This window comes from Malaclemys terrapin, chromosome 10, assembly GCF_027887155.1.
Source record: "Malaclemys terrapin pileata isolate rMalTer1 chromosome 10, rMalTer1.hap1, whole genome shotgun sequence".
NCBI lineage: Eukaryota > Metazoa > Chordata > Testudines > Emydidae > Malaclemys > Malaclemys terrapin.
Window position 1 is genome coordinate 65,098,243 of NC_071514.1, and position 72,089 is coordinate 65,170,331.

Consider the following 72,089-nt stretch of genomic DNA (forward strand, 5'->3'; position numbering starts at 1 on the left):
CCAGCCACACTAGAATCCAGAGCCAGGTGGGGGAGCTTGGACCCCTGCACCTGCATGGGGGGCTCCCCCCCACCCCCAAGAGCAGCACCCGGCCTGTGTCCCCGCCCCCCCCAGGTCCTGCCCAGAGCAGGTGGTGGCTCCCCGCATGGCTCCTACCCCAACCTGGCTTCTGGTCAGGCCTGGGGACAGGGCCTCTGGGGCTGATGAGCTGCAGCCAGGCCATGGTAAGAACCTCCAAGGCAGCTGTGGAGAGCTGCGACCCTCCATCTGCCCTGGGCAGGGGGTTCAGGGGGCAGGGGACACAGGCTGGGGGCTGCTCTCTGGCCCCCTGACCCCAGGCAGGTGGAGGGCCGACAGCTCCCTGGGCTCCCCAGGCCGCTCTTACGCTGACTGGGCTCCAACTTCCAGCCTGGCCACGTGGAAGAGGAGGGGCAGAGGGCTAGGCCCGTGGCAAAAAGTGGATGGGCCATGGCCCCTTGGCCCCTCCCCGGTCAATTTACTGTTGTGGGTTTTGGAAATTTCTTTAGGGCAACCAATCACAAACAAACAAACAAACAAACTCACCTCTCTAGATTAATGCCAAAATGTTCCCACTTGGGACCTAAAGGTAGGCACCCACATTTGAGGAATACATGTATTTATCCCAAGAATCACCTCTCCAGCCCACATTTTCATACCCCTGCCAGATCCCCAGATGCAATATTTCATAACATTACAACAGTCACGCTGTACAAAAACCAAACACGATTTTATTGTAAAAGATATTCAGCAATAAAAACAGACAGTAACTTCAATGTAACCCAGAACACGAATGCATTTTACACACACACACACACACACACACACACACACTTCCTGCATTTCCTTGATACACTTATTCGGACACTGAAAATTGTTTTGGTCCAGTCTCTACATACACAAGAAACAGAATCTGAGGAACAATGCTCAGAACAAAGCCATAGAGGGGGTAGTAGATGGCTTTTGCAGGTGGTTTAGCAAGCCTAAATCAAGCTCAGAGAATCCTCCCACGCAATGAGCCTTATTCCGGTTCTGACAGGACAAAAAGAGATGTGGCAAACCGCTCTCTAAACAAAACCCAAATTCTGTGCCTTGTGAGAATGAGTAAATATTGTGGTGCCAGTACTTTAGGTTTTCCATGACGTCACTATGTAGGGATAGGGGAACTTAGGTGAATACTTCTTTGACAATGTATCTGTTGTTCGTTTGTTGAATAAACAGGGTTACCTATGTGGAAAAGGAGTGATGTGACCAAAGACAGGTACAATTTAAATCTGCCTCTTATCAGGCAAATGAATGAAGAGTTAAATAAGAAGTGTCACATGCTTTTTTGGCTCCATCTGTCTCAAAAACAAAACAAACACTGAGCCAAGAATTATATTTTGAGATGTGGATAAAATAAAGGCATGATGTGTCATTGTGACACATATAAGGTTATAAATTAGGATCAACAAATGTTTGTGTAAAGTATCTATCAATAGCCTGATTGCAAATTCTGAAATGCAGAATTTGCAGATATTTTAACAATTGAATTGCAGCTTTAGATCCATATCCTGCAAAATGCTGCGGGGCAAGCTGACCCACACTCCAGTGAACTGCAATGAGCTCAAGTTCCTCATGGGACAAGCTTCTAGGTCTCTAGTATTAGCATGTTACAGTCAATACAATGTGTGTGCAGAGAGTGAATATAAATTGGTATAATATTGCAAGTCAAACAGCACAGAATAGGTGAATATATCCAGTACCAGTGGGAAACAGTAGGAAAAACTACTTTAAATGTGAAAATAGTCAAAACAATGACACTGATTAGATTTGGGAAAAGCAGCATATTTGAAACTACAGAAAATTAAACTTACCCAACCACATATTTTAAAAAGAATATTTTGTTATTAGGGTAGTGTTGCTTCTGCTGATGTAGCAAGCTTTGAAAATAAGTCTTATGGAAAAAATAAAACAGTCAAACTGCAAAACAGAAAGCAGACTCTTCTATTTAGGTTACAATACAAAAACTTTAAATACTTGCATAAAACTGCTTTTCTGCTTTCCACAGAAGTCACCCCTACTGATGCTTCCTGGCACTATTGGGTATTGCTACTGTCATCAAGCTTTGGTTTTCTTGAGTTAAGGTAACCTCTGTCTACAGATTGTATATTACATGTGTGCTAACACCAAAAGGCAGAGAGTGTAAAGTACATAAGATAGTTTCAGCTCTAACTCCATTATTCTGTTGCCAGTTAGCTGCTACTATGGTAAATTCTTGTGGTGCAGCTAAATATCAGACCTGAAACTTTTTCTAAATATAGAAGTTCTTAAAACCACTTGCAAATTGAACCACAAAAAGCATAATCCGTTTAGAAAAATAAAGAAATAAAAGTCAGCTATGTATCTGTAGTACAATAGCAACTGCACTTCAATGTTAAAAGTTGTAATGTTTTTGGGAAAAAGTTACCTCTATTCTAAATATTTAGAGAGACTTTTTTTTTTTTTAAAGAATTATAGTTGCAATATTTATTGTTTACATGGGTTAATACAACTTTACAATCATAGCTCATATTTAAACTCAACTTCTAATGTTGCTTTTTTACACAGACCTCATTCAACCAAATCACAGCAAACACATTTGAACCTTCAGTGGTGGAATCATGCTCTACTTGACACAAGGAGCAGTGTTAGGCTGTAGTTTCTATCAGACAGTTCTACCCCAATCATGAGAAGTACTTCAACCTTCAGATACTCAAACCTCAATTCCTGTGATCAGTCTCTGGAAATTCTACCCATATTTCATTTTGGAAACTTCTCTTTCATTTGAAATATCACTATACAAGTCATCCAACTAGCACTCACTCAGTGAAACTCTTAACAAAAGAAGTTACCTTCTTAATGAAAAGATGTGATCAGATTACACCAATAGCAAGTAAAAAGTTATTTTGTTTTGATTTTTTTTAAAACATTTATGCAGATGGAATCCAAGCTTTATAAAATTAAAGGCCTGAGGGTGGTTTTTTTTTGTTTTGTTTTGTTTTTGTTTTTTTAAGGATTTACCATTTGGCTCATGTAATTATATTATAGGAAAGACAACACTGATAGAGCCATAGCTCTATCAGCATTTCCATTAGAAAGCTATTTTCACAGATTTATAACTCAGCAGTAAAAAAAAGAAAAATACACATACATATATTTATAAAAAAAATCCTGCACAAAAAACCACTCTGTGCAGTGTTAAAGGTCTGACTGAACTCACAAACAGCAAGGAAACTGGGAGACCATGTTGAGAAGCCATCTGACATGGTAGCCTGAGTGGGCTGGATTTGGTAAAGCAGCCTAAGGGAAAAGCCAAACTTCAGGCTATTTTTGGTTCTGTTTCTTTTAAAGGCAATATTTAAAAACAAATTTAAAGTGAATTTTAGTGCATGTAAAAGGTATCAGACTGACTACACTGGAGACCAGAAGTCCTTTTTAGCCACAGAATAGGACCATCACAGGCAGTCCCCTGCCAACCTGCTTCAATACTTTTCCAGAGGCATCACTTCTAGGCGTAAGAAGGTAAGTTTGCCTGCGTGCAAGTTCAGACCTTGGTCTCTGTGACACAGGTGCCAATCCACACGGGGAACTTTCTAATATTAACCGGACCCACACCATCAGCTATTTTGCATAAACCATAGAGGGACAACATTTGGTCACTACCAGCTTGACTAAGTGGCCTGTGAAGTGACAGACTATAGATCCCCTTACCAATCCTGAGTCCCCCTAAGCAGATTCTTACTATTAAAACAACAGTGAGATAAATCTTGATCCATTCTCAATGACAATGCACAGAGATCTTAATGAAGTTCAGAAAAAGCTTGAAAAGGTGCTGAACGATCTTGGACATCCATCTTCACTCAATATTTGATATCGCCTACAAACGCTTGTAGGTACCAAGGAGGGCTTGGCAGCTTGGACAATAGTGATCCACATCCTGGAGGGCATCAATACAGAAGGGAATGAAACAGCAACCAGCTACGCACCTGCAAAGATAAAACAGCATCCTTCGTTCTGCCTTCAATTCATGGCAAGTAACATTCTTCCATGTACAGTAGCTGCCAAACTGAAAATGGGATAGTGCAGCGCTAGGTAGAGCAATGCAGAGTTTGGCACTGTACTTCATTCTGTTTTTTAAGCAGGGCTTGTGAACCCTGCAGGGGTTGCATAGGTGAGAGTCACTGAGACCCTGAGGTGTCCCATTCACAGGAAGAGTAGCTAACCAAACCCAGCAGGTATGGAAAGACCATAAATCTACTGAAGTTGCTGACAGTTATGCCCAGGATTTTCTCTTCCCTCGTGTTAAAGGTCAAAGGGATTCTGAATGATTGCTCAGAGTGGGAGGGGGTTTTTTACATACATTCAGTGGAAACTTATCTCTGCATTATTAGCTTGTTTAAAAGGTTTTATGTTCAGATTTTAATAAAAACAAGACTGGGAGTTTCCTTCTCAGGCTGAGGGAGAGTAATGAAAGAGCCCCAGCAGGAGTAGGCTCCACCCCTTTCTGAGATCAGCTCCCCAGCCATTTTTTGAGCGATGGAAATGACATGTGTGGAGAGAATCACAAATTAGAGCATTACATGTTATATCAACATACCCCAGCAGGCAGAGGCTGCCACATGACAGCCAGGTCAGTGCTCCTGAAGTGTGCGAGAGACGTGTCACTATCATCTTGTTACAGGAGGGGCAGCACATCTGAACTGGGCGATCATAAAATGTTACTGGCTGCTGCACGTACACAGTCTGAACTGTAACTGAGCAAACAAAGAGAAAGGCTCTGTTTACCACAGTGTTAAAAAAAGAGAAAATTTCATGTCTAAACCAAAACACTGTGCATTAAAATACACTCAGTGCTGAGGGCACTATGAATTACAAGATACAAGGAAACCACACTGCTGCAATCAACGGAACAGTATCTTGTGATTTAGAAATAAACCTGGCTTCTAAGCAGTAGAAAGTCAGATGAGACAGTTATAAGTGATATCTTGAAAACATGCGAGATCCACTATGTACATTACATGGAACTAGAAGTGAGACAAAAGTCTTGTGGCTAAGGAGGAATATCTCTGCATCATGATTGCTACATGCCTGTATGGCATCTTGATTAGGGCCCCAAGGGGAAACTACAGATATAAAACACTGAACAGTATTTCAGACTTACTTGGATTAGGAGCTGGAACAGGTTGTGAAGGATACGGAGGAGGATTCATACTCTTCATGTTCGGGCCATACCCAGATTCCGGGGCAGGGTAAGGAGGGTAAGTGTTTATTCCTGTTGTCTCTTCATATGTAGGGGGTGCTGATGGGATTGGGTAGCCACTGGGAGCTGGCAGATGGGATGCTGGAGCAGACATTGTGTCTAAAACAAAACTGGAAAACAGACAATGTACAAGCTGTTCAGGGAATAAAAGTTTCAGTACAGGGTACATTCAGATAACAAGTAAGAAGGTGGCTGGCTGGCAGACAAACATTTTATTCAGAGTAATAAATCTGAGCAGGGTTTGTTTGTCTGTCTTATTTTTAAAGATTTAAAAATTATTCTTTAGAGATTTTTTTATACAGTGCCTCTCCTCATCCTAAAAAAACTATTTCCAGAATAATTTTACAGTTTTTCCCAGCCTTCCTTCTTTTTTAATTGAAGATGCTGTAAGAGGCAGATCCAGCATTTTTACTAACATAGCAGGCTAGCAACCTGTCCCCTCCACCTCCTGTAATTTCTCTTATTTGGAGCTCAAATCCTCCTGGTGCTACATGCCATCAACCAATCACCCAGGACATGCTTAGCACACTGGATTCAACTCAACCCCAGTGCTGCGTCATTAAAATCACATTTAAAATATGATCCTTGACCTTTCAAGGGTTTTCAATTTTACCACACTTGCTGTTTGCCAAAACAAAGCGTTTTTACACTCAACCCAAGAGATGGAGATAAGTTTTGTACTGAAAACAATGATTAAATGGTCATAAAAATAAACTTATGACATCAACGTGGAATTATTTCCCTGTACACACACACACCCTTCTTTTCATGCTGGCCCTGCGGGAGGGGCACTCTATGGAGTGTAGAATGGGGGGCTCTGTAAGGGATGATACTATGGTGGCGGGAGAGAGGACTTATGGGATGTGGCGCTCTACAGGGGCGGTACCGGGGTCTCCTAGGAGTCTTGCTGGCAGTGACACCAAGGCGGCTGTACCAGGCACTGCCACGGGCAGAGGCACCCCTAGCTGGGACAGGCGCAGCCCTGGGCGGTTTCGAGGCTCTTGAGGATGGGGCCATAGGAGATTGGGCGCGTTGCTACATGTGGGGAGGGGGAGGGCGGTTCCTGATCCCAGAGACAGTGCAGTGAAGTCGTGCCTGTGCAGTGGGGCTCTGCAGGCTGGAAGATGGTGCTCATGAAGGGAATTGAGAGTCGGGGGGTGGGGAGCGCTAGGCAGGCGGAGCAGGGCAAGCCCCTGACATCACTGCCTGGCAGGAAATCGAGGGCTGGATAAAAACATCTGACGGGCCATAAGCGGCCCGTAGTTTGCACACCCCGATATAGACCTTATAGCAGCACAGCCGCAACTGTAAGGCTTCTTGTGTGGCTGCTTCATGCAGTCCTGCCAGCATAATTAAGCCACCTTCAGCAAGCAGCGGTAGCTATGTCGGTGGGAGATGCTCTCCCACCAACATAGTGCTGTCCACACTGGCCCTTTTGCCGGTGAAACATGTATCGGTGTGGGGGGGGGAGGGGAGGGAGGTAGTTTCCTCCACATCCCTAACCGATAAACAGTTTAGCCAATGAAAAGGCTTTGTCTACACTAGCACAAGTTTTAAGAGTCCCTCTTCTCCTCCCAAAGATTTCTGAAGACTCGTCTATTAGATCAAACATCCCAGCTATGACAGCCTTCTAGTCTATACTTGTTCCAAGTCACTGTGTCTACACTGAAGCACTGCAGCTGTGGCACTGTAGTAATTTAAGTTTAGCCATAGGCAAGTTGCATAACACTTAAATTTGATTTCAAGAAGTGGAAAGAATGATCACCCTCTCTGGTAATGTGCCATGAGAGACAGGGCTTTGTAGCATCTGTGTGTGGCCAACGATTTTTCCATTGCCTGCCCAATATTTGTGTGGACAAAATATTTTTCATTCGGCTCTATCAAGCTATAATTTAAGAATTTTACACTTGTGTTTGGGGGGGGGCGTAAAAAGTTTTATATGGACCACTTCAAAAGTCGACAATTTCTAGGCCTTCTGAATAAATTAAGGCCCCAATCCACAACAAGCTCCCTGTGCCCACACGGAGCTCACTGCTAGATTAGGGCCTAAAACTATTTGAAAGCCCAATGGCCTCATACAACTGACTGCTTCTAAGAGACTTTCCTACCTCTGAAATTGGTGAGTCAGATAATCAGATGTTAACCAGGGGGAGAGGGAGGGGGGGAAAATCGATAAAGTAGCTGACATTAATACAAACCATGATTAGATGCTAATTAGAACTCTGAGCTCATGGCAACAATTTCAACAGCACTTTTTCAATATTCCATTTTAGCTCAAACTAGATTGGGCTGTCACATGGATTACTGATACAGTCTACCAGTGCTCAGCACTACTTAGACATTGCATGCAAGTTCAAGGACATCAGTGACATGTAAAGATCTTTTTTTATTTTCCCTTTTTTCTTAAAGGCCAGCAAGGCCTCAAGCAACTGCACATACTTTAAATGCTTCAAAATCCAGAAGTGGGAGCAGTAGCTTGATTGTGAGAAATGAGGATGAAGGTAAGTGGGAGTGTGTAGGAAGGATAGGGGAAAGGTATTAACTAACTGCTGTTCAAAAAAATCAAGCCAACTCAAACCATGTTAAAAATCAGATCCTATATAACCCTGCTGAATTAGAACAACATTTTAAGAGCTACACCTCTACCTCGACATAACGCTGTCCTTGGGAGCCAAAAAATCTTACCGTGTTATATCGAACTTGCTTTGATCCACCGGAGTGCACAGCCCCGCCCCCCCGGAGCACTGCTTTACCGCGTTATATCCGAATTTGTGTTATATTGGGTCGCGTTATATCAGGGTAGAGGTGTATTTATATTTTGGGGAGAAGCTCATTATCTAAAAAGAGCATACAAAGAGTCTCTCTGGAGAGAAGAAAAATCAACACCAGTTTTGGATTGAACAAACCCTTAACTCACTTTGTGGGTTAAGTTAAACAGGAACAAGACCCCCTTATTCCAGAATAAGTGTTCTTATATGGAGTTTCTCAGGAACCGCTCTTCCTTCATTTGTAAATGTGCGTCACTGCCATTTAAGTGTTATGTTCTTATTCTGTTTATTGTTGCCCATTACTGGGGCTTCAGATACATAAACAGAAGCTGCTCTTCCTGCTTGAGTCTTTCAGGGGTCTTGTCTATATTCAAAGCTGGATTAAAGTTTAAAAATGCTTTGGTTTAAAAGAACAATGTAGTAAAAAACTGGTAAAAAACTGGTGAAAAACCCTGACTGCGCACTCAATTAGATTCAAACCTTGTAGCAACTGGGCTTCATTTTTTAAAAAAGTGTCCACAGACTGTTGCGAACAATGTTGCAGTGGTTTTAACAACAGATTTAATTAAACAATGACAAAAAGCCACACATCTTTAGTTAAACCAATGCATTTTTTAATGCTTGCCTACTGTAACAAAAATAAATTTCAAGGTAGTAAATATTGATATGAATAAAGTTTGAAGGACAGACTATAAAAAGAACAAAAATCTCATAGCCTCAAGATAGGCATACATTTCTTGGGGTTTATTCATTAAGCTTGACTTAGATGAAAGCTGGACATTAGGATTTTTCTCTATTGTTGCTGTTCACCAGTTCACATGGCCTCATATCAGTAAAAGCATGCCCAGTTTTACATGGATGTGGTATAACATGTCATAACATGTCTTTAGTAGGTCAGGTAGGTGCAAATGAGAAATCTAGAAGCCCATACATTCCTCAGATGAAGTAATATAGGGATTTTTTTTTTTAATTAAGTGGATCAGGTTTGTAAGAGATTTGATATCACCAACCTCAAGATAAAAATATATGGTGAACAAGCAAATTAAAATATCCTGATTGTGGATACTCTATACAGCTTCCCTTTCTTGTATCATAGCATCTAGAGGCTCCAAGCCATGGACCTTGATTCAACAAATTCTGGTTCCAGGTGCTTAGTTAGTGACTGCCACCAGCTCTGTGGTTTGACTTTCTTTAAAAGATCAGCAGCAATCATGTACTGCTTAATACTTTATTTAAATTGTAATAGATTATAGCACACCATATAGGGTGAGAGAAATATTTACATTGGCAAAGTTTATGAGGGGGAGAGCAAAAAAGAAAGGGAAGAAGAATTAGAGATACAGGTGTATATCTGAAAGAAATGGCACAAGAACTAACAGAAATCAAAGAGAGGATAGATAGATACTCAGCAGGAAGACAATGAGAGTAAGTTGCGGGGAAGGAGGAGGAAGAGGAGGGAGGGAGGGAGCAGCCATTACCACAAAGCACAGAAGTTCAAGTACCTATGCTCCATAGTACACAATAATAGTGAACTCAATGACAAACTTATGAACAGAAGAAGAAAGGCATGGACTAAACGGAGAGAAGTGGTAGAAGAATGCCTATTAAACTGAAAAGATTTACAAGACAGTAATTAGGCCTGCTCTTTGGTATGACTCTGAATACTGGGCACTGAGAAAGAGACAGGATCAGATCTGGAGTACAGATCTGTAAATGTTAAGACAGATGCCTAAGGTTACAAGGAGGGACCATGTTCAGAACAAACATTAGGGGAAGTGTGAAGGTGGTACCAATTATAGAAAAGCTGAGGGAATCCAGGGTTAGATGGTTTGGGCATGTGAAAAGACAAAGAATAAATAGAAAACAGGCTGTTACACTGAGAAGAGAAGGGTTAGAAGACCTAAAACTAGATGGATGGATGTCATTCGAAAGGATTTGATCTGCTGCAGAGATTCTGAGGAACAGACTAGAATGGAGAAGAACTCAAAAGAGAGATGACCCTATGTGGATTGGATTAATGTTAGAAGAACAAATTACACTAAGATTATGCATTAACATAGGTTTATATTTTTAAAATCTATTTGAAATCATGACAATCTATTTAGTTTAAATAAGGATATTTTATATAAAAAGATTAATTTTTATGCCCCGATAGATGTCCCAATGTTTTACTTAGGTTTCCACTCATTCATCCAAAACATTTTACATTATATACCATAGCTTATCTTGGAACTCAACATGCTTTTACTGCTATTTACATATAACACATCACAGACATTCACCCACTTGTGGAGTGAATGGCAACAGTAAAAACATTGCCCAAGTTTGGAAAGGAGAAGATATTTTGTCCAGAAACACCACAGCAAGCTCCGATTTAGAAGTCCCAGGAGATCTTAAGCATCATTCAGAGCAGGCAGGACTTGAGTTTCTAGCAACATTTTAATGGACTGAGAGTTGGGATATATGAAGTGAGGCATTCATTTAATTCAAAGAGAAATTATCTTACCTGAAAGAAATAAGCAGGCTCAGTGATGAATGGGTGGCAAAGGTAGAAATAGAACTGGGAGTCCTGTCTCCGAGTCCTCAAAAAAAGCTCTTTCCATATAATGATTCAGATAGCCAAGGTGGTGGTGAAAGGCAATAGACTATATAAATGGCAAAGGATAAAGGAGACAGTAGAAAGGTATCAGTTTAGCACAGTGACCCACAGTGCTATTTTTAAGTTGTGTATGCAAATTAAGCTATATTAAATGATCCAAAACTAGAATATACAAAAATATTCTAACAGTAGAATACAGACTAAATGTAAGACTGGATCTACTTTCACACTGATGCACAGACAGTTCCCTTCCACTTTAATACATTTTATACACATATGCCCTTAAATCAGTGGCACAAAATAATGGACAAACTGTAGCTCCTTTGTGCAGGCTATCACTTCTCCTCAGCTTCCAATCTATGGAACCATGGGTAGGAGGCAAGGGCCAAAGGTTCTGGCCTCTGTCCCTCCATAATCGTCTGCAGTCTCCCCGCCCCCGGCCATAGTGCCACTGACTCACTACACCCAAGTATGCTGTGGTACTTGGTGGAGATTAATTACTGAGTGCTCTGCGGAGAGTTAGTAGGGCAGCATAAAATCCACCTACCCCAACTTTTCTTGTTAATTGTATTTAAGGAATCATAACTACTCCCTGCTGCCCTGACTCTCCAGCCCTGCCCATTTTCCCCCAGGCCCAGATCCCTCTATGCCTTTGGGAGAGTGAAAAGATTGTTTATGGGGAGGAGGCAGCATCCCTTTAAGTCTTTCCACCCAGACAGGCTCCCACTACAGATGTGTTTCTCTGCACACCACAAAAGTCACTGAACTGAGGGGGGTAGGCAAGGCTGTTAAACCACAACACTGATGAGTAGCTCCACTCAAACTAAAACTAACACTTATTCCGATTAGCTACTACATTAAATATAAACAGCTGAATGCCAACCGACAAATCCTACTCTAGGGAGTGACACACAAAGATACTCCTCTCCCATGACGAGTATGAAAAGGAGGTTGTGAAACTTTCATAACCATACTCAAGCCTGGTGACGATACATCTGTGGGTGGGAACAGTTTGAAACAATTCAAAACCAGACAAATCCTGAGTAGTTATGATTCTCCTTCCCGCTAAATAAGATGGTACTTTCAGATGAGTTTAGATTGGAGGTTTGAGTTCATGCAAGCCCAGAATCTCCAAGCAAGTTCCCAGGATATAAACCTATGCAATCTGAAGCCAAGAACAGGGTTCAAATTCACATCCTAAGCTGAAACTGCTGACTTTAATAAGCGAGAGCTTCTGCTGGCCACACCTCACAGAAATGTGAGGCACCTTGTTACACAATCTAGTTGTCTAGCTATTGGAGACATTAAAACCTTTAGGGGAAAATTATCCCCAAAGAGCCATAACTTATTAACTAAGGATTTATTGCTGAAGTCCAGATTCTTGAAGCATTTCCATCAGACCCAGTTTATCAAGGATTTACAACAGATACAAAAAGTCCTCAGGATAAAACTTGACTTGGTAACTATGAGTTGGCTGAAAGGCACCTGTGCACAATGGAGTGAAACTCAGCAATGCTATGCTTTGATAAGCACACACACAGTATTTTTCAATCGTGTCAGTTTAACAATTAAAAAGCCCTCTGAATCCTTATTAAAGTGGAGACCAAGGCTTGTCTACATAGTTTTTGTAACACTAACTACATGCATTTATCTTGATTAAGAAAAGGTGTGGGTTTTGTTTTTTTAAGTTGCTAACTTGAACTAGTTTTAAGTTGTAAAACCCTAGTGGAGACAAAGGAAAGGGTATTGGTCACTCAGGGAGAGAGGGAGGAAGAGATACACAACATGGATACAGTTTAAGTAGCACAGAAACCATAAAGACAAGGTCTAACATGTCTGAAACAATGGCTCTGCTGTAATCTATGCTCATCCCTAACATATAACATGGCCAGTTAATTCTAACATTAGCCTGTGGCCTTGTCTTCACTAAAAAGCCCGGTGGTAGACTGGTTTTTACCATGACCTGCTAACACACATGAAGACTACAAACTGCCTTGTCCACACTTGGGCTTAGTCCCACATGGCTACATGTACCTCAGTCAAGGGTGTGAGGGAACCACCTCCCTACACACACACATACCCCAGACCAACACAGTTATGCCAACCTAACCCCCCAGCGTGGACACAGCTATGTTGACATAGCTACACTGATGGAATGCTTATCTTTCTTTGGGGAAGCAGTGTTCCTACACTGACAGAAAACCCCTTTTCTTGGCGTAGGCTGTGCTTACGCTACAGGGTTGTGCCCACATAGCCATGCCAGTATGGTCTCCGTAGTATACACATGGCCTAAGATTTACTATGTATTAGTAACCAGGTTAGCCAACACATGGTAAAGAAACTTTCCTTATGTAGATGCACACTGCAGCTTACCAGGGCTTTTTAATCATGTTTAGCTGAATTGACAGAGCCCGTCTCACTGGGAAAAGGAAAAAAAAATGCACTCTTTATCATCTGCGAAGACAGGACTCAAATGTGTACTGTGGGAAGCCAACAGCAAAGAGAGGAAGAAAGGAATCAGGAAGTGCAGAGGTACATACAAATATTGATTGTAGTAACCGCCAAAAGCTGAAAGAGACAGGCTTAGTTTCAGGACGGGGAGGAACAGGTCAGAAGTGAAAAGGAAGAACTGAGTCACTGACTTAACCTTTAATCCATAATTATTGGTTGGGCTGGTTTCCCAATCTGGTTTCAGTCTGTATATATTTTAAACAATTACATGGTTTACGATGATTCGATAACACAATTCAAGAGCTGGAAAGAGGATAATACATTCTTTATGAAGAATTGTTTTTTGTTTTTTTTTTTTAAAGTTAATGAACAAATAAGTGGCTAAAGGATTTTTGTCAGATTACACCAATATTTATATTTTAAATGTCTTTTACATTTTAAAATATTAAAATTGAAGCAATCTTTAAAAAAAGTCTCCATTATTTATGGGTTGGGGGTTGTTTGCGTTTTTACTTAAAAACAGCAACTAGTAACAGTATTTCATAGGGTTGGAAGGGACCTCAGGAGGTCATCTAGTCCAACCTCTGCTCAAAGCAGGACCTAATCTCCAACTAAATCATCCCAGCCAGGACTTTGTCAAGCCTGACCTTAAAAACCATTAAGGAAGGAGATTCCACCACCTCCCCAGTGCTTCACTACCCTCCTAGTGAAAAAGTTTGTCCTAATATCCCACCTAAACCTCCCCCACTGCAACTTGAGACCATTACTCCTTGTTCTGTCATCTGGTACCACTGAGAACAGTCTAGATCCATCTTCTTTGGAACCCCCTTTCAGATAGTTGAAAGCAGCTATCAAATCCCCCCTCATTCTTCTCTTCTGCAGACTAAACAATCCCGTTCCATCAGCCTCTCCTCATAAGTCATGTGCTCCACCCCACTAATCATTTTTGTTGCCCTTCACTGGACTCTTTCCACTTTTTCCACATCCTTCTTGTAGTGTGGGACCCCAAACTGGACACAGTACTCCAGATGAGGGCTCACCAATGCTGAATAGAGGGGAATGATCACATCCCTCAATCTGTCGGCAATGCTCCTACTAATACAACCCAAAATGTCGTTAGCCTTCTTGGCAACAAAGGCACACTGTTGACTCATATCCGGCTTCTCGTCCACTGTAACCCCTAGGTTCTTTTCTGCAGAACTGCTGCCTGGCCAGTCTGTAGCAGTGCATAGGATTCTTCCGTCCTAAGTGCAGGACTCTGCACTTGTCCTTGTTGAACCTCATCAGATTTCTTTTGGACCAATCCTCTAATTTGTCTAGGTCCCTCTGTATCCTATCCCTACTCTCCAGCGTATCTACCACTCCTCCCAGGAGGAGTGCAATCCACACCATCCTCCAGATCATTAATGAAGATACTGAACAAAACCGGCCCCAGGACCGACCCTTGGGGCACTCCGCTTGATACCAGCTGCCAACTAGACATGGAGCCATTGATCACTACCCGTTGAGCCCGACAATCTAGCCAGCTTTCTATCCACCTTATAGTCCATTCATCCAGCCCAGACTTCTTTAACTTGTCATGAGACAATTTGTTTATAGACTATTTCACTTCCAGCTCTTGTACTAACACAATGCTACAATGTTTGGATGTAGATACTCCCCCTTGCTGTGTTTGCAAGCCAAACTAAAAATTGGTTTATAACGTTTTTTGGGGTTTTTTTTAGTTCTGTCATATATTTTTAGAAAAATACATAAAGCTTAACGTACTAATTATCAATCTTGAAGGGGCACTGTCATAATCACCAACTACTGCTGTAATTACATTGGTAAGAGGAAAAATGCCAGCTTATTTTGTTGGAGTTATACCAGAGATGTACTGGACCATAGTGTGTAAAAGTTGATTTGACCAAAGATTACACTGCTATCAAAATATGGACGATTAAGAAAAAGGTAAAGCCTGTATTTCTTAAATCATTTGTCTCTGTGCATAAGAATATTTAGCCTCTGTTTGAGAGCAGACATGCAACTTGCTTTGTGTCTGTGCATAACTGGAGTGAAGCCTTTTACATAAGGCTAGGAGGATATTCTCCTATGATCGTTAATTTTGTTGTTGCTCTCAGGTATAGCAACACAGATCAGAGACTTGCTTGCTGCTGGTGGCAGGGAATAGAAAACAGCAACAAACTCTCTTCATGAAAAGACTAATTTTCATACACAGTTTCCCGCTCTCCCGTAATAAGGTCCAATTCAACATTCTGATTCTATTAAATTATTTTTTATTACATTTCTTTTCTACCTGTCTTTGCTTCAAACTGACAGCTTTGCGGGGTTGTTCAGTTGGTTTTTTAAAACACTTCTCAGAAAGCAGAGAATGACCACACCTCCTTTACAGAAGTCTGTGCATTCCTCTTGTTAATCAAACATGCAGCTCAAGAGAAACTTAATACACACAGTCTAGCTTGTAAAGAGCAATGCTTGTAAACAAGCCAGTTCAAAAAACAAGTGACAAAAGCAAAATGAGGCATGTGCTTAATGTTGTGTCTTCTATATGGTTTGGAAGAGACAACATATTATGGCATGCAGGGAACAGTAACAGGCACCTCAGCCGTACCTAGGATAGGCTGCCAATAGTCTGCCTGAAGTGTTCAGATCTGTTTAAGATTCTCCCATTAATGCAAGAGCAGAAGGTCAGACTAGTTGATCATGATGGACCCGTCCCGTCTAACTTTACAGTCTAAGTCTTTAAGCATAAAATGCTGCTTTTTCAGATTTCATAAAATAAGCGTTCTTCCCCTAAGGAAAGCTCTCATTTGAAAATCCATTAGAGCCAATGGTCCTCTGCTCCAGACCACTGTACTTGATTCAATATGGGCCAGCCATCCTGAAATTCCCTCTCTGTACTTTAAGATTAAGCTGGTGCAATTTTAAAGTCAGGGAAAGAAGATACTTTTGTTCATTAGGCTTCAAAAAAGTTCCTTTTATATATTTTAATATCCAGGCCCTCCTAGTGGACTTTTGCTTAAATGTTTTATTTGTTGCATCAAAAAAGGCAAGCCACAGACTCGAACTCCCCAGGAATGTGTGTCTTGCTGTGTATATCACAAAGAAACTCAAGTACACATAATGGTGTGAAAGAATTTGGCCCATGCAGATCGTTGCACATTTGTTAAACAGGAAGGAAAGTTGTGGGAGGGACTGTTTTGTTTGTTTGTTTTGGGGGAGAGGGGGATTTCCTATCTAGGAAAAACACACTGTGAGAACACTGGTGGAATCTTTAAACTACACACACCTGGCCAGGAAGTCCTAACTGGAAGGAAACCGAAGCTGTGGCCAGGTGAACTTTACTAGAAGGAAAAAAAAAGGCATTGTGAATGAGTCAGAAATAACTAATGTAGAATTTTCCCCACAGGAACCGTAAGCAGTGAAGATAATCTCTTAGTAAAATGGAGGAGGGGAACACAAACTCCAAAATACAAAGCCCAAACAAACCAGGGAGGGGGCATATATATGTTTAAACACTATGGCCTGATTCACCTTACACCAACAATGGTGTAAATTAAGATTTACTTGAAGTCAATTGAGTTGCACTAGCATAAAAGTTTGGTGTGCTAGGAAAATCCACCCTTTAGATTTAGTGGGTCCAGTTTTCCTGTCACTTGCATTAGTTAGGAATCACACATGCTGCACAAGTGGGATGGAGAGTAGCCTGATCTGGCCAGCTGAGAATTCCCCCAGGGAAGCTCTCTGGTGGGGCAGAGCCAGTGTCGTTGGCCCAGTCACCACCCCCTCACTTATTCTCAGTATAGCCAGAGCTGATAGCATTTTGACTGTACTCAGCTAGTACAAAGGCATAAGATCCATTGCCAGCTAGCATAAATTTAGTACCTCCCAGACTACTCTAATCTATACCAGGGCAGTGTAAATTGGCCCTGATAATCCAGAAGCTGTGCTGTCTATTAGCCAATTACATTAGTAAGGGGGCACACATGGAAACATGACACAGTGGAGATTCTGGGCGAGTGCATGGATGCCAAGAGGAAATACAATTTCACAACTGGACCTGACTTTTTCCAATATTTCACAAGAGGAAATACAAACAATATTCAGCATGACCTGATTTAATGTACACAACAACCATCAACCAATTACAAGCAAGGAGCTCTAAGTGAGACAGATACTAATACTTCACTTGTTACTGGAATTAGTTTTTGATGTTTACATTTTCCTGAGCAAGAATCAAGCCCCTTCATATTAAATCTCCGGTTCCAAAATAGAAAGCAGACTAAGGCTTTGTAATATTCTCCCTGAAAGCTAAGGCAAGTGACTTCCCCGGGGATATTTTGAAAAGCAACGCTTCCACAAGCAACCGTCTTAAAGAGCAACATGATTTGGGACAAGTAATGAAGTCTGGGAAGCATTAATGGTCTGTATCAGACAACAACAATAAGTGTTACATGCTGCACCACAATCAGAAAAAGAAGCTTTTGATTTTAAAAATGATCTACTAGTATTCTGTCACCAGTTCAGACATCTTCATCCATGAGTTACTTTGCACTTAGAGAGGCTTTTTACCAGAGGATCTCAAAATACTTTATCATTAAATCTCACAGCATTCACATATAGTAAATAAGTGACAGAGAGAGATCTTTCATCCACCACTGGCATGTAATGCAGCAATTTCACAGCATATGTCAACATTATCTTTGCTTTTGTCTACAATTTTAATCTTAATCCAATTGAAGCAGCAGGGGAGAAATGTAGTCACCCAAATTGGAATTCAGCCAACACAAGTGATAAAAAACACCCTCTGAAAGTTACCATGGCATCTTTATATGTAAAAGGTCCTTGCCACTTGCTATTATTGTGTCATACGTAAAAGGGTAGTTTCCGCAGTTCATTGCCTGCTGGCACAACACTGGGACAGTGGGAGGATTTGCCACCTACTGTGCTACCACCACCATCACTTCCATAGGAAGTATGATCTTTGGAGGTCTCCCAGACAATTTGCTGATTCAGCGCAACCCTGCTTGGCTCATAAGAGCTGACACTATCCTAGCACAGTTGGATTGAGTATGCAGAATGAAGTGTTAAATCGCAAACAACGATTTTGTGGAAGTTTTTTGTTTGTTTTAAATAAACCATTTGCTTTCTTCAAGCTTCTGGGGCAGGATTCAGGAGGAATTTAAAGTATTGCTTTAGTATTTTCCTTATGTCTACATACCCATCTCTGAAGCCAGATCTCCTCAATAAGTTAAAGATGTCTAAACATATTTTGGCACAGTGTAGAAAGAGTTGAGCAAATAAAAAATATTTCATGCTTAAAAGTTTGGCTTATGTTAGAGAAGCTCTCAAGTAATGCAAATTATGCCAATGGCTTGTCATGCAAATTTATCAGGCAATTATGGAACTCCACTCACTTCCAAGGATAAGAAATTCTCTAAAACATTCCTGATTACTTGCTCTTGTGGGAGAGTTCAGCAAAATAGGAATGTTTAAGAGAAATTCTATATCTATCTGTCACAAGTTTGCGGCCTTAACTTGGTTATATTAACTTGGTTATACAGGATAATGTACCAAACTGCAACAGTGAAAGAATGATAGCATGCCAAAAATACATCACTCAGGATGGCACCAGTAGTCAGTTTTCTTCTTTAAATCAACTGTGAGAGAAAGGCTTATTAAATAAAGTGGTTTTGTATTTGCTCCAGGTATGAATTTACAGTAGTGTCTTTTCTTAGAAATGCCACATGTGCCATCCTCAGGACACCAAACAAAACTTCAGATACAGCTGATGTTACAGTATCTACAGTGTCAGAACAGATATACAGTATTGGTTTCTGGTATTCCCCATCATCATGCTAGATGATGATGGTTCCTACTCCACAGAGCCCAATCTAAAGATTAATAGAAAAAGACTAATTAAATGAAAAATGACAAGCAAAGGGGCCAAGGTGATTGGACGTATCTCCATACTACTATGTTTTTGATAACGGAATGCGTGTTTTGTAGATTTTCCCCAATTGCCTACTAGAATTGAGTTGATTAAATAATAGCATGGTTGCAGGGTATCATGGCAGAAATGAGTCTGCATTCATATCCCGCCTGAAGGGAAGGTAGTAACTTCCAGACCAGTACAAGTAAGTACCGAGCCTGATCAACATTTAAAAGCTTAAGTCGGTATAAGTAGTGTGCTCAGGGGTGTAAAAAAATCCACACCTGAGTGCTGTAACTACACCAGCCTAACCGAAGCATAGATGCAAAACAGGTCAACAGAAGAATGCTTCCTTCAACCTAACTACCATTGCTCAGAAAGGCGGTGTTCCTACAGTGACGGAAAACCCCCTTCTATTGCTATAGTCTGCATCCACTCTACAGGGGCATAGCTATGGCACTGCAGCACCTGTAGACATGGCCTCAGAGTCTGTCTAAATCCTGGCCTACTGTTCTCTTCACCATAGAAGCAAAAAGTTCCCCTGATGACTAAAATGAAAAGCTGCACATTTACTGTACCTTTACCAGCTGTCCCCGATCACAGCTATTTTTACAACACAGTGGCATTAGTATTCTTGAGCCTGTAGCCATAATGCTCTAGGATTCCCAATTATTAAACAAAAAGGAGTGTATTTCTTTTCATGCTCTCAACTATCTGCAAGTACTGCAACCTTTCATTAATGGGGATTTTTTAAATAAAAGTTAACTTTATTAACAGCAACACTAGTGTCTTCCTGGACAAGAGAATAAAGCAGATAGATAATCTGCCATAATCACTTTTAAAGATATCAATTTTTAAAAAGTTATATTCATACAGAATTAATCCAATAGGACCAAAAATAACTTCTCTTAAGACCACTGGAAGAAAGCATTTACTTGTACTTTTATTGTGTGAAATTCAGCTTCAGAAATAGAAGTGAATTTAAATTTGCTAAGAGACTGTTCTTATATACAATATGAAAAAAGATGTTAAAAAAAAGCTAATGAAAATAATTTCTACCCTTTAACAGATTCCAAAATACTAACTGGTAAAGAACATCCTACCAACATGGGTAGTTACTGGTTGCCCACACACATTCTCCTGTTGCTTTAACTGAACATCATATTCCTCACTTCTTGTGCCTTGTGTCTGGGGTTGCTGGCTCTGTTACAATAGCTGCCACATTTCAGGTAGTCATGCTGGTGTATTCTAGTAATGGGTGATAGTTTTCTTGTATGTGTATGGTAGTTCTATAAAGCATTTTGTGGTATTTACTGACAGTACATGCCATCTTTCACAGGCCTCACTTTTTTTCTGGCTTTTCAAGGCTATTTTGTTTTGAAGTATAGATGATTTAAGCTATTTTGGTTTTGTCACTTCTCTCTGGTAACAGATAGTATCCAACATCACTCCTTATGTTATCAACTTTTTCCAGTTAATGCATAAGTTCCCATAACAGACCTATAAAAACATCAGCACTGCATAGTGTAAAATCTTCAAATACACCTCTACCCCGATAGAACACTGTCCTCGGGAGCCAAAAAAAAAAAAAAAAAATCTTACTGCGTTATAGGTAAAACCGCGTTATATCGAACTTGCTTTGATCTGCCGGAGTGCGCAGCCCCGCCCCCCCCAGAGCGCTGCTTTACCACATTATATCCAAATTCGTGTTATATTGGGTCACGTTATATCGGGGTAGAGGTGTACATACAACGTATTGTTACAGAGGAAAAGCCAACACTGTCACCAGTGGTGTACAATAGCATCTTGTTAATGTATCTTCTTTTAGATGAAAAATTTTAAACTATGAGTAATCTGTTACTGCATATATTTTCCATGAACCTGTACCTCAGAACCAAGGCAGACACTGCTTTGAGGGACAAAGAAAAAGAAATAAATCATCTGTACACTGGGTGGTAGGGTTGCTATCTTTTAGGTACAAAAAGCGGGGACATTACAGATTTCCTGGGACAGCTACCTCAAAAGGGGATGACCCTGGAAAACCTGGATAGGGGCAACCCTCCTTGGTGAGCAAGAACCCAGAAGAGAATGACTTAGGAAAAACAAGGAATTCTTCTCCTAAACCGACTTGTCCAATACAAACTGGGAATCTCAAATCTGGTTGTCCTAGAAGAAAAATGACTGTCCTTCCCTCATGCTTAATATCCTGATATTATCTGCCTAGCAATTGTGTAGCAAAATATACCAGAACTACTCCTCTGTCTCTTCTCCACTAATGAGCCCATGCTGTTGTTTGGAAAGTGCATTTGGCTAATTATGTGTGTGATCTAGCTACACAGCACAGCATGAGACAACTGCTCCAAGGAAATGGAGACAAGAAGTCATTATTTTGACCCTATAGCAAGATTGCACTGGTACGCCACTGCACCCAGAATTTTTAAGTGCAGGTCAGAAAGTAATTAAAGATATAATTTGTCCATACCAACTTTTTGGTTATCTGGACAATAAGATTTTTTCCTAGTTTACCATTTTCCTATTTTTTCATAGCAATTTTTAAAACTGAAGTAGTGCATATTCCTCAAAAGTTTATTGGAGAATAAAGGCTCTATCATGTATGGTGCCAAGAGTCTTCCAGAAGCAGATCAGGGATCCTAGGAAAGACGTTTTTTCAATTGACACAATGGGAATTCTATTCTAGCTTCCATTTTTCTTCAATAATACTTCACAAGCAAAACATATTTTAAAGAAACGATTAATGCTCACCCTTGAATTTTTAAAAGAATTTTGTAACTGTTTCTTAAAACTGGCTCTGATATAGGCGGACAAGATTTAACATTAGATGTTGGAGTGACAGTGTCATTTTAAAATAAAAATATGGTACTAGGTCTTATGAAAAGGCACAGGTTTTGAGAAAATAGCTGAACATTTAAAAAACAATTTATATCTTATCTGGCAGAATTTGTGGTCGTGGCTCCAGATCATTTGAGAATTCTTTGTAAACTACTAATTTTACTATCCAGCTAGACCACCTCCAAAACCTAGCTGGAGACAGATCCGGGTGGCACTCTATGTGCAAAGAGGCCACAACACTTTGGGATTTGCCAGGAGGATAAAGAATTTTAATATAATCGGCTAAGCGCTGAAGCTATTACTTTTGTCTACACATGGACACTCAGGAAAGTTAAGCAAAAATTAACTGAAGGAGTGAATTTAAAAATGCATTAGTTAATCTGCATTAAACTCCTGTGTAGATACGCTCATTCAGAAAAGTGATCTCAGTTCACTAATGAAAGTAAATTAAGGCCACTACACTTGTGAATGAAAGCTTCCACCCAGGGGTTTCACGTGCTTTTGGTTCAGCTTTCCTGTATTACCCTGTGTAGATACGCCCTTTCACTTTTGATCATTTGTCACAGAGCGTTCCACTGCCATCAGTTTTAGGGACAAGGAAGTTAATTCAGCATAGAATAGGGTGTGAATTTCAGATGGGATCATTAATCCCAATTAATTCCCTAGGAATAGTTAATCCAGAGTAACTCTCAGTATATACAAAACCATAGAAGAGCTCATGTCAAAATTTCACTTGCCAGCATTAAATGTTTCCAACTAAACATTAAAAAGTTTTAAACAGATGCAGTAACTAAGTATTAAAATACTTCCCAAAAATATAGGCTTACAGCTCCAGAGCTAACAAATATAAAAATGAGGAAAAACAATTGAGTAATTCTGCAAAAGTACAAATCTATAGAAAATAGACACTTTGCAACTGCAGAAGCTACACTGGGCAAAGTGGGTTACTAAGCATCCTGAAATTTTGGTTTCACTTCAGAGAAACATTTTTTTTTTTTAAAGTTCACAAATTCCAAGGAGCTCGATCCCAGTCTATGCCCCGGGAAGTCACACAATGGAAACACCATCCGACCAGCCCACTTTACTTGACTAGGGATGCAAGCAGCAGAAAAAGAACTGAACGGTTGCGTTGGATACAGTTATACAGAACGACTCTTCCCCGTGTGCCCCTCTACTGCCTTACAGCTTATAGAGTCGCTTCTTCTTTACACTGTTGGGAGGAACTGGGCCTTCACTGTCCAACCCGATTCCTCTAGAGATTTAAATCACCCCACTGAGGCAGCACAGAAAGCGGCTGGAAACGTGGCTAGGGAGCCCTGGGCCGCCTGTCAGAGCGGGCCCCGCTCGGGGGAGGAGTCACTGCCTGGCCGGGGAGCCCGGGGACGGGACGTGGGGGAGGTGGGTGACTGCCTGGGTCGGTTTCGCGCAGTCCCACGTGGCTTAGGCTGTGCGCTGTGTCCAGCGGTCTCTGCGGGGGCAGCGAGGGCTAAAGGCGGGCGGGGGCGCGCACCCCGGGCCCCTCGTGGGAAGCAGAGAGAGAGCGGGGAGGCTGCGCCCAGCTCTGCCCAGCTCTGCCCCGGCTCGGAGCGTCCCTACAGCGGGACTCGATCTCCGAGCGGGCCCCAAACGGCCCCCTCAGCAGAGGGGAGGGGCGGCGAGAGCGGGGGCAGCTTGCGCCGGGCCCCTGCGCAATCCGAGCCCGGGGCAGCCGGGCAGCCCCGATGGCCGCTCCCCCGCCCCCCATAGAGGAGTCCGAGGCAGCGCAGGACCCCGAGCAGCCGGTCCCGCAGGACTTGCCCCCCGCGCCCACACCCGCAGGCAGCGCCGCCCTTACCTCCTGCGCGGGGACTGGGGGCCGCCTGCTGCCCGGGCTGAGCTGGACCCGCTGCGCTCCCGGCCCGAGTTTGCGTCTTCCCTGCGCCTGGACTGGCGGAGACAAAGCTACACCCTCCCGGGCCGCTCCTCGCCCCCGCCCCTTCTTCCCGGCCCGGCGCTCGCCTCCCCCGCCTCGCAGCTGGGGCGGGGAGCAGGGCTCCGGGGAGTTAATGAGCGGCCCCGCCCCAGCGAGTGACCCTCCCCTGCCTTGGCCTGTGCCCCCTAGCACCGCGTCCGGACGTCGCCCCCCCCCGCCCCTTCTTGCCGGACCCTCCCCCCCGTTCAGCTGGGAACGAGCTCCCCCGCTCAGGGCTCAATGGGCCACGTGAAAACCCCGCCCCATCTCCCCAAGCAGTCACACGTCGGCTCTGGGCTCGCCTAGGAGCCAGCCCAGAGCCCGTCCAGCTAACTTGACTTTGATCAACTATAATACATCTAGCGCTAGCTGTTCTGTACGGACCACAAGAGCAGTCTGCTGTCCCGTCGCATGGCAGGTTAGGTGTTTGAGTACCAGTGCCTTCGAGTTAGCAACCAGAAACAAAGGTACAGGAGTATTGAAGGTAAGGAAAGGCTTTAAAAATATTAAGCTCCTGGAGAGTAAAAATTCAGGTTTCTGAAACACAAATTGTAACGGAACATACCATTCTAAACAAAGGAATTTGTCAGGAAAAAACCACCAACTCAGCGCTATCAAGAGGACCTTGGAGTTGGAGTTCCTTGCAAATCAGCTTTTTTCTAAGCTTAGAAAGTCAAAACAACAAGATCTACAAATTACTGTATCAGCAGAACCAGCTATTAAGTTTTATATGCAAAACACAAAGATAATTTGAACAAGAGAAAAATTCCTTCTCCAATTTCTGTAATGTCTTACTTTTTAACAGGCACAGTTATTCAGCAATAAACAATTCCCATCATCAGGCAAATGTAGGTAATTATGGAGTATCATTCCTGTAAAGGTTCCAATTGCTTTGTGCCGAAGAGGAACATTTTGATGCCTGGATGAAACAGCCTGGCATCGTTTTCTGCCTTCTTTCCATGTCCCCTTCTGTGAGGCACTAAAGATGAAAGTGAGCCAACAAAGGGAGATTCCCTACCCTTTAGAACAGCCACAGGCAAGGAGATAAAATTCCACAGTCAAATAAAAAAGTTTAATTTCTAGCATAATGGATGTGGCTAGAGAGAAATTGGGTGGTAGATAGTTGCAGTGTTTCTGAAAGAGAAACTGTCCACAACAAGTTTCAGAGTAGCAGCTATGTTAGTCTGTATCCGCAAAAAGAACAGGAGTACTTGTGGCACCTTAGAGACTAACAAATTTATTAGAGCATAAGCTTTCGTGGACTACAGCCCACTTCTTCGGATGCATTATGCTCTAATAAATTTGTTAGTCTCTAAGGTGCCACAAGTACTCCTGTTCTTTTTGTCTACAACAAGATACTCGTTAACTAAAGTTATAAGACAAACCTCTAAAAAGCAAGTTGATTTTTAAACAACCACCAGGCAAGTAAGTAACGAAACTAAATGTTTGCAGCCTCTCTACAGTTACATCAGTTCCTTTTATTGTCCAATTCTGCAGCTCAATACGTAACTTAATTCCTCTTTTTTCTTTGTCTTATGCAACTACTGTATATTCCAGGAAATAATGAGAGTCACAGGATACTCAGAAACAGATTAACAAATAATGAAAAGTCATTGGGTGTTGCTGCATTCTCCCAGTAGTGAAGCTTTTCTGTTTTTCACTGGTTGGGCAGGCATGAATCAGATATTTTCTTACTATAGGACCAAATGCCAAAAGGTACCGAGGACCCACGTGCCAGTGTCTTTTCAATAGGGTGACATTCCATTTTGGCCAGGACAGTCCCCTTTTAAAACCCTGTCCCAGGCATCATGATTTTTTTGGCAAACCTGGGCATTTGTCCCACTTACTCTTGCTAACTGATCATCAGCTGTCAAGAGCTAATGGAACAAATGCCCAGTTTTGCTAAAAAAGGTGGGGGCGTGCCCCGTCAGTGAGGTGCAGAGGGGGGCAAGAGTGAGTGGCAATGCCAGTCCAGCATAATGGAGCTTGGGCGACGCAGTGACGCCAGGCAGCTTGGGCCAGCGAGCGACTCGAGCCAGTTCCATTGTGTGGTGGAGGGTTCAGGCGAGCCCCATGTGGTGTCCCGTTTTCCCTTTGGGAAATATATGGTCACCCCACTTTTGGAATTGGGCCTAAAATAAGTGTCTCAAAACCTGCAACATTAGTTGTATTAGAGAAAGCCCCTGGACTTAATTTTTATAACCTTTTCTTTAGGGAACACTTCACACACTCCATGCTTTACATCTTCAAAATGCTGTACAAAAATTGACTAATTAGTTCTCACAATATCCATGGGAGGTAAGCAGCTAAGTTTCATTATTCCCATTTTTCTGAGGCAGAGGATTTAAGTTACTTGCATGCAGGGCCGGCTTTAGGCCGATTCGCCCGATTCCCCAGAATCGGGCCCTGCGCCTAAGAGGGCCTCGCGCACTCACCCCGGTGGCGGTCGTCTTTGGGGACCCCTCTCCCCTGGCCAGAGCGCCAGCCAGAGCACGGCAGCCCCGTGGCCCCGCGACCCTGGCCAGAGTGCGGCAAGCCCCGTGGCCCTGCTCTCCTCGCTGGAGCTCCAGCCGGAGCGCGGCAAGCCCCGTGGCCCGGCAACCCCGGCCAGAGCGCAGCAAGCCCCGCAGCCCTGCTCTCCTCGCTGGAGCTCCAGCCGGAGCGCGGCAAGCCCCGTGGCCCCGTTCTCCCAGCTGGAGCTCCGGCCAGAGCGCGGCAAGCCCCGTGGACTGCGACCCCGGCCGGAGCGCGGCAAGCCCCGCGGCTCCGCACTCCCGGCCAGAGCACGGCAGGCAGCCCCGCAGCTCCGTGACCTCAGCCGGACCGCCACAGCCCCACAACCCTGGCCGGACCACCGGCCGGAGTGTGGCAGGCAGCCCCGCAACCCCGGCCAGAGCGCAGCAGGCAGTCCCACAGCTCCGCGGCCCCAGCCGGACCACCAGCCAGAGCGCGGCAAGCCCCACGGCCCCCCAGCCAGCAATCCGAAGTGCCGCCCCAGAAATCAGGCACCACACTTGCTAAAGCCGGCCCTGCTTGCATGAGGCTTCAGTGCAAATCCATGGCAGAGCCTGGAGCAGAATTTTAGTAGACTGTAAGACTACTTTCATTCAAATAAGTGACAACACATCTTCTGAACAATAAACTTCTCTATCAGATTCTTCTGTTGAATTGCCTATAGTAGCTATACCATTCCAGGTTTTGCATTCATCAGACTAAGCAGATGCTGACCTTGATACACAAACACACACTTTGCTGCAGGTAAATGATATTGGTGATTCATACTCTACAAGACCGATCATGGGGTTAGCAAATATGTCATGGGTGGCCAAACGTACTGGCCCTCCGAGCCACATATGACAATCTTAAGAAGTTCGAGCCAGGATACGTATGCCGGGGGTTGGGCTTCAGCCCCGCTCCTGCTGAAGCCGCAAACCCTGGCAAGTGCGCCTTCCAGGGCTAAAGGCCCAAGACCTCTCCCCGATGAGCAGAAGTCCCTACTGCACCACCCCGCTGCAATGCAGAGGTCCTGAGCTTTCCCCCCCACCCAAGTCTGGTAGGTGAAGAATGGGGTCGAGGTAGGGTGACCAGACGTCCCGATTTTATTGGGACTGTCCCGATATTTGCTTGTTTGTCCCGCGTCCCGACCGATGTGCGGTCAGGACACTGGACAAACAAGTAATTTTGCCCTCCCGGAAGGGCTCTCGCCCCACCCCTTCCTCCCCCCATTGCTCCCTCCCCAAATCCCCGCCCTGGCCCCGCCTCTTCCCCAAGCACGTGGCATTCCTCCTCCCTCCCAGGCTTGCCGCTGTAATGGTGGCAAGCCTGGGAGGGAGGGGGTGGTGGCTGGCTTCCAGTTCCTGGAGCTGGTGAGTACGGGCACCGGGCGGGCAAGGGGGCTGCTCCCCCAGGAGGGAGACGGGGGGGCTCTGGACCCCGGCAGCGGTGGGGGAGAGCAGCTCGGGGCCGCACGAGTGGGGCATGTAAAGTTTATTGGCTCGGGGTGGACCCCAGCCGGTCCTCACCCCTGTAGGGGGGTGGTAAGAAGCCGAGTTCCCCCCTCCCCCTGGCTCCTCCGCTGAGCCCCCCCTCCCTCCTGGGGGAGCAGCCCCCTTGCCTGCCCGCCTCGTGCATCCAGCTCCAGGAACTGGAAGCCGGCCACCACCCACCCCCTCCCTCCAGGCTTGCGCCGGCATTACAGCTGCAAACCTGGGAGGGAGGAGGAATGCCACTCAGCTGAGGAGCCAGGATGGGGTCGGGGGGGGGACTCGGCTCCTTACCTGGCCTGCGGGACATGCTGGCGCAGGGTGGGGACACTACCCCCCTACAGGGGCGAGGAGCCAGCCGGGGTACCCCCTGAGCTGATAAACTTTACATGGCCACTCGCACGGCCCTGAGCCGCTCTCCCCTGCCGCTGCCAGGGTCCGGAGCCCCGCGCCTCTCCCGCTCGGCTGTGCTCCAGTGGCTCCTTCTCCGCGGGGGCGGCGGGATGCACCGCACGTGCCCAGGGCCCTGGGCGGGGGCAGCGCACATAGCCGCAGCGCGGCTGAGGCCTGGTAATTGCCCCGGAACCTGCAAAACGGCTTTTTTTTTTTGTTCCGCACCCCGGCGTCCCGATATTTCATGTCAGTGATCTGGTCACCCTAGGTGGGGGGGACATGAGGTGCTCTGCGAACCTCACTTTAATAGTAAAAGAGCTGCATGTGGCTCAAAAGCCACAGTTTGGCCACCCCTGAAATATGTATTCCTGAGCTTTAATCCTGCTCTAAACTGTTGTGGTTGTTATGCATTCCACCCAGTGGTGGCTGCATTTCAGTAATGGCTGAATTGCAGTAATTGCATCTACAGAGTTCAAATAACTTACATCCTTGTAATATGGTCCTTAACAAGATACCCTAGTGGGAAAAAAATAAATGAGAATCTTGATAATCCGCCACTCTACCCCCAAGAAATGCCTATTCAGTAGAATGCTGTTTTTATTGAAGTTTTTTTTTTTTAAAGTAAAGATTTAAAGAGAGGAAAGGTGTGTTGCAATCAAACCAGAAACATTCATTCTTGGCAAGAGACACACAGTATAATGTAATAAAATGCAAACAACATGATATACAGGGTGCCAGCAGATGTCAGTTTAACCCCAGGAATGAGAAACACCATTACATATATAGTAAATGTATAGTTTTTGTTTTCACAGCAACAAAGAGTTTCCGACCAGTGAAACTTAGGGCTTGTCAACACCATGCAGCTTTTAGCGACAAGGCTGTGTCGACACAGCCTTGTCGCTAAAAGTCAGCATGTGTAAACGCTCTTTTTTGGTACTTTGTTGGCACTTTTGCCGACAAAATACTTCCAGCCCCGCAAGCGGCATTAGCTTTATCGGCAGGACAAAGCCATGTTCACACTGTCACTTGCGTTGGCAAAACGTTTGTCTTTCATGGGGCGGCTTTAAGTTACCCGTGAAAGACAAAAGTTTTGTCGACAACTTCGCAGTCTAGACAAGCCCTAAGTGAAGAAATTATTTTAATTAAAATACATTTAAAAGCCTGTTAGCTGCAAAAATGTAAAATACAATATGCCCTGAAAGTGCAAAATAAGGAAAGAGTGAATGGAAATTATAAGAGGAGGGAAATGGGCCATTTGTATGTATGAGAATTTGAATGTGCATCTTGCTGTGGAATAGTTATGAAACCTGAGTGCTAATATACAAAGCCCAAAGGAATTTGGCTTCTGCTAAGCTTCTAGGTTAACAAGCTCAGAGGAAGAGCTAATGAGGCTACAATTGAATGCAGTATTTGGGAACATCAAACTTTTGGAACCATTTAAAATGTCGCTTTGGAAATCTTCATGCTTTGAGAGAAGAACAGGTTGTTTTGCACATATAGCCGAAGGGGATACAGATACATACCATAGAGTCACACCTTTCCCTTCTAAAGTAGGAAAAGCATCACATGAGCTGAAGTAGAAGCAGAGATTCCTTCACTCAGTGTGAAATAGTGGTTCCATTAAATTTCAAATATAGAACTGTATTCGCCTAGAGATTAAGGCCAAGATTTTCAAAAGTGACCAGGGATTTTGTGGTGCCTCAATTTTGTAGGTGTCCAGCTTAAGACCACTTAAAGAGGTCTGTTTTTCAGAAAGTGCCACCCTATTAAAGGAGCCTGTTTTTCTAGTGTCAAATTGGGCAGCCTAAAAACAGGAAACACCCAAAATCGCTAGTCACTTTTGAAGATCTTGGCCTAAAAGAGTAACAGCGATTTTAAAAAATGCAAAGAAAAAAAAGCAGACCAGGCGTAGGAAATTGACACATGTACCTTTTTAAAGTACAGAGGACTTAACTGGCCGTGCGTAGGGAAGAGGAATCATATAACTGATATTCAGCTGCTATAAAGAGGAGCAACAAAGAATGATCAATACACAAATATAATAAAATCCCTACTTCACCTACATTACACCATTTTATGGCGCAAATTCACCCCTGGTATAGTTCCAAGTCAATAGAATTCTACCAGGCATGAATTTGAGTCATCATTTTGGAAAGCTTGTGATGCTTTCCTTGCACAATACCAGAAATAGATAACAGATGCCCCCCGCCACCACGCAATTGCCAAGTTTGGCTCTGGGTTTAACATCCAAACATCTCTAAAGTTCAGAGTGTTTTTGGAGTTCTGGGTTTTGATCTGAGTGTTTCAAACAACTGACACCATATTTTGGCCATTATCTCAGCCTCATCCATTGTTTGCTTAGGATTTCATACTCCTAAATAAATGACTGCTAAGGGAAAAAACACAGGCCACATATTCAAATGTGAAACTTTAAAATTATGGGTCACTTTTTAATTTGAAGACTATATACCTTTGAATCTTTGTCCATCCAAAAGCAACTAAGGAGTAAAGGGTATGTCTACACTGCAATTGGACACCCACGTCTGGCCCGTGCTAACTGACTCGGGCTCATCATAGGGCTCAGGATAAGGGGTTGTTTAATTGCAGTGTAGGCATTTGAGCTTGGGCTGAAGCCTGGGCTCTAGGACTCTGCAAGGTGGGAGGGCTCCCGAAGACCAAGACCAAGCATCTACATTGCAATTAAACAGCCCCTTAGCCCAGGTCAGCTGGCACAGGCCAGCCACAGGTTTTTAATTGTAGTGAAGACACCCTAAAAGGCCTGTGGACACATTACTGTGGTTTAAATTGCTTGCCATCTGCATGTAGGCAGCAGGTAATTCCTGCTGCATTTTAATGCTTTTAATGAAAAGGGACATACAACACTGGACATAGCCAGGAACAGTGAAGATTGCATTAGGGCTGTCCCTATATCTTACAGGTCTCTATGCAATGTATATTTTGGGCCATTATCCAGTTTCCTCTCCACCTGTAAATAAGCTTGTCTTGCAGGATTGTGTTTATGAGGCCCCAGATGAACAGTACTGTGACGTGCACTCTATATGAAATTATAAATATATGCGAATGAGTGAATATAATATAACTGGAATATGCTTCATGCAAAAGGTCTCTTGTAAGGTATCATTACAAACCTTATAATCTACTGAGTGTGGTCATCCTATTTGTATAAATGTATCACTCTTGTATCTGAAACAAGAAATACGAAATATAACTCTGAAGACTTATTGTAATTATGCAAAGTGTGGGCCATTAATGGTGGTTTGGAATCTTGATGTCTCCCATCAACCAGGACAATTGACTGTGGATGGTTCTGTTTGCAGGCAAGCCTTCCTGTGAGTCAGGCTGGGAGGAATGAAGGCTTGAAGTCTTACAGTGACGTGTGATCATGTCACCTAACCTGGTGTCTTTCCATTGAGAAGGAGGGGGTGGGAACCCAGAGAGGGACAAAGGATTCCCACCTTATGCAAAAGATATATAAATGGGTGGAACAGAATAAAGGGGAGAGCCATCATGAAGAATCCCCTAGCTACCACCTGAGCTGGAACAAGAGCTGTACCAGGGGAAAGAATTGTGCCCAGGCCTGTAAGGTGTCCAGTCTGAGGAAAAAACTTACTGAAGCATCTCTAAGGGTGAGATTATCTGTATTCAGGTTAATTAGACATAGATTTGCATGTTTTATTTTATTTTGCTTGGTGACTTACTTTGTTCTGTCTGTTATTACTTGGAACCACTTAAATCCTACTTTCTATATTTAATAAAATCACTTTTTACTTATTAATTAACCTAGAGTATGTATTAATACTTAGGGGTGGGTGGGCAAACAGCTGTGCATACCTCTCTATCAGTGTTATAGAGGGCGAACAATTCATGAGTTTACCCTGTATACATTTTATGCAGGGTCAAACGGATTTATTTGGATTTTAGACCCCATTGGGAGTTGGGCATCTGAGTGTTAAAGATAAGAACACTTCTGTTAGCTGCTTTCAGTCAAGTCTGCAGCTTTGGGGCAAGTAATTCAGACCCTGGGTCTGTGTTGGAGCAGACGGGCGTGTCTGGCTCAGCAAGACAGAGTGCTGGGGTCCCGAGCTGGTAGGGAAAGCAGGGGCAGAAGTAGTCTTGGCACAACAGTTGGCAGCTCCCAAGAGGGGTTCTGTGATCTAACCTGTCACAAGTACCCTAAACTGTGTGCAGGGTGGATAACGTAGACCAGGGGTCGGCAACCTTTCAGAAGTGGTGTGCCAAGTCTTCATTTATTCACTCTGATTTAAGGTTTCGCATGGCAGTAATACATTTTAATGTTTTAAGAAGGTCTCTTTCTATAAGTCTATAATATATAACTATTGTTGTATGTAAAGTAAATAAGGTTTTTAAAATGTTTAAGAAGCTTCATTTAAAATTAAATTAAAACGCAGAGCCCCCCTGGACCGGTGGCCAGGACCCAGGCAGTGTGAATGCCACTGAAAATCAGCTCGTGTGCCGCCTTTGGCACGCGTGCCATAGGTTGCCTACCGCTGGCATAGACCTAAGGCTTCCATTGAGCATCACTGTGCATGCTTCCCCATGCATCTCCTGAAATGCTGATCTGCCTATTGGTACTGGACTTCTTAACCCACGGTTCCTCACATACAAGGTCACAGGATCAGGGCTGGTTCTAGAGGCGGACAAGCAGAGCAGTCACCCTGAGTGCCAACTTCCAGGGAGTGCTGTGCTGCTATGTTTCGGGTAGGTTTTTTTTTGCTTGCTCAGTCACTCTAGGGCAGTGGTTCCCAAACTTTAACAGTCTGCGAACACTAAATTGTGAAAGCTCGTGAACACTCTCCTAAAAATGAATATTTTCAGGGATTTAAGATTAAATTTCCTCAGTGTGATGCCCCAACTGCCCGGCCCCGCTCTCCCTGGGGCTTGGGCTGCCAGCCCCACATGGAGCACTGAGGTTCAGACTGCCGGCTCCCCCGCTGACCGTCGGGACTCGGGCTGCCTGCCCCAACTGCCCGGCTCCGATCTCCTTGGGACTCGGGCTGCCAGCCCCGCCGGTGCACTGGGGTTCGGGCTGCCAGCTGCCCCGCTGACGGGGTGGAGCTTGGGCTGCCAGCCCCAACTGCCCGGTCCCGCTCTCCCTGGGGCTCGGGGTGTCTGCCCTGCAACCGGGTCCCACCTGCTGTCTCCAATGCCCAGGGTCCTCTGTCTGCCATTACTGAAATTTTTCTGGCGAACCCCCTGTAACGTTCTGCAAACCCCCAGAGGTTTGGGAACCCCAGTTTGGGAACCACTGCTCTAGGGGAGTCAAAAATGTTTTCTGATCTGGCCGACTAAACAGTTAAGGCCACTCCTACACAAGATTCCATATTTTCCACCCCTCCCGTTCTGCCCACGCAAAGCTGCTGAGAGGGACTGAGACACATTTTTGGCTGTAGTAGTTTCAATGTGCCAAGAATATCCTCTTTTCAAACCTAGTTTCTACTTTCTCACTCTCCTGGAGCCGATCTATCAAACGTACAGTATCCAGGTCTCTATATTGCGCCCATTATCCTTGATATCCAGATGCTAACTGAGATGGGGATCTAGATGAAAGTGAACCAGCTACAACTTACCCCAGATACGATGGAAGAAATGCTGAATGGCACTGGGAAAGCATTTGGAGGAATCGGCAGATGTAATGTCAGCCCTATCTAGAGAGGAGATATGATCACTTTTTGCCAAGATGCCTTTCTACTTATTGCTGCTCTGGAGTCTCAGCAAGTGGTGGTGGCCTTTAGTGCGTACCTGAAGGCCACCTTACCATTAATAATTATTATATTATGGTAATGCCAATGACCCTAATCAAGTTTGGGGCCCTAGTGCATTAGGCTGTTCAAACACTGAAACAGACATCGTTTCTACCTCAAAGTTTATAATCTATTTAAAGATAAGATGCAACAACTGAGTACAACAAATAGGAGCAGAGGACAAGGGCAACAGTGTTAATTGCAGCCCTTGAAAAATTGTTGTCTATGCCTTAATCACCTCCTCTCTAGACTACTACAACACTGTGTTTAGGGCTTCACTTTAAACCCACATGGGATTTCCAGCTAGCATGGATGACAAAAATCCATCTATCCCACGAGTGAGGCAAGAATTTTTGAGTGCAAAACACCCATGTTCAAATTTGTACAAGCTTCCTGTTCACTTCTGGGTGGAGTATAAGTGTGTTGGTGATTATCTACAAAGTCCAGCATGGTCTGAGCTCTGGTTAATACCAAGCCAGTTAAGATCACCCTCAAACTAGTAACAGGACTTCCAGAGTTTGGAATTCATTCCTCTTAAGTGTTCAGAGCACAAGCCTAGCAAACTTTGGTGCATAAGCCAAGAACTATATTATATTGTTTAAATTCTTTACTCTTCTGTCAGTTATTCCCAATTAATGTGTTTTAATTCACAAGCAAGCACCCACCATAGCTGCTAGGGCAACAGGCATTCTACAAATCATTAAAAATAAATAAGCCTCTGCTATTTTAGTCCCAGATTCTTCCTAGTCATGTCAAATGATTTAGTGATTCTACAGTGCAGTCAAGTCACTTATAAACTAGGCTGAGTTGAGACAATTTTTATATGCTACCTAATGTAGAATTTTTAAATACAGCAAATGCTTTTTAATGCCACATTCTTAAAGAACAGTGCCAGTCGCACACGGAGCTTTGGACACATTCTCAGGATGATGCACAACATTTGTTTGTGTTGTTTATGGATATGCCACTGTTGATAAATCATGTTCTCCATCACAGATATCTCCAGGAGTATTATTTGCATGTTTTTCCTAAGAGGAAGAAACATAGCTTTGGGCAATCTCTTTTTTTAAAGCCCTTACGCCTAAAATTAATGACATTAAGGAAAATGCAACATTTTCTGTATGTTCTATTCCAGTAATAGAGTACACCTCTACCTCGATATAACGCTGTCCTCGGGAGCCAAAAAATCTTACTGTGTTATAGGTGAAACCGCTTTATATCGAACTTGCTTTGATCCACCAGAGTGCGCAGCCCTGCCCTCCTGGAGCACTGCTTTACCGCGTTATATCCGAATTCGTGTTATATCGAGGTAGAGGTGTATTAGGTGAAGCCTTTTTTCATAACTCAGACAATGACAAGCAAGAAGTCTCCATTTCTAACTAATGTGGTAGTTTTGTCCCATGGATCAACATTTACTATAGAACTACACAAGTAAAAATGTTCCCTGCATTTCTTACACCGGCCTAGAACACAGGAGCAGGTAATGCCCCCTGCTTCATTGTCCCTAGTGCCATCATTAGCGCTAGTCCTTCTCTAGCTCTCTCCTCAATCAAATAAACTCTGCTCTCATACCAATAGTCTGAGGGGAAAACAAAAACCTGACTGCTGTATCTATCCACAACAATTTCATCTTATCGGTGATCACAAGAACTAGAATGTTTTGCTGTTAGCACAACTGATATATGGCTGACTCCATCCTGCTTCACAGTCACTGTCCAGAGAAAATCCCAGTTTGGAAATCCTGATTAGACCTCAGCATACTGAAAGGCAATCATTAAGGGCCCAACCTTGTGACATCCTGAGACTGTTCTCTTAGAAATCAGGATCTAGCCCCACATGCCAGCAAATTATCCAAGTATCACTAAACACCATAAGTGTCTTCTCATGTACAAATCCCTTAGGGCCAGATCATGAAATTAAAGCCCTTACATGAAATCAGCAAAGTTTAGTGTCGTGAGAAGGCAGCACACTTGTTAGAGAAGATTCTTGCATCTGCAACCAGCTATAAATGAATGATCTGTGGCGCACATTTTCCATATGAGCATAGGAACCTTAACCAGGAGATCAAGTGACCTGTCTAATTCTATAACCTGTTTTAATGATCAGTCCCAGATACTTCAGAGGAAGACAAGTGCAAGAAACCCCCTAGTGGACAATTATGGAATAGGCTGTCTGTAAAGGAAGTTTATAACTTCTTAACCATTTGCTTATGTTTCAAATCATGATGACTGGCAACTGCTAGCCCTTAAAATATGTTATCCTAGATAATGCATCTGGATCTACTCCCATTATCTGTATTAGTGTTGAAAGAAAGAGGGGAGGCTAATGTCCTCGGGGTGGACAAATCAATCTCTTGGTTTTTTAATTCAAACACACACATCCTTGTAAGGATTTTTACTCTTAATTTGCTGATATGTACTCTCAACTTTAACTTTGTTAATTTTTTTTATCTGATGGTATAAATAGATATTCATACATACAAAAACCACTGCATACAAAAATAAAATTTTCATTTATCTATTTAAACATTTTCTTTCATATACACACAATATTTTAGACAGCCACACTAACACACCAATAACAAAATCCAGGTTGCTTTTTTTTTTTTTTTTTTTAATGTAAGGGCACTGGAGGACTCAGTGCAGCATAGAGAGTATGTAAGTTTGACATGTTGTGTTACAGAATTTCCTGATACTTCAGTTGTATGTTGTTCAACTAGGCAAGCCCCTATTTGGATTGGCTTGATCTTCTTGAAATGATTTCCAATAGCTTTAGAATCAATATTTGTTCAAATTGTTGAGACCAAGTAATCTCAAGCAATTTTTTTCTGTGCAGTTATATCATCTTACTCACGTTGCAAAGCAAATGTACAAAACAAACACTGTGGAAACAAAACCTGCCACCCAGTATGAGTAATTACTGCAGGAAAAAGGATGACAAATCATGCCAGTTATTTAATTGCCATTCAATAGCACCAAAAGCTAAAATTGAAGCCAAAGGTTTTAGCTTAGCTCTTATAGCAAATATTTTTAAAAATCTGCCAACTTTGTTAGACTTTAAAAAAAACTAATCACTGTCACAGTGGTGTCATCTGGAAGCAGGGGAGGGGTGTCTTTTTTTGTTTTGTTTTCTGATAATTCAAGTGACCCTTCCTATGGCAGGCAGAAAAATTCTCACTGCTTCAAGGATCAGTTCATTGGAGGGGAACCTATTTCCAAAACATTAAAGGCAAGAATGTCCAGATAGGATCAGTGTTGAGGAAGGCCCAATTATTAGACTTAAAGTAGATTCTACAGTCATTACTTAATCAAAATTCATAGATTCAGGGTTTAAGGCCAGAAGTGATCACCAGATCTTCCCATCCAGGGGCTCTCAGCCTTTTTGGAATCACACCCCACCTCAGCAGTTTTGTTTTGTTTACTTGGAGCTCCCGACCCGCTTCACAATAGCAAGATGGATACTGCCACCTAGCATTGCTAATGTGTTAGTTCAGGAGATAATAGGCAAATTAGTCAAAGTACAAGTCAAGAGGTACTATAAAGATGCCTCTTACCTGTACTATTGATGCTGATGTCAGTCACTGAAAGGTGCTGCAACCTGGTACTTGCCCTGCCCCTCTTTTATTATAATTCCTGAAATATTAGATGACCTACCATGTCAACCTTGGAAAGTTTGAAACACCCATGCTTGAGAACCTCTGATCTAGTCTGACCTCCTGAATATCACAGGGTACCAACACACCCAGCAGCCACATACTAAACCCAACAGTCAAAATCAGACTAAAGTATTTCAACCCACTGAAGACTAAGGGCATGTCTTCACTAGCAGCGGCAGCACCTTAACATGGCTGTGTAGTCACGGCACCAGCGCTGGGAGAGAGCTCTCCCAGCACTGTAAAAAAACACCCTCACAAGGAGAATAGCTCCCAGTGCTGGGAGCACGGCTCCCAAAGCTGGTACACTGTCTACACTGCCACTTTACAGCGCTGAAACTTGCAGTGCTCAAGGATGTGATTTTTCACATCCCTGAGCGAGAAAGTTGCAGCGTTGTAAAGTGGCAGTGTAAACAAGGCCTAAGCTATTGTGTGCTACAGGCAGACAATAGGAGGAACTGAGATGCACCAGTGCCTGAGGCCCCAGTAACGGCAGGGAATTGATTAAGTGAGATATGCCCATTTATATCATTGGGAGTTGGGACTGTGTAGGACTGCAGTATTTGGTGCCTCAAAAATATCCCTTGAAGGCTTAAAGGTAAAGAGCTCCACCACTGTAGCAAAGTCATGTCTATACTGGTTGGAATAACTATACATCTTTTCTATAAGCTCACAACGCAAATTTTTAATATAGTTTTTGTGGGTAATAAATCCTCTGATTTTGCTGCTTTTCTATATAATTATTTAACATAGCGCTATAATCTCCTCCTATCCTGCCCTTTCTCTCCAATAATCAAAAATTGAGGTATTACCCCTCAGATTTTTCTCTTTTTTGACTTAATGGATTTTGATATAAAATCTCTTCAGATTTTTATCAATGTGTCTGTTTATAAATTAATATATTATCTACATAAATATTGCTTGTTTCTCTAAAAACCCAGCACAAATAAAACCGCCTCTGATTTTGCCTTTCCCTGATTATTAGCCAAGTTATATGAATCTTCTCAGGTTTTCTTCACTCTTTTCCTCTTAATTACCGAATACAGATTTAAAAATCTTCTCAAAATTCACCAGTTTTACTCTCCAATCATTAAATGACATGAGATTCTCATTTTTAGAAGAGAACTATTGCCTTAAGTCACTGACTTGATTATGGTGAGAAAATAAGAGGTACCAAGGACCTCTTTAATCTAAAGAAGAAAGGCATAACAAAAAAAAACAACTGGAAGTTAGATAGAAAAATTCAAATTAGAAATAAGGTGCACATTTTAACATTGCGGATAAACCACTGGAACGAACTATCAAGGAAAGTTGTGGATTCTCCATTTCTTGATCTCAAGACTGGATGCCTTTCTGAAGTTATGCTCTGCTCAAAAAGCAGTTATTGGACTGCTCTGAGCGGCTGTTCCACCCTCTTCCCTACGTCTTCTCTGCCTCCTGTATGGAGCAGCGAGCACGCTGCCACTCGTCCTCCTCCCCCTCGCAAGGGCCATCAGCTGATCGGCGCAGGGAAGAGAGGAGGAGAGGCAGGAAAGCACCACGCTGGGGGAAGAAGCAGGGCAGGGGGAAGCTTAGCTGCCGCAGGACCAAGCTTCTGCCTCCTGCCCCCACAGGGGAGAGTGGTGGGCGGTGGGGCTGAGTGGGGCTGGGAGCCGGAACCGCGGCAGGCAACAGCGTGCCACTCAAAATCGGCTTGCGTGCCGTAGGTTGCCGACCCCTGATATAGCATCTTATGTTTCCTTTGTTCTAAGCTCCTGTATGCACCCTGAACCACCCTCGCAGCTAGCTTCCTTTTGACAAGTCAGGCTGTTCTTTCCTGATGGAGATTACTAATATCCTATGTTAAAATATATAGTAAACAATCTGACATTCACACCTAAGCAGGGGACCACACACATCCTATGCCCCACACAACCCTTCAAAATAAGGGTTGTATTGCATGTACCATTTGTATAGGCCCTCAGCACGGGGTGAATGTCACCCATGAGGAACGCAAGGAAGAGAGCAAACAGTTCTCATGTTTGTATAAATCATATAGCTAGAAATTGAAGAGACCTACACGGTCTTCAAATCTGTTCCCCTGAAAGGGAGGGAAATAGCCCTTATAGAGGATACATCAGATAGACAGTTAGCAACTATTACATGAGAACTTAGCCAGAGAACTTATATGGAAAATTCACACACAAGGATGTTCTTACAGTTAATGTGAAGTGTGGAGAAAGGAAACAGTATTCCAGAGAGTTTCTTTCCCTGGAGAATAGGAAAGATTGGTTTCCAAAAATTTATTTCCCCTACCCACAGAAAGCACAAGAAGGATTTCTAGTCTGGGGATATTTTTCTTTCCATTGATTTGGATCACTCAGACCTTATCAACCTGTGCTGTAGTTTCTTCATTAAAATGACAATACTAAAGGATCATTAACAACACAAGATTTTTTTTTTTTAAAATCAACAGTGCCTCGGTTGATTATTTGAATGAAATATTTGCCGACCAGTAAGTCTGTAGGCAAAATCTCTCAGTGAAAGAGTTGTTTGTGTTTTATAGACATTTATGTTCAACAGCACATTCTCCTGGCAGATACACAGTAACGTTAAAGTAATAAACAGATGCTGTGAATGTCCAAGTTGCATGCAGGGAACAACAGGAACAACATTCAGCATTATACCTCCCACTCCTCTCCAATCCTGAACATTAATAACAAAGTGATTTGGGATCTCATTCTCCCTTTGCTGAACCATCGTAATCAGTTTGATATGGAGGATATTAACCCCGTACATCCTTGTTTTAAAATGCTGAGGTTTCCCCACTAAAGCCTGTAACACAAGCAGAAGTAGTGGAATGTTACACCTACAACAACTACAGTGATCTGACAAAAACTGAATCACACTAATGAGGGCTTATTTATACAACATTGCAAAGCACTCTAAAGGAACATGACTTTAAAGTGCACTACAAATTACACCCCACTAAGGCATTTTTCTGGCACCATGTAGATAGGCCCTCAGAGAGCTAGAAGTGAAATAAGGCCCAATTCTGTCTTCTTTATTCTAATATAGTAATGTGTTACTCTTGGAGTGGTTCTATTAACTTCTGTGAGAGTACTTGTGAAGTAAGATATTACACAAAGAAGAGTGGCAGAATGTAGTTCAAGACAATACTCCCTGTTCTTTATTGTGCAGTTTGATTAGCAGTTAAATAGTCAGCAATGCTGACATGTAAACAGTCATCATTAGGCTTCAGTGCCGACATCCAGCTCACACCTAGGAGAGCTGTTGTTTCAGGCTGTGCACAGACTCTGACGCCGTTACACTGGTTACATTTTGGTCACATTCTGAAGGTTCGCTTTGTAACCATATAAAAAAACAAGCTTAAAGTGTGAATGGCAGCCACCAGCATGAAGTCTTAGGCAGCCAGCATGGCAAAACTCAGTCTAGTCAACCATCTGGCTTAGTTTACCAACTGAGGAGAAGGAAGGAGAGGTAAGATGATATTAGTTAAAGAAGAAAGTAGGCTCCTTAACTTACACACGAACACTCCTCCCCACAGCTTTTCTTACTGCATTCCTCTCTTCACACCCCTGGGTAAGAGAGTTATTCTAGTTTGGTTTCTCTGTCTTCTCCTTATATCCAGTGCCAAATTCAGAGATGTGTAAAAGGGAGTGTTAGTTACACACTAGTAAGCATATCTGAGTCTAAAAGTCTAACTTAGGCAGGATTCAGGCAGGGCCGGCGCTTCCACTAGGCGACCCGAGGTGGTTGCCTAGGATGGCAGGATTTGGGGACGGCATTTTGCCGCCCTCGGCGGAAATTCAGTGGCGGGGGGGTCCTTCCGCTCCAGGTCTTCGGCGGAAATTTGGCGTCGGGTGCTTCACTCGCTCTGGGACCTGCCGCCAAAGTGCCCCGAAGACGTGGAGTGGAAGGACCCCTGCCGCCGAATACTCAGAGGAGGAGCGCTGCTGCCTAGGGTGGCAAAAACCCTGGCGCCGCTCCTGGATTCAGGCCAAACCTACACTGCCCCTAGACTTTTTTATACATCCCTCTGACTTAGGCCCTGTCTCTTTGAGGAGCTTCTAACTAGGACATATAATCAGCAGTGAGAGAGCAAGAATTAGGAAAGACCCTCATGAAAGATGCTACTACCCTATCTAGCAAGCTAAGCTTATTCTACCTGTTTACTTAGTAGAACACCAAAGCTGAAGCTCTGAAAGAAAGACAGAACAGAGCTCCCCTCCCACACTGTCAATAAGCTAGAATAACCTGCTTTCAGAAAACAAACAAACAAACAAAAAACAGCTAGGAAGCAATCCCTAGAAGCTTTACCCTTACCTTATAGGCCAGGAGTGCACAAACTTTTTGGACCAAGGGCCACATCTGGGTGGGGAAATTGCATGCAGGGCCATGACTGTAGGGGTGGGGCAGAGGGTTGGGGTGCAGGAGGGCGTGTAGGGTGTGGGAGGAGGTGTGCTGTACAGGAAGGGGCTCAGAGCAAGGGGTTGGGGTGGAGGAAGGGTGCGGGCTGTACAAAGGAGTTCAGGGAAGGGGGTTGGGGTGTAGGAGGGGTGCAGTGTGTGGCAGGGGGCTCAGGGATGGGGTTAGGGTGCAGGATGGGTGCGGAGTGCAGCTAGGGGCTCAGGGCAGGGGGTTGGGGTGCGGCAGAAAGTTGGGGTTCAGGGTGCAGGAGGGGGTTGGGGTGTGGGCTCCGGCCCAGCGCTGCTTACCTGGAGCAGCTCCGGGGTGTCAGCGGCGCGCACTGGGGACAGGGCAGGGGAGGCAGAGGGTGCCGTGTGCTGTCCTCGCCTGCGGGTACCTTCCCCGAAGCTCTTTTTGGATGTGGCTCCCCATTCCTGGCCAATGGGAGCCGCGGGGACGGGGGGGCACGGTGCCTGCAGGTGAGGGCAGTGTGTAGAGCCCTCTGCCCCCCCTTCCCTAGGGGCCGCAGGGACGTGGTGCCGGCCGCTTCTGGGAGTGGCGCAGGGACCCATGGCGCCACGGGGGTGGCAATCCCGCAGGCCGGATCCAAAGCCCTGACAGGCCAGGTACAGCCCGCAGGCTGTAGTTTGCCCAACCCTGTTATAGGCAAACAGAGACTGATATCACTCAGCAGACTAAGTCCATCAAAACAATGAGAAAAGGAAACCCCTTCCATCTCTTTTTAGCAAAGCATGCTGGGAAAGGGAGGAATCTAAACTCCCTTTAAATTACAGATTTTTCAGTCCCCTCATTTTGGGTGAGACTTTTGCTGAAGAAGAGGCTGCCTATTGTGGTAGAGGAATTGAAAAGACCTGTCAGGTCAACAAATCTGATTCCCTGGTGGGCAGTGTCTAAGGTGGTGGTGGGCAACCTGCGGCCCGGCTGATGTGCCGCAAGACAGTTTGTTTACACTGACCATCCGCAGGCACGGTCGCCCACAGTTCCCAATGGCCGCGGTTCGCCTTTCCCAGCCAATGGACTGGCGAGATTGATCCCAGGCTGAGCAAGGAATTCAGCCTCTGTATTACGAACTGTGAACTGCTTACAATGCCTAGTGGGGTGAGAAACTGCTTGATTCAAATCTTGCTTAATCTGATAAAGTGTAGAATTTAGACCGCGATTTTATTTTTATCTCTTACGTAACCAACTTTGACCCACCTCTATGCCTGCTTAAAATCTATAAATGAAGGCAGGATATAATAAAACAAGCCAGCAGGCTAGCCCTATGGGCTACACAAATCCCTGGGCAAAGGGAAGCTGTTCTAGCAATGACAGGAACCAAATAATGCCTCATGTTAGTTACATTTAGAACTTTAACAGATTCCACAAAGGTAAGCGTCTTCCATAGTTTAACAGAATGCCTAAAATTAACCATAGGTATTTATAGTGTGCTGATCATCGCTTTATCTGGGTACACAAATGCTTTGTAATGTGTCTTGTTTGTATACAATGGACCAAGTTTTCAGAAAGAGAAGTCTTCTGCTGTCCCTGGGCAATCTCCTCATAACGGACTCAAGGCAATCACTGATTCAGACTGAGTTTCAAGTGCAATGATATTCATAGTAATTATTTTGATTCAATCAGCAGCATGCAAAAGAATGAATTTCTCCCTTGAAACCAAGTTAAACTATTATAGTATTAAAATCTCTTGGCTTAATACATTATGTTAATTTTCTTTTCAAAGTTGTTTGTCTAAATACGAAAACAAGCCTTTTTAGAAGCACTACATGAATCCTAACAAGTTTCTCTGTGCTGTGTCTTTGACTAAGGACAAGGAAGCAGAATGTGGAAGTGCTTGTGGATTTATTCTGGGACTTTGATATTAAATAGACCGGAGCATTTGCATTGCAGGTGTTTTCCCTTTGCCCAGGGATTTGTGTAGCCCATAGGGCTAGCCTGCTGGCTTGCTTTATTATATCCTGCCTTCATTTATTGGTTTGCTGTTTGTTAGATAGATTTTTAACACCTTGATTAAGGCTTGGGAGAGGAGGAATGGCATAACTGGTGCAGCAAAAACGTATATGGAGTTAAGCTGACTATAATGCTCCTATTCTTGAGACTCATACTAATGTAGTTGATGCACCTGTGCTTACAAACTGTGCCACCTGTAGCTGGTTCTGAAACGCTCAACATGACACTAGTAACTGCATGTTTTACACATAATATTAGTAAAATTGAGTGGTGGTTTGTCAGCCATTCCCATAACTACCTCAAAGCTAATCTCGTTTCATTTCAATTATAGCTTCAAAGCTATGTGTCACCTAAAGCTCATTGCTGTCTGTGGAAGTTAATCAGTTTTTGCATTACCTTCTCTCCTTTACCTCTCTTGGTTAGTTTGGACCATTAATGTAAAGTCTGCATGATGCGGACACTTTTATACTAATTAAGATATACATCAAAGTCAAAACATCTAAACAGATTTAGGCCTGGAACACAAGTTATAGATCTAGATCTGAGTTTTTTCAAAGCTTAGGGATGTCTGGATTTGTATTAAGCTAATTAGTCTGAACAAATGACTGGAAAGTGAGTTTGTAAAGAACAATGCTGCACTGGCAGGGGATAGACTACAAGGCATAAAATTTGTTCATTTCTAACTTCTGATATATCATCCATAATTTCAGATGTTTGATATAGAAAACAAGGTAGTCATAGTTTGTTTCAGTGGCTTGGGGTTCTCAAAAATGAATCTTAAGGAGGATGGTTTGAGTCAATTCTTTTAAAATCAGCTGTTTCTTTCTAAATCCTCCCTCACTTTTGCCCTTTGGTCTGCAGGGGGAGGCTGGCAGTTACAGGAACTATACTTTGCATGCACAGCTGCATTCAAACGTATTTGAGTTCCATTCAAATCCTCTTCTCTAAAATTGTAGCATATCACATTAAGTGTAGAGCTTTTCTCATAGAGATGACAGGCTGTTTAAAAGGTCTGACATTCTGCTAATAAAAAAGGCTTTGTTGAAAAATGGCTACCCACACGTTCTATACAAGTTTCATTTATCATCAGAATTGTGTATTGCTCATGGAAAAAAATCAATAGCTTATTATGGAATCAGACAGACTGATGGTACCCAGCTGACACCACTAGCAACTGTTTTTCAGTTGGAGTAAAATTATCCAGGTCAAAACTACGTGAAGAGAACTGGAAGGTCGCACAGTTAGGCGCTGAAAAGCTGAGAAATACCAAACTTAAGGTAGCATCTGCTACCTTCTTCTCCATAGGTATTATGGTAGTCTTTAGTAACATGGTCACAATACTTCTCATAATACAATACAGTCACACCCTAGTAGCTTCTATAACTTTCCACCCATTCTCTTATATTTAAGCTAACATCATTGTGCTAGTGGGCCATTATGATTTTATTTTTGGCCTAGCTTCTTGTAAGTCAAGTCCTTCCCTCTCAAAGATGTGTGTGTGTTAGAATACACGTTATAACCTCTTACGCTGTCTTTTCAGCACTATTCAGGGAATAAGCATAGTAGTCAATTGATGCATGCACAACATGGCTGATCTTTTGATGTAATTCTGGTGCTGTGCCAGGTAGCTGTGGTACAAAGCTAACAGAGAAGTTAAGTAGCCTAGATGAATTCTACTCCATTATACAAAATGGGAGCTTCAGTGTGGACAATGCTCCAGACAGTCTAAACATGCTCAGAGTAACTGTGCCAGAAAAACCTAGTATAGACAAAGGCAGATTACTAATGGTTTGAGAGAAATTAGAAGTAAAGACTCTCTTTAAATGATTTAAAGTGATTCTAGGACTTTGGTCAGAGGAACAGGCTAACTATAACAAGCAAGTAACCAGATTTTCAGATTGCACTTACATACCCCAGTCTGCATGAGGAAAAGCAAAGGATTCTGAAAATGCTATCTCTGATAGGGCCTACTTTCAGGTTTCTAGGTACACAAAGGTGAACTTCAGCTCTGTAGGAAACAGGTTGTGAGAATTAGAAGTTGCCTAGGTTCAAAGTGCCCTATTGATGACAAATGTGCAAGCAGTCTAATGAAATGCTTAACCAACAGATCGAAAACTGCACAGGGTCAAACTGAACACACCCATTACAGAACATCAGAGGGTAAATTGTGGCATCCATAATTAAATGAAACACTAATAGTATAAAGAAGTTATGCTGGTGCTCATGGTTATTTGTTGGAATAGTTTTATTTTTAAGGATGTTCCCATTAGGTTACTCAAGAGCTTAGGGCAGAGGTGGGCAAATTGCGGCCTGCAGGCCACATCCGGCCCAGCGGGACCCTCCTGCCCGGCCCTTGAGGCTAGCCCCCGGCCCCTCATCTGCTGTTACCCCTCTCCTGCAGCCTCAGCTCACAGTGCCGCCAGCGCTCTGGGCAGCAGGGCTGTGAGCTCCTGCCGGACAGTGCGGCTGCGAGAGCCGCTGGCCGGTCCTGTTCTCTAGACTGCGCGGCGGCATGGCTGGCTCCACCCAGGCAGTGTGGCTGCCAGTTCTGGTGCTTTGAGTGGCATGGTAAGGGGGCGGGGAGCAGGGGGGTTGGATAAGGGGCAGGGAGTTCTGGGGGGCAGTCAGGGGACAGGGAGCAGGGGACGGTTGGATAGGAGTGGGAGTTTTGTGGGGCCTGTCAGGGGACAGGAGTGTGAATAGGGGTTGGGGCAGTCAGGGGACAGGGAGCAGAGGGAGTTGGATGGAGATGGGGTCCAGGGGGGGCGGTTAGGGGCAGGGGGTCCCGGGAGGGGGCGGTCAGGAGACAAGGAGCAGGGGGGGTTGGATGGGTCGGGGTTTCTGAGGGGGGCAGTCAGGGTGTGGGAATTGGGAGGGGGTGGATGCCAGGCTGTTTGGGGAGGCACAGCCTTCCCTACCCGGCCTTCCACACAGTTTCAGAACCCCGATGTGGCCCTCAAGCCAAAAATTTGCCCACCCCTGGCTTAGGGGATTGTTGATAATGGGCACAGATGAGATGGGTTATTATGATGTTAATGGGCGCTATCAACCAACTGTTTGATCTATAAACAATTGCTGAGGTGCTTGAAGCTATGGCTGTGCTAAACTGATGGCAGGGACTCACTATGTTCCCCATTTTCCTTTTTTGATGTTCCGATTTCCCCCCAAATCAATAGGGTTCTGGCCATTGATACCTAGAACTTTCCCTGAAAGTTTGGTATGGATCAGATGTGGTGTTCATGACAGACAAACAGAAATGCCATCAAATGGAGTGTATGGATGGGACCCTAGCACATCCCAATGCAAGAGGGAAAGGAGCTCACTGGTATCTGGCAGTGAGTTTCAGCTGGCCTGATGAGTTCAGTGTGCTCCAATTCATTAATGTCAAACTGTATCTGATGTGTCAGGTAAGGTATCACTAGAAAACTAACACACTGATCATTAATATTCTTGCATGGTGCATATGTGGTAAACAATCAAGAGACCATGCAAACATGAAAAGGGTGGAACCAAAATGTGTTTGTGGGTAAACATGTTTCTCCAAGACAAAGAACAGGCTGATGCCTCCAGGCAGCTGTTAGAGTCTCATATGTCAATAGTCTCTCATGATGCTCCGAACTTGGCCAAAGTAGAAAACATGGTCATCCTATGATAGCAATGCGAGAAACCCTTTCCCATGCAACACACCCCTTCTGGAAAGAAGGTTTATACCTTTTTTCTACAGTTGGGTAAAATATGGAGGAGAGAAGGGAGGAGTTGCTAGTGGTATTTATATGATCCCATCAGTGCAGTATCAGAGTGCCCCTCAAACATTAATGACAGGTTTCAGAGTAACAGCCGTGTTAGTCTGTATCCGCAAAAAGAAGAACAGGAGTACTTGTGGCACCTTAGAGACTAACAGATTTATTAGAGCATAAGCTTTCGTGGACTACAGCCCACTTCTTCGGATGCATCCGAAGAAGTGGGCTGTAGTCCACGAAAGCTTTGCATCCGAAGAAGTGGGCTGTAGTCCACGAAAGCTTATGCTCTAATAAATCTGTTAGTCTCTAAGGTGCCACAAGTACTCCTGTTCTTCTTCAAACATTAATGAATCTATCCTGTCAGGCAGAGAAGTATTATTCCTGTCCAAAGAGGATGGAGCTAGGCTGTTCTTAGTCATGGCAGATGACAGAACAAGAAGCAATGGCCTCAAGTTGCAGTGGGGGAGGTCCTAGGTTGGATATTAGGAAACACTATTTCACTAGGAGGGTAATGAAGCACTGGAATGGGTTACCTAGGGAGGTGGTGGAATCTCCATCCTTAGAGGTTTTTAAGGCCTGGCTTGACAAAGCCCTGGCTGGGATGATTTAGTTGGGGTTGGTTCTGCTTTGAGCAGGGAGTTGGAATAGATGACCTCCTGAGGTCTCTTCCAACCCTAATCTTTTATGATTCTATGATACAAATGTGGCACACAGCAAGGAACTTGCCAAGGTTTCCATCTATAGCAGAGCTGGGAATTTAACCCAGATCTGAGTCTCTACCACAGCCATTCTTCCTCCCTCTTGGGACTCAGTGATTATAGGAGAAGACAATCACCCATAGTCTTATCCCTCTTATTCCTGTAGCCAGATTGGTTAACCTCTCAATGTTAAAGAATGATTATAAGAGTGGTCCAGAAGGATTCAACCCCTAGATTGGCTACAGTAGAGAGGCTGTCATTGGAATGAGGACTCCAAGGTGCACAACAGGGACAAATCACTGTTCTTTCTGTAATCAAATACATTTATTAGACAGAAAAACAGTCATGTTCCCTTCACAAGGAAGAGAGATAAGATAACAAATAACCAGCATGTGCGTTACTCACACCATCCTTGCAGGGATACCTGAGTCTCCGTGGATAGATCTTGTTCTGGTGTCTCCCACAGTACTATGCTGAGAAGCATCCTTTATACTGTTGCACTAATGCTCACCTTATCTCTTGCCTATTTACACTGGGTTCATCCATCTTTCCCTTATCTGAACTACCACATCCCATTTTTCATAGGTTAATTCCTCATTTACTTCATAATCATCAGCATTTATGGCAACTGGTTGCTATAGCATTATTGTGGTTCATACTTGTAAGTTTCCACACATTCCAATCAAAATACCCTAAAATATCAATGACACCAGTGGCTTATTACTTCATAAGTCAACTGACTTGCTACATTTGTGTTTTCCTGGGCTGTATCTTGTGACTTGAGCAAATGACAGGCAAGTGATCTCATGTCAAGCTGCAACCTAGGCCTTTATTAGTTATGCTAAGCTATCCATCTTACAGGCCCTAGGCCTCCTGGCTTCCAACTTACATTCCAGGGCTAATCAATATATATATTTCACCTATATAAGCTACACTCCTAACAACTGCTATGGCACAGCTACCAAAATTCTTTATCTTGCATTACAATAAAACATTTGAATATGTAAAGCATATGAACTCCCCTAGAAAGCAATACAAAGCACAGCAGCAATAAATTGGTAACAATACTCCCATTTTTCTCAAGACATTTGGAATTTTATGTTGAGAAAAGGGGAGAAATCACTCACAACAGATCTGGCTCTCCTGGTACAAGCAATCAAGAGGAAAATGACTTTACAGAGGTATTCCCAAGAATGACTTTGTGATAGAGGTGGTTCAGGTTCTGTAGAAGACTTGTTATGATTAAGGTATCTATTTTACAAATTCTCCAACTCATTCTAACAGAGGACAAAGAAGGAAGTTCTAATTCTCCAACCCTTTGCCCTTTGATTCCTCCTCTTCATCTCTGCTGCAGAGTACAGGAAAGACTATGGCGCCTGGTAAATTAAAAAAATAGCAACTTGAATATTTGTCTGATAAAGTTGAAGCGGGATTTCAGTTGCTGTAATACCATCCCCAGAAATATAATAGTGGAAGAACAACAAACCCCTGTCCCACACAATCCTTGCCATATTGTGAGCCCATACTGCAGTATCAGCATGCCTATAAATCTTGTTGACTGTTTCATATTCCCTATGATCACTGAAGCCAGGGCATCTAAACAGGGCCGGATTAACCTTTTGTTGGCCCAGCACCAAACATATTTATGGGCCCCCATGGATGCAATGGAGCATGGCACGGAGGGAGGTGCCAGCCAGGTGCATGGTATGGCAGGGGCAGCCCTGCTCCACCCAGCCCAGTGCAAGGGCACTATTTACAAACCAGCAGTTGCCAGATGCACCGTATCCTGCCCAGCCCTGTGCTTCCAGCATGCCCCTTCCTGTTAGGGGTGAGCCCATGCCACGCCACACAGCCCCCCTGCACTCAACACCCCCCCCCCCACTCCCTATAGCCAGAGCCTCCCCAGACTCACTATGCCCAGCGCCCCCACAACCCTCCCAGAAATGCACAGTGCCCTGCACAACATCACCCCTGCCCAGCACCCCACACAGAACCCCCACTCCCTAGTGCCCAACACACACAGATCTCCCCCACTCACAGCCCAGCACTCCTCCCAGAGACCCACTCCCCCACACCCTGCCTCCTGGCTGCACTCACCGGCCCCGTATCTGCCAGGCTGAACCAGCAGTGCAGCCATGGGTGGTCCCGGGGAAGGGAATTGCTCCAGCCCCTCGGGAGTGGCGCAATCAGCAGGCCAGAGCCTGCTATGGCCGAGCTTCCTCAGGAAGCACTTGCCTGGAAAGGCCCAGCCAAGTCACCCACACTGCCACCCCCCCACGCACACACACACACACACACACCTACCTGCCTGAGACTGGCCAGGCTTCTGCACCAGTCCCAGGCAGCTCAGTTCTGGGGAGACAGGCAGGGTCCCACAGATAGTGGGAAACAGAGACTGCCCGGAGGCGAAGGTGCACTGGGGTCCAGCCAGGGACGTCCGAGAGAAGCAAATGATGGGTGAGGGGGAGCCAGTGGGCTGGCAGTATCTCGGGACGCAGTGCAAGCGGAGCAGGCCGGGGTCCCTTCTGAGCATGGGCCCGGCTCCGTGGCGCCAATGGGGCACCATTGTAAACATGGTACTGCATCTAAACATAATATTTAGTTTTCTGCTCTTTTATATAAGGCAGCAGCCTGACATTTTAATGACCTGCTTTTTTCCACCTCAGTGCATCTAAAATGCACAAAGCACTATAATACTGTATTCACTCACGTGTAATTCTGAGGTGCTCAGCAACTGACAGATGTCAGGATTCTAATGGCTTCAGTTGGGAGTTAGGCAACAGAAGACTAACTTGAACATACAAATCTCTGTTAGCAGAGCCCATTGTTGGAATTCACAGATATCCAATAAGAATTTTCTTGGAGGGGCTCTAATCTTCTTCCTCTTCACCAAAAGTCTTATACAATTAAATTTATAGCTATGCTATAATACAAGCTAGCTATGACTTGTATTAGACTACAATTTGTATAATTAATTTATATATATATATATATATATATATATATAAATAAATTAATTAATTAATTATACAAATTGTAGTCTAATACAAGTCATAGCTAGTGGCACACTGTTCCCAGTAAGCTGAATAACCACATGCCGAATTTGAGGTTGTCTGCAAACTGGGGAGTCCTCTTTCTTGATTGCCAGTTTTATGCCTCTGCATATTCATGAACAGTAAAAGAACACAGAAAGAAAATGAGAAATGGTTCCTAGAAGTGTGTGGTTCCCCCCTAAAAACTTTCATGTGGCACCAACAGCTCTTCGAAAACATTTTCTTAAAATGCCAGGACTCTTTCCAGTGCTTTCATTCTGCATTCCTAAGATTCCCTAGTATGCTTTGTTCTGATGCAAGACAAGAATTGCTTCTAGGACCTCTTGGTATTTTATATGTAAGTCAACTCTGAACTTGTCTACACCAGTATTTCTTAATCTCCCACCATTGCACCAGCACTGGTGCATTTCCACTGATGGCAGAAATTGTAGAACTGCTAGTCTACAGTAGGCACCAGCACTTACCACTCATCTAATGCTGCTCGGGGTTACATGACAACGGGGCGGCAAAAATGCTGACAGCTTGTCTACACGACACTAACAGTGACATTGCAATGGTGAGGAAACATTAAAATATGCTAGTATGTCAGGCCTGAAAGAGGATTTTAAACCACTCTCAAACCTCTTTCTTCTCCTGCTACCCTCTGTAAGAGGAAGAGGGAATAGAGTAGTTTCCTTGACATCTTAAAGGATCCCATGATTGTGGAAAGAAGGGCAATGACCCCATCTGTCCCCATGGAATGACAGGAGCAACCGTGTTGGTTCAACTATCTCCATAATGTGAAGATGAGAACAATTTGGGGATTGTCAACAGGCGACAGAGCATTATATTCTGTATTGAAAGGAGCAAGGGTCATAAAGAAGGACAGTGAAAACAGACTACAGAAAGATTTATTCCTCTGGTGCCTTTATATCCAGGCCCATAAATAATATATATAATATTCAGTCCAACTCCCATGGTCTACCAGTTGTAGCTAAATAAGGCCCTTACTGCCCAATCCTGTAGAATTAAATTGGAAGGAATGCAGTAGGAAAACAATCGGTCCTCATATTGCAATAGAATAGCTACTTTGATGGTGCAGAGCCAAAAAGCCATGGTGGCTGTAATTGCCATATTTATTAAAATACTGCAAGCAGGCATGGCATTCAGATTTCACATTCATAGACTAGCAATAAAATGCGTTCCACGCCTGCATTATCACTGTCTGAATTTTGCTTTTAAAACTTTTGCAGTTTCAGACATTAAAGAATGTAAACATTGGAAAAAACCCTGACATTTATAACTAAAGTTCTGTCCAAAGTGACAACGAAAATGTGACAGCATCAGCTGATTAAGCATAGTTCTTGTTATCAGAGCTTTAGTACACTTTCCATCACCAGTAAGGACATGGATCTTTTTTCTTATAAGTTAGCAGTGTATTATCAAATGCTGCTATAGGTAGCCTCTTTGGTAGTCTCTATAGCATAGTCTGATAACAGTGTTATACAAGAATCTCTCCACACCAGCAGGGAAACTGTTTAAACACTTAGCATGGTTTCAGACATAATATGGTGTTGTGGTTTGTTTGGTTTTTTTACTTTGTTTAAACTTTAAATGAAAGTCCCTTATATAAGACACTCTTGCCTGCTAGATCACATTAATTCTGCTATTGAAATTTAAGTGGGAAAAATTGAGACTGGTCTAAAAAAATAAAATAAAAGCAAGGATATATCTAGGTTTTGGACCCTGATTCAGCAAAGCACTTAAGCATGTGCTTGCCTTCAACTTTGTTTCGATGGGACTTACACATGATTTTTACGTGTTCTGCCGAATTAAGACAGAATTAAGCATTTATTTAACTTTAAGTATGCACTTAAGTGTTCTGCTGAATAAGGGCCTAAAATTAACATTGCTTTTCTAATAATTGGGCAAATGAAGTCTTTAGTTCTTTGGGAGAAAATTGGAGGTGTTCAGTTCTCGGTTTTGGTCCTGGCTCATGTCATGTAAAGTGTTTTTCTTTCAGTTGAAATAATTCCCAAAAAGATAGAACTGAAGTAGCCCTCTGTTTTTGAACAGTTCATGTGACTTTGGCACTTCTGCAGAAGTCCTTTTTGTATACTGGAAATGGATACTACGAATGCAATTGAACTGTATTTTTAGTGTTATGGCACAGACAAGAACTGGAGTTCTATTGTTTGAGTTTAAAAAAAAGAAAAAGCCCTTTTGATCACCCATTGAACCTTACATGCATACCCAACCTCCCTCCAGCTGAAGACCTTGTGCCAGAAGGCAGTGATCTATTTTAAGGTAATTGTTAGCATATTGAAGCTCGAAAATTATCCATAGGGAATCTACAGTTCAAGATCTCTGTATGCCTAAACTTGAAGACAGTAAGTTTAAGATGTGATGGGTCTAAGGACATTGCTATTGACAGAGATGAGACCTTGTTTGCTTAGAAAGGTCTTTAGTGAAGAGGCCTCCAAGGGTCAGCAAAGAGAAATTTGTCATTTTCTCATCCTACCCACCCAGTACTGAATGTACAAAATATCTTAGGTTGCTCAACATACTATTTTCATACCTCGAGCAGTCAGATGTCAAACAAATTTTTGGTGTCATGGAAAAGACGGTACAGATGCAACTTACTCATTCTCGACAAGTAAATCCATAGTCACTGGAACTATACCTAGCACAGGGGTTCCCAAACTTGGTTCGCGGCTTGTTCAGGGTAAGTCCCTGGCGGGCTGCGAGACACTTTGTTTACCTGAGCATCCACAGGTACGGCCACTCATAGCTCCTGTTCCCGGCCAATGGGAGTTGCGGGAGGCAGCGCGGGCATTCATTCCAATGCAGAACAAAAAAAATTCATAACCACAACACTTTCCATGGAACAGAATTGTTTCCCAGCCAACCCAAGTAAGTACTAATGTGCACAATAGATCTTTCAGCACGAGCAATCAAGTGAAAAGTAAATCTAAATGCAACTTTAATTTTCAATGCTCTGATTTGCTCTTAAGGAGCTTTTCTCTACGTATTCAGCCCAGCTTAGTACAAGAAACTTTAACATAGCAAAGTTAATATAGACCTCAGATCCTTTAAATTCTCAACAATTGCAACTTGTATTAAAGCCAAAGGAAGCTGCAGGTTCTCACATCAGGAAGTAGTTTACCTATTTTTAGTAGGTTCAGTTACTTTATATAAAATCAGTCATTCCCTGTCATAGGGGAAAGTGACAAGAGTATTCTCTTTACTGAACTAAGAGATGAGCTTAAAAAATAAACAAAAATCCCACAACTTATCAGCTGCATGCAACATGAAAACTAAAACACAAGGCTTGTGATATAACCGCTGTATCTTAAATTTGATCAGTTAAAAGCAAAGTAATTTGCAAATATAAATGAGAACCAGAGAGAAATATCTCTAGTATGTCCCTGGCAAACTTTAGAAGGGCCTAATTGTAGGCCTGAGACCTCATCCCCCCCCCCCCGGCAATATTTAACCAGCCTTGGGTGAAACTCAGTGACTTCACCACTAGAATTGAAAAAAGGAATGTTCTGCTGCTACTAAAGCACCCCCACCTCAGGAATGTCCCTAACAACCATCAAGATTGTAAAGATGCTGGGAAATTAGGGAGGATACAGAAAGACTCAACAAATGGTAAAATAAGCTCTGACCAGCGTTTTATGCTGACCATCTGCACAAATAGAGAAGGTCACAATTAAGTGACAATTTGGGCATGAAAGATAAAATGTAAAGAACTTTGGCAGCAAGGAGGACACATAGGTGCCAGTGCGTAATTGGTTAAAATGTGTATTATTTAGGAGTGTGGGATAATGTGATAGGTTTAGTAAATTTGAAGGAGGGAGCTAGTTTTACCTATATAATGTAAATGAAAAACAATGCTCTTTGGGAACCATTTCCGGACTGCAGTTCAACATCCAGCTGGTGGAACTCTGACACCTCTGCATGATTGTGATGTGCAGAGGCATCGCCAGGAACCCTCAGATGAATGAATCCTGACTGGTCATCGGGTGAAATTTGTCTGTATATTGGGAGTGGTGAACATAAGAGATTTGCTTGGTATATGTATTCTCTGAGTGTTGCTAATAAATAGATATTTGGAGCCCCAATTGTGTAAGGATCTTTCGCTGGGAAAAGGTTCCGCAGACCCCTAGAGACCTAAGCCCCAAGGGAAAGGGTGGGTACTTAAATTGACCAGGTTCTTCCTGAAAGTCCTGCAGGTAAGGATAGGTGCCATATACCCTGAGCCCAGTGGGTAAGAATAGGTACCTTACACCCTGAGCCCTCGGAAGGGAAAGGGTGGGAGTGCCTAAATTGATTTTGTCACACCTTGTGCCTCGGTAGGGTATAGGCAGGGTGCCCTAAATTGAGCGGGTAACATACTGGTGGAGAATGCAGCAACCTAGGTCATTTGGACTGAACTAATTGAGCCTTATACAGCAGTTGGAGAGATAATATGTGCCCTTCTGTCAACAAGGACTGCAGCCTGCTTGACAGAATGAACACTCCAGGGAACAGAGAGAGTGGGAAACTTACATTGAAAAGCCAGGAGGAAACTGGCAGAGGAACCGACCCTCCTTGCCAAGTGGGTAGCGGACTGAGGTCCGTTCCCATGGGAAGATGATTCTTTTCAAGGGGAAAAAAGCATCGGAACAGGTGTGTAAAGGGTTTGAAGCAAACTACAATAATATGAAGTCCAAATTGAATAAACGGGTTGTAAAGACTGCTGCTGGGTGAGCAATATGGAAAGTGTCTTATAATCTCTCAAAGTTAATATCATCTCAGGAGAACTGTGAATTGGAATTGGGATAATAAAGAATACCTTGAATCAGTATAAAGCATCTATATGTGAGGAGATAATACGCTTGAAATTGAGGGATGCTCAGGCAGCTGTCAGAACAATCCTGCAGGAAAAACAGGATTGGGCCCAGGCAAGCGGTGATCATTCCACCTGCATGCAACAGATTAAGAGTTGAACTGTAAACTAGGAGCCCAAAGGGGGGAGTAAGAGGAGGAGTAGGTGCAGATACCAGGGATACTTCAGACCCCTGAGATGATACTTACTTAGGGAGGGATATATATTTGGACTGATCCTGAGGGGACAGATCCCAGATGGTCAGACCCCCCACCCCATGCCTTCCCCAAAGAGACATATGCCCCCTTGAGAAGGGAACGGCAGGAATCGTGGATGGTAGCAGAATTAACAAGCCACCTTAAGAGACAGGAGCTGCGTCTCATCTCAGGGGAGGGGATTAAAAATAATGTTTTTTTCCTCAAGATGAAAAAGGGAGAATGATGGGTTAACATCTAGCGTTAATGCATTAACCCATGGAGTTGCCAAGGAACAATGAATTGCAACAAAGAACGGCAATCCTGCCATCCATTTGTTATGCAAACAAAGGCAACAGACACTGTGGAAACAAATTTGGGGTTTGCAAGAGCAAACTAAGGCAGCTGTGTTGCACGGATGGTACTTGGTGGCTAAGTCATTACAGGCAAAATGCACCATCTTAATAAATAAAATGCAAAACACATAAGAATCAGCATAACTGATAAACACAGCACTTTGAGTGAAAGCATGGAGGGTTTCAGACAGGGATGGGCAAACTACAGCCTGCAGGCCGGATCCGTCCCACCAGCCATTTTAATCCGGCCCCCAAGCTCCCGTTGGGGAGCAGGCTCTGGGGCTTGCCCCGCTCTGGCGCTCCAATGGGGGAGTAAGGTCGGGGGCCGCTCCGTGTGGCTCCTGGAAGCAGCAGCATGGCCCTCCTCTGGCTCCTATGCATAGGGGCAACGAGGGGGCTCCGCTCTGCACATTGTCCCCACCCCAAGTGCCGCCCCCGCAGCTCCCCGATTGGCCGGGAGCCTGCATCCCAAGCCACCCTGCCGTGCCCCAACCCCAATTTTGTGAGCATTCATGATCCGCCATACAATTTCTATACCCAGATGTGGCCCTCGGTCCAAAAAGTTTGCCCACCCCTTGTTTAAAATTACAAAACTTTGTTGCCAGTAAAACTTTAAAAGCTACAGCAGCAGAGAATAATATAATAAAGCTACGATATAATAAACTGGATGCAGAAGTAAGTGTTATAAAGAGGGAGTAAAAAAGATAACCGTAGCTTTTGCAGAAATTAATACTACGGAGTTTGGAGGAAAGTAGACAGTTGGGAATTGTGAAAATATTCAAGAGTGACAATTGTGATGTTAGAAGAAAAGAATTCTTGTGTTTAATAATAAACCCAGTCATGTAAATATGCATAAATGTAAATGTGTGCAACTCAGTAGAGCCATATTGGGTAAAACCCTGATCTTTAAACAAATTATACAAGGGGGTCAGGTAGATATTTTTGTTCCCAGAAGTTTTTACAGCTATTCTGAAGAGAAATGGAGAAATTCCTTTTCCCCAAAGGAATGGTCTGTAAATAATAAATTGTAAAGACTGCTGTAGGCAGCAGGCAGAGAAATAATTTGATTTAAATCGTTTGACTATGGACAATTTAGTCAAAATCACAAAAAAAAAACACAATAAGAGGTTTCCATTGGAACTTAACTGCCTCCAAGTATATAAAAATGAATGTAGTCTGTGTACAGCTATGCAAAAATAATTAAAGCAGTGCAAGAGATGTTAAGCAAAACAGAATTTGTGTGTGTGTAAACATATTGTGTAATTATGTAAGGTTTTAAGGACCTAAACCAACACTCCTGGTTTGTAAAAGCCAGTTTTGTAGGTTTAAGATGAATTGTGGGTTTTTTTTTTTTCCAATAATGCCACTGAAAATCCATTTGAATCTTTTATTCAAAGTTGCTCACTGACAGACCCTTTTGGTGGACACAGGGGTTTGACTTTGGTATTCAGCATTTAATCCCTTGGGTACATGTTTTTATAAACTTTAGTTGTGTTTTTTTTTATATGGACCAGAAGATGTGGCCAGGGCAGCCAGAACCAGGAGAATGGGGAGAGATTCTGGATCCTTTTCTGGTAATAAATAGCAGCTGAGAACTCAGGAAAAGAATAAAAAGTTAAAAGACAGTGCATCTCTGATGCAAGGGCATGGGTGGAATGCACAAAGGAAGCGTGCATTCGAAGAAGTGGGCTGTAGTCCACGAAAGCTTATGCTCTAATAAATTTGTTAGTCTCTAAGGTGCCACAAGTACTCCTGGTTTTTTTAAAGGAAGCAATGTTAGAAACACTGGCTCTGAGTAATCGGACTGTCACTTAAATAAGGATACATTAAAACTCTGTAAGCACAAAATAAACAATTATGCTTTATGTAAAATTAATATGGCTAATATAATAGTTAACTATGGAAGGAATGTGCATTTCCCTCCCCCCATGAAATATGCAGTGTATATTGTAGAAGGGGTAAGAGAAATGTAAATAAAACCTGTTACTTACCGTAATTAAAATCCTGTTAGGGGCTCCAAAAGGAGCCACAATAGGTTATGTTTTCTTTTTCAGATCACTGGGTGTTCTGGAGTAGAAGTTGGAAGTGGAAAATAATCAGAACTCTAGTTCTGACTTGCTGGTGGAAATTAACACTTTTAAGACCGAGTCTCTGAACTGGTTATTGCTTTGGATCCAATAAGCAAACATGTGTGTTGATGCAAATTACCTAGGTGACAGGGAAGGAAAAGATCTGCCCATACATGGTAGCACAAAGGCATTGCAGATAATGGACATACCTGATCAAACAAACTACTTGAAACCAAAAGGCTCAGATTTCAACCCTCCAGAAAAAGAGATGTGGGAAAAGCAGTTAAGCCTGAAAATTAGAGGGACAGGTTAACTCTAAGTAGGGAAAAGTTTTTTTGTGTGTGTATGCATAGTGCTGAAATCTAAAAACAGATACAAGGGGTCTGCTCATCTGGATGACACCCCTACCTCTTTAAGCCACCAAAACTACAAGTATATAATTAAATTAATAGCCTATGCAAAGATTCCAAGAGAGTATTGAACACACTGTCCTCAGAGACAAATTGTCTAAAAAAACCAAACGGTGTGGTATAAGAAGATACTTATAAATAATCACTTGAAATAGAATTAATGTTAATGTTGTTAATATTAAACCCTGGGATAAATTTAATATTAGTAAATTACTCTGTAACAATGTGTAATGTGTATGATTTTAGGGGAAAATCTTTTAAGCATCCTAGAAATGGTAATTGAAAACACATTTCATGTTAAGAATGTTTATGGTGATGCTGCCTCTCAGCTAGTACTGTGAACAAATTTAAAGCTTGGCATAGCAGAAGAAACCATTACAAACCTGATATGTTGTATAGAAGGGAAACTGAGGTACACCACCTCATGAATTTCATAAACAGTGAAATAATTCACACTTTCCCTTAAAGCCCTTAAGGGTAAAAGCCATTAAAACCTGGCCTGTCTATGGAACAAAACCACAGAAAAGTATGGAGGTAATAACTCTGTTTTGCCTGCAATCAGCAAGGGAATTTGTAAAAGGAAGAGGTATTTTAAGCAATAATTTGCTGCCCCCTCCCAGAGGGGGTAGGAAAATGTTCTTTTTGTCTTACAGAATTTTAGGAAAAGCTGGAACCAGCTGAAAAGCAACCCAGACTACCATGGGTTTACTGTTGTGACAAAGATTGTGTTTTGTATTGTTTGTCTTGTTGCTGGCATTGCTGTGATGGGTATTTAAAAAAAAGGGGTAGAAGTACAATAAAGGTCCGTTGAAGGTATAGCTGCCTCAATACAACCCCAGTGTGAAATACTGACAGTTATTGAATTTGCTTGACAGCCAGGAGGGGTATTAATGGAATTCAGTGAACATAAGGTTGGTTCAAATCTGGGAGTATTTTGAGTATTAGGGAATTGTACCAATGAATCTTGGCAAGTGGATACTAGGAATACAGGAAAAATGGAACCCCCAGAATGAATCAAAGAAACCCAGGGCAGTAAATGTATTAAGTAGTAGTCTAAAGTTCACTTATAATATTAGTGTCTGACCACTTCTTCAAACTTCCCTACCCAGTTAGGTAAATATACATGGCCAAGCATTTGGGTACTTTAAGGTACTTGCAACTGATATAAAAAAAACAAACAAGGAGACACCCACTGAATGGATGACATGGTAAAATTGAATTATAGGGAACAAGTTATTGTAACACCATTATGATCTCTAAAACAAACTGACTTTAACCTCTCCGGGTTAAATATGTCCAAGGTCATACTTAATGTGCCCCATATGTATAAACTCTCCAAAAGGGCTGGGCAGTATGGTTAAAATTATGGTATGTAAAAAAAAAAATCCATACAGAAGGACCCCAATGGGTATATTGGAAACTGCTGTGGGGGGAACTGAATTAGGTGTTAAAATACTGAATCTACTAACAGAGGTATTGTCAAATAAACCTCCATCCTTAGAGGTTGTTAAGGCCCGGCTAGACAAAGCCGTGACTGGGATGATTTAGTTGGGGTTGGTCCTGCTTTGAGCAGGGGAGATGACCTCCTGAAGTCTCTTCCAACCCTAATCTTCTATGATTCTATGTTACAGCTGAAATACAAGAATTGGAAAAGCCCATCCTTGTTCAAATTAAAAATGGGGCAACAATTATTTTCTAAATTACTGCTAGTATTGCAGCAAAAAGGTGAAAAGAATTTATCACTTTTAGCAGGGACTATGGAAACAATACCAGGAAATGTGTCCTTAGCATTAGCCTGTACACACGCCCAGGAAATAAGTCAACAATTAGTCATCCAAATGATCCGTGAAGGCATGCCAAAAAAATTGCCTTTGGAAATAAAAAAATTGGTGGTGTGGAAAAAAATTGGTGGAAATTGGTAACTTTACCTTTTATAAAGGATCAAATGATCATTCAAGCATATGTAATAACTGTCTACCCTAGCCGCACCATTAATATATACCCAATATTACCCATAAGAATTCAGATAACCAAAATTTTGGTTATGTATTTGGGGACCATGATGCATGGGCATATCAAAAACATGTTAAAAAAAAAAACTTACCAAAAGCCATAGATGTATCCCAATGTATAGTTTATAAAGATTTAAAATATGTATGCAAGGATCAAAATTTGCAAATAAAGGACAAGTGTTTTCACACTAAAAGAAAGGGCACTTAAAGGTGTATGTTTAATGCATTTACAGAGCAAAAATTAGCTGTAATCTATGCAGGTAAAGGCTGTGTATGTGTTAGAATTTATTGTCTGGAAATTGTAAATAATAATTAAATGTATGTTCTGACATATTTGATTGATAGATGTTTTTGTAATGTATTCCATGTATTTAATTATATAAAACCTGCTAATGTTGGTATGAATATGAGTTTGGTTCGACGATTGCTAATCCATCTTATGCTGCAAGACCATTTGCAATACATAAAACATATTGAGAACCAAATTCACATTAAAGTGCAGCACAACAATCTACAAGTAACTAAGGTTTTAAAAACAATTGCAGAAATTGGATATAATTCTTGGTGGGAAATGTTCCTGGGATGGTCGCCTATGGTGACTGGAGCTTTTAATATAATGATTCACCCGATTGTGGTGATAACTGGCTTTGCTTTTAGGCATGGTGATATTGGCGGTGTGGGTAAGAAGAACCATCCGGAAGCTAGAGATGGCCAACATGCAAGATCAACTAATACCATTGCTGACCGTACCTGAGAAGGATACACTAGTAATGTAGCATGGGTATCCCATGGTAATGATGACTGCTTTGGTGAAAGTGTCATCACGGAGGGGAATTGTAGGCCTGAGACCTCATCAACTCCCCCCATATTAAACCAGTCTTGGGTGAAACTAAGGGAGTTCACCCCAAGAATTGAAAAAAGGAATGTTCTGCTGCTACTAAAGCACCCCCACCTCAGGAACGTCCCTAACGAAAATTATAACCACCAAGGTTGTAAAGAGTTGCGTACAGATGTGGACTCCTCATCTCAAAAAAGATATACTGGCACTAGAAAAGGTTCAGAGAAGGGCAACTAAAATGATTTAAGAGTTTGGAACGGGTCCCATATGAGGAAAGATTAAAGAGGTTAGGACTTTTCAGCTTGTAAAAGAGGAGACTAAGGGGGGATATGATAAAGATATATAAAATCATGAGTGATGTGGAGAAAGTGGATAAGGAAAAGTTATTTACTTATTCCCATAATACAAGAACTAGGGGGTCACCAAATGAAATTAATGGGCAGCAGGTTTAAAACAAATAAAAAGAATTTCTTCTTCACACAGCGCACAGTCAACTTGTGGAACTCCTTACCTGAGGAGGTTGTGAAGACTAGGACTATAACAGCGTTTAAAAGAGAACTGGATAAATTCATGGAGCTTAAGTCTGTTAATGGCTATTAGCCACGATGGGTAAGGAATGGTGTCCCTAGACTCTGTTTGTTTGTCAGAGGGTGGAGATGGGTGGCAGGAGAGAGATCACTTGATCATTACCTGTTAGGTTCACTCCCTCTGGGGCACCTGGCATTGGCCACTGTTGGTAGACAGGATACTGGGCTAGATGGACCTTTGGTCTGACCCAGTACAGCCGTTCTTATGTTGATGAATGGCTCTACACTGGCACTATTAGTCATCTCTTATCTGACTGTCTGCTCAGAGGAAATGCTCTCCCAAAAGTTAAGTTGTGCACAACTATAATTGTTTCTATATATAAGAATCATAGAGGCTGAGGGCAGGCTATTGATACAATAGTGCCTCTACTTGATTATGCAACTCACAGGTCTTTTCTGACATTTCTAAAAACAGATTTCCCTTCATCACAGTTTGGTTCGATTTAGTTCTTTAACAGGCGTGGTTTCACATCTAGAGGGCAGATTTATTAGATGGTACCTTCTCTGTATAGAGATTTCAAAATATCCTAATGTCACAATTTGCTACAACTTTTTGGTCTTCCATTTTGCAATCTGAGCTTCATAATGAAATGTAGGATGCCAGACATGCATACTGACTTAATAATAGTAATTAGTATTTTCTATCCAATCATTAGAATCATAGAAGATTAGGGTTGAAAGAGACCTCAGGAGGTCATCTACTCCAAACCCCCCTGCTCAAAGCAGGACCAACCTCAACTAAATCATCCCAGCCAGGGCTTTGTCAAGCCAGGGCTTAAAAAACCTTGGGTCAAAATTCTGTGTTGTCTTCCATGGGAGCAAGATAAGCCTCTAAAATGGAAAGCATTCCTGAATCTGCCACAGCTTGCTGCATGGCCTTAAAGATGGTGGAGTAATTTGAGACCCTCAAGTATAAGGTGCTACAGAGCAGAAATTATAAGCTTCTAGTGATGCCAGAATGCTGTAGTAGCTGCCAGATTATCACAGTTGTTGAAAGGGCTCCTACCTTGTCCAAGTTTATACCATCTCAGTACTGGGTTGCTGCAGTAACTGCAGCTGAAGGCCAGTTAGAAACTGCTGCTAGCATGGTGGCTTACTTGCTTCCTTCTTGTATAGGAAAGACTCATGTTCTGTGACAGGCTTCTTGCAACAGAAACAGATCACTCCAGAGTGAGTGCGTCTATGAATCCTTCTTTGTTGGGAATTTACAGACATGGGATTAGCTCATGGCAGTGGTTACTCTTCTTGAACTGAAAGGCTTGCTCACTGATTCACTCGCCTACACGATGTTACCTTATGTTCATCGTGCATCAGACAGGCTGTATGCAGTATCCAATACCACATCCCAACTGCCTTTATTCAACCAGCAGCCATACCCCAGGCAGGAGCCAAATAGAATTATCACAGGCACAAAAGGGCAGCCTGTAAACCACATATCCCATGATTCCTTAGGACTCAGGAAGGGACTTTTGGGTGGAATAGGAGGTTCTGGTAGGGGTAATTGGAAAGAAATAGTGTGTTGCTTGGCTGGAAAACCAAATAGTCTCATGGTTGTAGTTTGCTATCAAACGGTTACAATTTGACCTAAGGAAAACATTTCAGATGAATGGGTTTTTCACCAAAAACTGCAGTCTGAATGACCAGAAACTATTTGTGAATTTGCCAAATAGTTCTGGCTCAGATTTTTATTCAGATTTGGTTCACAAAATGGCAGCAGGAGGAGCTGGTTATGTTCCCTTATATCTTTCAGGTCAGAAGTCAGGGTACACACCTGGGACGTGATACACACAAGTTCAAATCCTAGATTCGAACCCAAGTCTCCCTCACCCAAGAGAGTGCCTTAACCACTGGATTAATGGTTACAAGGGGGCACCCTCCCCCTGTTTTGTGAATATAGCCCTTCATTTCCTTTCCTTTCATTTCATTTCTAAAAAAGGGTTTAAAATGCACCCAAACTAACCTTTCATTGCAGGTCAAATTAAATATTTTGTTCAACCTGAATCAAAATTTGTCAATTTTTGAATTGCTGAAAATTCAAAAAAAACCCTTAATTTCAAGGGTTTTCAATACAACCCAGACCCATTTTTTTCCAGAGCTACAACAAAAATGTACTTGCCCAGCTCTATTTACAATATCAGCTGAATACCATGTCTCTTACTGAAGGACTGTTAAATGGATGTTGGTACAAAAGAGGACAGAGAGGTTCATAAGTCTGGAGTGTTAGAATACAATGGAGCTTGCCAGCCCTGTACCTACAACTGCAAGTACTCTTAGTAAATTGAAATATGGTATTTCATAAGTGAACATGAACATGGTCTCTGCTTACCTCTATGCCAAAGATACACAGTAGAAAAAAAATTGGTAAAATAAGTGAGCATCTAAAACAGTAAGTAATCACCATCAGATTTCTTTTTAAGCTCATTTTCTATGGGAAGTAATGGTGAAAAGAGTTATTACATTAATTAGTAGCTCTGTGTGTCTCACAGGCGGTACAGAGAATTTTGCAAGATCAGGCCCCTTAGGACATGACCAAAGCATATGTCATCTCTTGGTCAAGTCACATCACCAAATTCTTCAGACAAATATTGGAACAAAATCAGTCTGTTCTCATGAAAATGGACAACAGTACGAAATTAAGCAAGAAGCTCTTGAGGTACTAGTCACTTTTAGAGGACAATGACCTCTTGTGCTTAAAACTGGTTTGCTTTGTCACTCTTATCTGAAAGATGAGGATTCAGTACATACACCTCTACCCCGATATAACGCTGTCCTCGGGAGCCAAAAAAATCTTACTGCGTTATAGGTGAAACGGCGTTATATCAAACTTGCTTTGATCCGCCAGAGTGCGCAGCTCCCCCTCACCCCCGGAGCACTGCTTTACCGCGTTATATCTGAATTTGTGTTATATTGGGTCACGTTATATCAGGGTAGAGGTGTATTGTGAGGCCTTGATATTTAGGTACTGTTTGTTCAATTGTCTAGTGTAAAGTTATTTGATATCAATGTATTAATAAGCCTTAAACCAATGATCCCAGAAGTCTATTTGTCTGGAACAATCAGAAGTAATCCTCAGAAGTGTCTGTCAGAACAGCACAACCACTAAATGCCCATTCTAATGAGAAAAATCCTTTTAGAAATTTCTTTGCCTCAAGAACTGAAAAGAGAAAAACCCTTCTTACTGGAAGTGTAAATAATTTGTCATTACAAATATAATTTGTTGCCTCTTGTTAATACCTGTATTTTTGATTAACTCTGGTTTGTGAATGTTTCTTGCTGGAAAGCAAAAGAAAATGAAATCCAGTCACCACGACAAAGCTCCATTAAGGAGTCTGCTCTGCAGTCAAGGCCATTGAAGAGCCAACATTCATCATGTTCTCACTCACTGCTGCTGAGATTATCATTTCCCTCATACTTAGCATAGAAAATCATTGTTAGGTAGTGGTTAGCAAACTGAGGCTTGGTCTAACCACACCCCTAAGAAATTTAGTTATACCGACCTAACCCCTGGTGTAGACAGTTCTATATTGATGGGAGGGCTTCTCCTGTTGACATAGGCTACCTCCTCTTGGGGAGGTGGAGTACCTACACCGCTCTCCTATTGGCATAGGTAGCATCTTCACTAAGCGCTGCAGCACTGTAAGTATAGACAAGCCCCGACTAGTAGTTTTACTGTTGCTTGGGAGTTAGGTGCATGTAGAGATCCTACACTTATCTTTCATCTGAGCATCTGCACGCAGTTTTACATACAGTTTCAGCCTCTGAGGTATTTAGTGTTGTCCTTCCCCCCACCTCCACCCCCCTGGGTTTAAAATGAGGCAGAGAGATTTGGGACAGACATTTCAAAGACATGGCACCAAAGTTTCTCACCTAAATAAAGGTTTGTTCCTAATTAGCTCCATGTGTGGACAAGAGTGACAATCAGGAACAAAGCTCCACGTGTAGACAAGCCCAAAGTGGCCTTAGTGAGGTGCCAAAGTCAATGGGATCTGTGAGCGCTCAACCACTCTGGAAAAAAAATCAGGCTTTTTTGTTTAGATTCCTAACTCAAAACCCATTTTGGAAACAGTTTGGCATAAACAACTTGCTTCAGTTTCTCAGAAATCCTCCTCATTTTTGTCCAGGACAGGACAATGTAGGCCTGAGACCTCATCATCCCCCTCACCCTCCCTCCCCCATATTAAACCAGACTTGGGTGAAAATAAGGGAGCTCACCTCTAGACTTGAAAAAAGGAATGTTCTGCTTTTGATAAAGCACCCCCCCCTCAGGAATGTCCCTAAGGAGAATTATAACCACCAAGGTTGTAAAGACACTGGGAAATTAGGGAGGATACAGAAAGGGACTCAACAAATGGTAAAATAAGCTCTGACCAGTGTTTTATGCTGACAATCTGCACAAATAGAGAAGGTCACAATTAAGTTACAATTCGGGCATGAAAGATAAAATGTAAAGAACTTGGGCAGCAAGGAGGACACATAGGTGCCAGTGCGTAATTGGTTAAAATTTGTATTATTTAGGAGTGTGGGATAATGTGATAGGTTTAGTAAATTTGAAGGAGGGAGCTAGTTTTACCTATATAATGTAAATGAAAAACAATGCTCTTTGGGAACCATTTCTGGACTGCAGTTCAACATCCAGCTGGTGGAATTCTGACCCCTCTGCACGACCATGACGTGCAGGGGCATCGCCAGGAACCCTCAGATGAATGAATCCTGACTGTACGCAATATTCAAGATGTGGGCGTACTATCGATTTATATAAGGGCAATAATATATTCTCCATCTTATTCACTATCCCCTTTTTAATGATTCCCAACATCCTGTTTGCTTTTTTGATCACCTCTGCACACTGCATGAACATCTTCAGAGAACTATCCACGATGACTCCAAGATCTTTTTCCTGATCTGTTGTAGCTAAATTAGCCCCCCCATCATCTTGTATGTATAGCTGGGGTTATTTTTTTTTCAATGTGCATTACTTTACATTTACCCACATGTCTCTCACTTCCTGCTTAAGAAGCTATTGGCTAAATACAGATACTAACGAACATATTTAATTGTCCGTAGAGACTTTGTTAAATAATTAAATCCTTCTATCCTTACTCAAGCACTGTTTGGGATACTCATTCATTTTCATGGGACCATTTCAGCGGGCCAGCAGGATTCAGCCAAGCGGCTGTAAGGTGTCATAAAGATATCAAGTACTGCTAACCGTTATGCACACTAATTAGCTACTATTCATGTGTGGGCTCCCCCCAAAATCACTGACATTAGGCATGTGCAAGGATTACTTGCATGTGTAAGGGTTTGCACAACTGGCTCCTCAGTGACCAGTGTTCGATTACATTTAAGTCATCCTTCCTAGTAAAATTGTTGATGCAACTTCAGCGTGTGTTAATAGGGAGAAATTCAACTTGTAAAATCCTGGTTTAAACACTTGCTTCCTGAGTTACGTTAATAACTGAGAAACCCCAAAGGGAAACTTGTCAAATCAGATTTGCAATTGTCCAGCCTTATGGCTCTTTCCCATATGCAGACTGGGCAGGTTTGCTGATGCATCCTGCTACTTGCTGCTCACATGCATCCTCAGACACTCATGCATTGCTCTGAAAGCCATTCACTCTGCAGGCAGTATCTGTGAAGACAGCAGCTGTCCTCATCTGTGCTACAGCTGGAGAAGATTAGTAAAAGTATTACCACGGTACTGTACCTGAGAGCCCTAGGTGGGACTTGGTGTGAATTTACAGCCCACCCCACCAGCTGATCTGCACCAACTCACTGTGTGCACTAACACTTTTACTGCTCACTAAAAGCATCCTTAGGCAGTTTAAACTTAGTACATGCTAAAGTGTATTAAACGGAGATGCACAAAAGCACTTCTAATGTGCAGTAACAGTATCCACACAGGGAGCTAGTGAAGAGCAGCTAGTGCGTTGTAAATTCACACCCTTGCTAGCTGTGCACTAAGTTTCAATGTAGTCAAGCCCCTAATCATGGACCACAACCTCACTGTGCTAGGAGCTGTACAAACACTGAACAAAAGTGTGACCACAGGTATTAGTGGCATTTCACTAATATTGGGTGGCTCTTGCCAAATCATAGCTAAGGTTGAGCAGACCTCTCCCATGAACTGCCAAAGTTTCAAAGTTCTCTAAAGACAACCTAACTATACATGTGGATTTTAAAGCTGGTTTGGCTTTATAGAGGCCCAGGGTAGGCTTTTGGCTGCAAATTTGGGTTAATTTGGTCAAAAGGTTCCTCAGATACAGCCCTCAATCAATTGTTTCTAATAATCAAAGTACTGTAAAATCTATGTGCTCTGGCATGCCACAAAAGAAGTACTGCAGATTTGGGATCTCTGGTCAGCTGTTCCTGAGATATAACACCCCCGCCCCCTCAAATGTGCTACTTTTAAAATATAGATTGAGGTTTTTCCCTAACTCTGCATCAAAAGTTAAGACTTGCCCACTCGGTATATCTATCTGGACTGTACACAGCTCAGCCATTCAAGGATATGAAGTCACTGAGAAATATTTAAAGTTATTGCATTACAAAAGTTTTAGCACTTGATTACAGTAAGTGGTGTGTGCAATTTTGAGGAGCGTCAGTAACCACTGTGCCATCTACCCTGGTACAGTTTGGTGGCCAGTACTGTGTTCGGGATATGAAGCCTGCTATGGTGTTGACATGGGATTTAATTTGAATTTAACATTCTTAATATTCATTAATTTGCCTGTCTTCAGACTACTCTTTAAATGGCTTCTTTTAAATAACTGAGTTAAATTCTTTTAGTTTCATAGGGCTTACTTAAGATCACTTATCCTGCCCATTTAGAGATGTTTAGATTATTCACGTGTGATGGATTAGTGTGCGCGCGCGCATTTGCAAACTTTGTTTTGTTTTGTGACAAAATTCATTTTGATTGTAAACTGCACAAGGCCTTCATTTTGCCTTAACCTCAATATTGGACTTGGATATTCAGGAAGTGTTAGCAGAGACTCTATGCTCACTAGCAGAGGGCTAACAATGGAGAGCACTCAATCATTGACCCGGATGGAAGCACTTTAAACCAGTGGTTTTCTGGCGGACCCCTGGAGGAACTACTTGGCACTCAACACCTTACAACACCCCTTCTACCTCACATTGTCATTTATATCAAGTTATCGCCAAGGGTGCTACAACCTGGTACCTATTACAAATAGTTTCAGGATTAATGTAGAGAATAACAATTGTGCTTTTCTAACAGCTATGGGTAGCTATGGTTTCTCCCCAAAGAATATTACAAATGAGGGTGGACAGTATTCAAGAGCCAGTATAGATTAAAAGCTTGACTAAAATTAATGTTATGCAACATTTAGAGAGCATATTTATCCTCCAGGAGACTTGGATGAGGATGTTATCCAGAGTCTCATTCTGAGTGCTTGATTTTCCTGCCAGCTGTATTTGAATTCAAACGTAAAGATGACAACAAGAAATCATATTTGGTCTGCGAGCCTGATGCAATAATTATAACCAAAGCAATCTGCAGGATTTTACCTATTTGATTCTCCCGCCACCCCAAAAATCAAAGCCAGTTTTTGATCCTGTAAAGCTGCTTTTAAAAATAACCTAGACAAATACATGGGTTGATATTGGATTTCTAGTAAATATCCAGTACAGGGGCACTTACAGTAGCCACTGAGACTGCACGTTTCCAGTCCAAAGGGCAATAAATAAACCTTAGGCCAACTATAAAATCGAGTCTAGAGCAGGCTTGTTCATAGCAGGTCAGAGTCAAATTAAGAGTTTGTTCCAAGACAATCTCTTAAAATAACTTGACCTGTTAGGTCCTTTCTTGCCCTAGCTTCTATGATTTAAAATTGAAGATTTTTCTGCAGTTAGTACAAGTGATCAAAGCTAACATTTGATACAGTCTTTGAAATATTCCTTTTCCTCTCACTTTAATGTTAGATATTATCTGACTCAACACTGCTTTACAGCACGTGTTGTTACTGTCACCTATTAATTGCGTGGTTCACTCTATTTAACTGCACATCTTCCAGTCACTTCTTACCTTGCTTTATAGTCAGAGTAATGAAACAGTTTCTCGTAACTGGACTAGTTATGTCTGGGGGAAGTTTAACCTTTGTTGTATAATGTAGGGGAGACTAGCTGCTTTATCCAAGGGGACCTCAAAAACTTAAATATGAATGGTTTAAGCTTTGAAAGGAGTACACACTCACATGCTGTTCTGCCCATTTTTACCACAGCATTTTAAACTGCTATAGCTTTCTTCATACAAAACTCAAAATACTTTATAAATGGATAACTGCTTCAGTGTTGTGAGATCTACTTACCGTAGGTTTTGGGTCCTTGCTTGACTCAGACATGGGTGAATCAGAGAGCTCCAGTCACCAAAAGCACCACCTTCTCTCTCTGGCTAGCAAAGACTATCTTCTTCTCAGACAAACCTGTCAACAATAGCTAATGCATTCATCCCCTCCAGGCTGGACTATTTGCATTCACTTTACTTGGGCCGAGGTAAGAAGTTCCAGCAAAATTGCACCTGCAGAGGTCAGTCCATCGGGAATTGAGATAGCCAGGGATTCCCTCCCTGACCTTAAGCTGATCAGACTACCCTCTTTTGCACAGAAGTGGATGGGGAGAATTAGGTACTGGCTGTCTTAGCTGCTAGCACATTACACTGAAAAGCTCTAAAAGTGAGGAATTCATTGATTCAGGTACTTAGCTCAAAGGACCTGAAAGGCAATCCAGTTTCCAAGTCTAATCCCTTTGGCTGATGGTGACCCTTCGCTTTAAAATCTTTCACAGAACAGAGGTTATGATACAATGTATTAACTTGTGTGCTGTTTGAGAAATCAATACAGGAAACTTTAAACTTATAAAAGATGAAATCATGAGTTGGCAAGCTTCCAGTCTACTTGCAGCAGAGACTTCAGTTGTTGCTAACTTACACAGCAACCTTCCATCCTCTTATTCTCTTCACCTCTGACTTCTTTAAACCGGAATGAAAATTCCCTAAGATAGAAAGAAAAACGGACTGAATAATCAGATCACTTAACCAGAACCAACTCTGAGAACTGGGAGGTGCGCCAAACCAAGGTAGACAGCTGTCCATCATAAAACTCCTACAGCTGTTCAAACAGCAGGAAAATGTGACTTATTCTATTATCCATCACTAGAGAAAAGATTCTCAATCCCTGAAACCCAGAAGGAGGCGGCTTCCAGCCTCTAGATTCTG

General features: G+C 42.8%; 1 protein-coding gene across 4 annotated transcripts; it reads right to left on the reverse strand.

Moving 5' to 3' along the window:
- Positions 1 to 724: 724 nt before the first annotated feature.
- On the reverse strand, positions 725 to 59,057 carry LITAF (lipopolysaccharide induced TNF factor). 4 transcript variants are annotated; one of them, XM_054041823.1, is made up of 5 exons: positions 58,927 to 59,056; positions 10,574 to 10,712; positions 5,201 to 5,409; positions 4,637 to 4,793; positions 725 to 4,025 (listed from the first exon to the last, which is right to left on the reverse strand). In XM_054041823.1, the coding sequence occupies exons 3-5, from the start codon at positions 5,391 to 5,393 to the stop codon at positions 3,917 to 3,919; spliced, it is 459 nt and encodes a 152-aa protein (XP_053897798.1). In that variant the 5' UTR covers positions 5,394 to 5,409; positions 10,574 to 10,712; positions 58,927 to 59,056; the 3' UTR covers positions 725 to 3,916. The 4 variants fall into 4 exon arrangements, with proteins under 4 accessions (XP_053897798.1, XP_053897796.1, XP_053897800.1 ...); XM_054041821.1 differs by lacking the exon at positions 58,927 to 59,056 and adding an exon at positions 23,734 to 23,934; XM_054041825.1 differs by lacking the exon at positions 10,574 to 10,712 and having other exon boundaries at positions 58,927 to 59,057.
- Between the last annotated feature and the right edge of the window lie 13,032 nt (positions 59,058 to 72,089).

Bases quoted from the DNA above. Each gene is read 5' to 3' on its own strand.
- LITAF (XM_054041825.1), bottom strand. From the start codon at position 5,393: ATGTCTGCTCCAGCATCCCATCTGCCAGCTCCCAGTGGCTACCCAATC. The intron at 4,794-5,200 runs GTAAGTCTGAAA...TTGTTTGCTCAG, and splicing joins TGTTCCAGCTCCTAATCCAA to TTACAGTTCAGACTGTGTAC. The intron at 4,026-4,636 runs GTATGTTGATAT...TTATCTTTGCAG, and splicing joins GGCAGCCTCTGCCTGCTGGG to GTGCGTAGCTGGTTGCTGTT.